General features: G+C 35.3%; 5 protein-coding genes and 1 long non-coding RNA gene across 7 annotated transcripts; 3 read left to right on the top strand and 3 right to left on the bottom strand.

Moving 5' to 3' along the window:
* The first annotated feature begins 23676 nt into the window (after positions 1-23676).
* Positions 23677-25336, top strand: LOC142613959 (bidirectional sugar transporter NEC1-like). 2 transcript variants are annotated; one of them, XM_075786482.1, is made up of 6 exons: positions 23692-23807; positions 23907-23943; positions 24054-24264; positions 24359-24523; positions 24646-24765; positions 24873-25334. In XM_075786482.1, exons 1-6 carry the CDS (start codon positions 23759-23761, stop codon positions 25119-25121), a joined length of 831 nt encoding a protein of 276 aa, XP_075642597.1. In that variant the 5' UTR covers positions 23692-23758; the 3' UTR covers positions 25122-25334. The 2 variants fall into 2 exon arrangements, with proteins under 2 accessions (XP_075642596.1, XP_075642597.1); XM_075786481.1 differs by lacking the exon at positions 24646-24765 and having other exon boundaries at positions 23677-23807; positions 24873-25336.
* Positions 25337-28675: 3339 nt separating this feature from the next.
* On the top strand, positions 28676-32080 carry LOC142614300 (uncharacterized). The gene is made up of 3 exons (XM_075786888.1): positions 28676-29033; positions 30887-30996; positions 31452-32080. Exons 1-3 carry the CDS (start codon positions 28853-28855, stop codon positions 31743-31745), a joined length of 585 nt encoding a protein of 194 aa, XP_075643003.1. The 5' UTR covers positions 28676-28852; the 3' UTR covers positions 31746-32080.
* Positions 32081-32402: 322 nt separating this feature from the next.
* On the bottom strand, positions 32403-34135 carry LOC142614299 (uncharacterized). The gene is made up of 2 exons (XR_012840396.1): positions 33871-34135; positions 32403-32855 (listed from the first exon to the last, which is right to left on the bottom strand). It is a non-coding gene; the product is annotated as an uncharacterized LOC142614299 (long non-coding RNA).
* A 2025-nt stretch (positions 34136-36160) lies between these two features.
* Positions 36161-39678, bottom strand: LOC142613355 (protein TRANSPORT INHIBITOR RESPONSE 1-like). Its single transcript, XM_075785672.1, has 3 exons — positions 39064-39678; positions 37595-38096; positions 36161-37475 (listed from the first exon to the last, which is right to left on the bottom strand). Exons 1-3 carry the CDS (start codon positions 39528-39530, stop codon positions 36678-36680), a joined length of 1767 nt encoding a protein of 588 aa, XP_075641787.1. The 5' UTR covers positions 39531-39678; the 3' UTR covers positions 36161-36677.
* Positions 39679-57528: 17850 nt separating this feature from the next.
* Positions 57529-59150, top strand: LOC142611888 (uncharacterized). Its single transcript, XM_075784041.1, has 2 exons — positions 57529-58596; positions 58905-59150. The coding sequence occupies exons 1-2, from the start codon at positions 58322-58324 to the stop codon at positions 58993-58995; spliced, it is 366 nt and encodes a 121-aa protein (XP_075640156.1). The 5' UTR covers positions 57529-58321; the 3' UTR covers positions 58996-59150.
* Positions 59151-59926: 776 nt separating this feature from the next.
* Positions 59927-64831, bottom strand: LOC142611887 (tubby-like F-box protein 3). The gene is made up of 7 exons (XM_075784040.1): positions 64665-64831; positions 63577-63963; positions 61900-61987; positions 61604-61733; positions 61348-61524; positions 60730-61212; positions 59927-60274 (listed from the first exon to the last, which is right to left on the bottom strand). Exons 2-6 carry the CDS (start codon positions 63928-63930, stop codon positions 60741-60743), a joined length of 1221 nt encoding a protein of 406 aa, XP_075640155.1. The 5' UTR covers positions 63931-63963; positions 64665-64831; the 3' UTR covers positions 59927-60274; positions 60730-60740.
* Positions 64832-71675: the final 6844 nt, after the last annotated feature.

Genomic DNA, 71675 nt, shown 5'->3' with positions numbered 1-71675 from the left:
TTTTTCATAATAGTACATGGATGGAACATGGGATTTTTTAAACGTGTAGTTTTTATTTTTTTGATAAACTTTTAAATAAAGATAGGGTTACACCAATTCCCCACCTTAATCTTTTAAATTTCCCTAAATTTTAGCACTTTATTTTCTTTCAAAAGCAAATATGTCAGTGCCTAAATATTAGGATATGGATGGAGAAGTTATAGCAGTGGTTTTATAGTAGGAGTCTTTTTTTTTTTTTTCCAAAATAAACGTGGGATATTTTTTTACAAAAGAAAATCATTTTTAAACGTGGGATAATATTCATCACACCCTTAGTTTTTTTTTTTTTTTTGTGATTGGAAAATGTAGTAATCCCAAATTATAATAAATGCTCTAAATTAACCCTTACCTAAAAAATAGAATAGTCTCTAAGCAAGCGCATGCTCAGAGGCTAGTAAATTCATAATATATTCAACTAATAACCAATTTAATCGTCAATTATGTAATAATATTTACCAAAAGTAAGTAAATAAATCAAATTAAAATATATTTATAACATACATATTCAAATTAATTAAAATCAGAAGTGATAATACATGATATGTGAGCAAAAATAATAAAATTTTTCATCATTTTGCCTAATCAACTTTATCTAAGTCAATGTTAACATGATGGTCATCATCTTTCAAAATTATTTCTTCATTAACATTTCCTAACAACTACTCCAATACCCAATAATCCACTGAAAACCTTCCCACTGAACCTAATTTCACCAAGTTTAGTGATCTCGAGACCATCTATTACGTTTGACCAACTTTTACTAAATTTTGACTGCGTCTTTCTCTAAATTCAACCGTTTAATTGTAACCATAATTTACTAGAATTAACCTTTCATTACACTCTTCAAATCCAACAGTTAGATTTCAAATTTAAGTATAGCGCATGATGGACATGTGGTGTGTACTTGTATGGCTAGGTTCTCTCAATTTGACCATCCAATTAGTCTCAAATTTCACCAACATCAATATGTCACCATACTATTCAATCCCAATAATCAAGATTTGAATACGAATTTAACCAAGTCCAGTGATCTCGGAACAATCTACTAAGTTTGACCAAGTTTGACCAACTTTAACTAAACTTTGACCACGCCTTTCTCTAAATCTAACCGTTTGATTGTAACCATAATTTACTAGAATTAACCTTTCATTATACTCTTTGAATCCAACGGTTAGATTTCAAATCTAAGTATGGCGCGTGATGGACATGTGTTGTGTACCTGTATTGCTATGTTCTCTCAATCTGACCACCCAATTGGTCTCAAATTTCACCAACACTAATATGTCACCATACTCCTCAATCTCAATGAGATTTGAATATGAATTTCACCAAGTCCAGTGATCTCGGGACCATCTATTGAGTTTGATCGGGTTTAACTAACTTTAACTAAACTTTGACCGAGCCTTTCTCCAAATCCAACCGTTTGATTATGACCATAATTTACTAAAATTAACCTTTCACTATACTCTTCGAATCCAACGGTTAGATTTCAAATCTAAGTATGGCACATAATGAACGGACATGTGTTATGTACCTGTATGGCTATGTTCTCTCAATCTGACCATTCAATTGGTCTCAAATTTCACGAATACCAATATGTCACCATACTCTTCAATCCCAATGATCAAGATTTGAATATGAATTTCACCATGTCCAGTGGTCTCGGGGCCATCTATTAAGTTTGATGGGTTTGACCAACTTTAACTAAACTTTGACCACGCCTTTCTCTAAATCCAATCGTTTGATTGTGACCATAATTTACCATAATTAAGCTTTTATTGCACTCTTCAAATCCAATGGTTAGAAATCAAATCTAAGTATGGCACGTGATGGGTATGTGTTGTGTACTTGTATGGCTATGTTTTCTCAATCTGACCATCCAATTGGTCTCAAATTTCACCAATACCAATATGTCATTATATTCTTCAATCCCAATGATCAAGATTTGAATATAAATTTCACCAAGTCCAGTGGTCTCGGGACCATCTATCAAGTTTGACTGGGGTTGACCAACTTTAACTAAACTTTGACCACGCCTTTCTTTAAATCCAACCATTTGATTGTGACTAGAATTAACCTTTCATTGTACTCTTCAAATCCAACAATTAGATTTCAAATCTAAGTATAGCGTGTGATGGACATGTGTTATGTACCTGTATGGCTATGTTCTCTCAATCTAACCATTCAATTGGTCTCAAATTTCACTAACATCAATATGTCACCATACTCTTCAGTCCCAATGATCAAGATTTGAATATGAATTTTACCAAGTCCAGTGGTCTTAAGAACGTCTATTAAGTTTGACCGAGTTTGACTAACTTTAACTAAATTTTAACCGCGTCTTTCTCTAAATCCAATCGTTTGATTGTGACCATAATTTACTAGAATTAACCTTTCATTACACTCTTAGAATCCAACAATTAGATTTCAAATCTAAATATGGCGCGTGATGAGCATGTGTTGTGTACCTGTATGGCTATGTTCTCTCAATTTGACCATCTAATCGATCTCAAATTTCACCAATACCAATATGTGACCATACTCTTCAGTCCCAATGATCAAGATTTGAATATAAATTTCACCAAGTTCAGTGGTCTTGGGACCGTCTATTAAGTTTGACCGAGTTTGACTAAATTTAACTGAACTTTGACCGCACCTTTCTCTAAATCCAACCGTTTGATTGTGACTATAATTTACTGGAATTAACCTTTCATTACACTCTTCAAATCCAACCGTTTTGAGATTTTTTTTGTTTGTTAATCTTTCTAGAGGTTTTAGGGACATTTGTTTTTGTCATTATAGAGGATTTAGAGTATTTTTGGTCATTTTAGAGGTTTCGAGAATATTTTGGTCATTTTATAATTTTCGAGGTATTTTTGTTATTTTAAAGGTTTCAAAGTATTTTTTTTCTCATTCTAAAGGATTTGAGGGCTTTTTTTTTTTTTTTTTTTCATTTTAGCAATTTCAAGGGTATATTAATTAACTTGAGTTTTTTTTGGGTATTTTGGTCATTTTGTGGTTTCATGGTATTTTTGCTAATTCTAGTGGTTTTAGAGGTATTTTGGTCATTTTAAAAGTTAAGGGGTATTTTTTTTGTCATTTTAGAGATTTTGAGAGTATTTTGGTCATTTTAGAAGTTTCAATGATATTTTGGTCATTTTGTAGGTATAAGGGTATTTTAGTCATTATTATATCTCCATCAATAAAATTTAATAGTAAAATAAAAAACCTTATTGTGACGAAGTATAATAGTTGTCACAATATTGTGTTTCAATGTAGGCAATGTAAGTCTCTCATAATATATGGCCTATTGTGACAAATGAATGCCACAATAGATAGAGTTTCTGTCACAATAACTCATAAGATGTAGTAAAAAAAAAAAAAACAAAAGAGCACTACCTCATGAGATGTAAGTCTCTCACGATTTTCTCCATCTTTTCCCCTCAAAATTTTTTCCCTCTCACAAAATTTCCCAAAATTTTTTCCCCCTCACTCTTTCAGTTAGGATTTCATGAGCTCTCTCCCTCTCATTTTCACTCTCCCTCTCACAATACTCTCTCTTTCTCCCCTCACTCATCTTTGATCTCTCCATCGGACCCACCAGCCACCCAATGCCACCCACTGCTACCACCACCATCATCACCCTCCATTCTCTTTGAATCGGCTCCCACCTACTGCGCTAGCCACCACAAGTCTAAACAAGTAACCCATCTCTATATCTCTTCACTTTTGTTTGATTTTAAAGTTATAGTGTTCAGTGAAATGAGTATCTTGTTTTGTTGATGCTAGAAAGTGAGGGATTTGAGATGGCAGTGAAGGTGTTTGATGGTTGCTCTCAGTAAATTTTTGCATGTGTTATTCGTTGCAAAATTTTAATCTGAAATATTGTTCATAAATTGCTGTTGTTATTTTCAACATCTTAACTATTAATGATTGTTGTTGGTTGGTCTAGAAATTTGAAAGCTTAAAGAGTTGAAATCTATGCTCAGTTGTCCACTATAATGGGAGGGATAAAAAAGAAAGATTTAGATTGATGCTTTTAAATTAAGTTGGAACTTGCCGACTTGGTTTCTCCCCTAACCATATAGAAATTGAGTTCAAGACATTTTCAACTCTTCAAAAAGGAACACGACCACGGTGGTGGTGGTTGGACCTTTGAAACATGTAGTCCAAACTCCTACCAAGAGAGACTCACTCATGCTAGTGCTCTGTGAACAATAGTGACAAAGGAAAATTCATTCATATATATTAACAAAAAAAAAGTGGGACACACAATTATTACTTATTAGACGTTAGTGCATCTCACTACAAAAAAGGGGTTTATAGCCGCATTTCAAAAACGCAGCTATAGACCCCAAAAACGCGGCTATAACCTATAGCCGCGTTTTCTAGAACCACGTTTACAACCCAGGCCTAAAGCCGCGTTTTTAACCACGGCTATAGGCATCGGGTCTATAGCTGCGTTTTTTAAAAACGCGGCTACAGACCCACTTTGAGCTGTGGCTATAGGTTTTATTAAAAACAAAAAAAAAAATTCTGGGTTTTTTTTTTCCCCAAAAAATTCAAAATTAAGGTTTTTTTAAAAACAAAAAAACAAATTCTGGGTTTTTTTTCCCCCAAAAAATTCAAAATTCAAACGAAAAAAAAAATTCAAAATTAAACACAAACCCAAAAAATTCAAAATTAATTTTAAAATCAAACACAACATATTCACAATACAAACACACCCAAAAAATTCAAAATCAAACACAACATACTGTCAATACAAATACAACGTGCTCCAAAATATAACAATACAAACCCATGAATCTCCTCTCATTCAAAAAAACCAACCCAAATTTAACACTAAATTCATTCAAATAAGACAAAAGCACAAGCTTAGAAACACAAGAACAAACTCAAGAACACAAACCCATTTAAACATAAACACAATATCAGCAACAAAATAGCAAAAATAACCTCTAGCAAAAGTATAATACCCATAAAAAGATTAGAAAATTTTTACCTTGAACAGTAGAGATGAGTGAACCTTTAGTTTTTCTTATGGTGGTGTGGAGTGTACCAGTGGGACACTGAGGAAGAGGAGTGTGTGCGTTGTGTTGAAAGAAAAAAAAAGAAGGAAAGAAAGAAATAAAGAAAATAAGAAGTAGCAGCAAAGAAACAAAGAAAAAAAAAGTGTTGTGCTGGAGTGAAGAAGGAAAAAAGAAAAAGGAAAAAAAATAAATAAATAAAGAAAGAAGACCTTGGCACGATTTGCAGAGAAGAAATTAAAAGAGAAACCCATGAACTCTTGAGCAAAGAAACCCTGGAAAGAGAGCGTACTAAAGAAGGACCAAAGAAAGAAAAGATAAGAGTAGGGGTAGGTCGGAAAGTGGGGTTCTTTTCTTTTTTTTATTGGTGTTACATATAGCCGCGTTTTTGAAAACGCGGCCATAGGCTCTCTCTTATATTAAAAAAAAATTATTCGGATGCACAAGCCATCTTATTAAAAAATATATATATATATATATTATTTGGCTAGACCTATAGCCGCGTACCCTCTCTTATATAAAAAAATAAATTATTCGGATGCATAGGCCATCTTTTTAAAAAATATATATTATTTGGCTAGATCTATAGCCGTGTTTTCAAAAACGCGGCTATAGGTCCTCCATAGGGGAATTTTTTTTTTTTTTTTAAATTATGAACAGACCATCTTTTTTAAAAAATATATATTATTTGGCTGGACCTCTAGCCGCATTTTCAAAAACGCGACTACAGGCCAGACTCAAAAACGTAGCTCAAGACACCTAAAAATGCGGCTTTAGATATAACCTAGGGCCGCGTTTTAAAAAACGCGGCTTAGACCTAACCTATGGCCGCATTTTTTAAAACGCGGCTATAGCCCCGCCTTTATAAAAAAATATTTTGTTCGATTGTACGTGGTAGCCCGTTAAAAAATATTATTTGGTTGGAACTATAGTCGCGTTTTTTGAAAACACGGCTATAGGCCTGACATAAAACGCAGCTTAAGTCATTTATAAACGCGGCTTTAGACGTAGCCTATGGCCGCGTTTTTTGTAGTGGCTAAATGGCCTACATCTCAGATTTTGCTATTCCACCCTCATCACAAACCCACTTTTTTTTTTTTTTCCATAGCCAATATATTGATAGAGATTGTTTTTTAAAAACAAAATACAAAAACAATAGAGATTTAGTTTGACATTGTTGAAATATTCTTTAGTCAAGTCATATATTATGACTAAAAAAAACTTTGAAGCTGCTGGCCTGTTTGTGGTTATTGTCCTTGTTGGGAATTCTTTCATAGAAAAATTACAATAGTTTGTAAAAAATATGAATGTCTTTTAGAATAATTTTTTGTTTTGATTTTATTTCTTAAAATAATGTTTCTATGTTATATTAGTGGTGTATATTCAATTCACCAATCCGACCAATTCAGTCATTGCTTGAGTTCTTCCTCAAACCTTTTTTTTTTTTTTTTTGGTTCTTGTTTTTGTTTTTTTGAGAACAAAGTCATCCTTAAACTCAAAGCTTGACTTAGATTTATTGGTAGATTTTTCTGTAACGCCTAACTTGCTGCAGCATTACAGAAACAATCTCCGTGAGAGTGAGTCATGTTCAATGCTTAGGATGCAGTTGCTTTCAATAATATGCAAATTGTGTTGAAATTTAGAATTAGATTGATTCCACATTGACCATCTTTCTTGCAAGGTTTAACAATTGTTACTCATGTACTTAGAGCAGGTGGAAAGTTTATTGCAAAAATATTTTGCGGGAAAGATACAACTTGTGGGGAGTAAAAAGACCCCGATGGGTATATGGGCCTCTGGGCCATGCTAAGGAAGGCCGACCTGCTCCTGGGTTTATAACTTGTTAGTACTGTGGGTCGGCCCATACGCCGAGGGTCCGAGAGTACAGCCGAGGATGATTTTTCCCCTCGGACGGACATCGGAGATTCCGGGACTTCATTGTAAAGGTTAGGGAATGACATGGTCAAGACCAACGGTTAAAAGGGATGAATTCTTGAATGTCCTAGAAGCACCGATGTCAGAGAAATACTAAGGATAAAAGCTGCCACCTCCACATTAAAGACTCTGTACTTACCACCCTGGCCGCATTAATGGGGAAGTGACACCTGAATAGTGGAAGGAAAACTTCTGGTTACTATTCAAAGGCACTGAGAAAAGAAATATCTAGGCTAAGGGGGAGTTGGGGCAACACGTGTACAAAGTATCAAAAAGAAGAGTATTTAAGGAGCAACCTAGAACAGAAATAGGGGGGACCTTTTGTAATCTAAAAAGAGAAAAAGAGAAAGTGATAATATAAGAACAACTCTTGGCTTACGTCCGAGGAGGTTGATTTACAATATTCCTTTTTGTCTCCAAGTGTTTATAGTCTTTGGCTTGTCATTTAATCCCAAAACACTTCTAACCTGGGTTTCAAGCCCACACTCTACAAATTCATATTGTTTAAGGCTCATTGGGCCTGAGCCCATAACTGTTCTTGGGGCCAGGTGCAATTGTGCGCTTACAATTGGCGCCGTCTGTGGGAAATCTAGTCTAGAAGAGGTAGGGATATTATGGCAGGCTTAGGTGCTCACCATGCAGAGTCACAAGGATCACAACCGGAGGACCACTTCGAGCGTCTTGAACATCGAAGGGATCGTGAGGGAAGCGTCCACACAGAGTACCCAAGTGCCAGCCATACTCATGGTGGGAGCAGCACCACCCACGATGAGGGTTCTAAATCCATGCAGAAGGAAATCAACCGTTTAAAGAGAAAGCTACGCCGCGCCAAGCGTAGGTTTTCACCTTCCTCATCCAATTCTTCCTCAGAGGAGGATAGGGGAGCTCGCTACAGCTCAAGGTCGCGCTCTCCCACCAGTGCAACATCCTCCGGTGAGGAGGACGACCAGCCAACTCGCAGACGTAAGAGGCCTCATTCTAGGGGCTTAGGCAACGATGCTATGAGTAGGGCGTTACACCAGCTCTCCAAATCTCCATTTGCACGGAGGATTGAGAAAGGAAGGCTTCCCAGAAGGTTTACCCAGCCCTCTTTCACCATCTATAATGGCCAGACTGATCCGGTGGAGCATGTGAGTCACTTTAACCAGAGGATGGCGGTGCACTCTCACAACGAGACCCTAATGTGTAAAGTTTTCCCCTCTAGCCTAGGACCTGTTGCTATGAGGTGGTTCAACGGCCTTAAGTCGGGGTCTGTAAGTTCGTTTGGGGAGCTCACTAGAGCGTTTGCTTCACGGTTCATTACGTGTAGCAGAGTACCTCGGCCATTGGACTCGATGTTGTCCATGACCATGAGGGAAGGGGAGACGTTGAAAGCATACTCCGACCGTTATTGGGAGATGTTTAATGAAATAGATGGTGACTTTGATGAGGTGGTGCTTAATACCTTTAAGGTAGGCCTCCCTACTGATCACGACCTGAGAAAGTCTTTGACTAAAAAGCCTGTTCGTAGTGTACGTCGCCTCATGGACCGTATTGACGAGTATAAGAGAGTGGAGGAAGACCAACAGCAAGGAAAGGGAAAGGAGAAGGTTATCCCGCAGGAGAGAAGGGATTTCAGGTCGGACAGGTACCACAATACTAGGCCGAGAAGAGATTACGTTGGACAGTCCGCCTCGGCAGCACCTCAGGCCGTGAACACTGTATTTCGGGAACCAGTACATTAGCTGCTGGAGAAAGTTCGTAAGGAACCTTTCTTTAAATGGCCTGATAAGATGGCAGGAGACCCTGCGAAAAGGAATCGTAACCTCTTTTGCCAGTACCACCGAGATGTGGGCCACACTATAGAGAACTGTCGGACCCTGTGGAACCATCTAGAGCAGCTCGTTAGTGAGGGAAAGTTAAAGCAGCACTTGTGTCAGCCCGCTGGGTAGGTTAGTCAAGTTGGCTCAAACAATCAGAGGAACAATACATCTCGGCCAGCACTGGGGACAATTAATGTTATCTTCGCTGCCCCTGGTAGGACCGGCTCAGGGCCCACTAGGGTAATGGCGGTTTCCCATCCTGAGGCCGAGGATGTGGGTCGCAGGCCGAGGATGTGGGTCGCAGGCCGAAGAGGTTGAGGGGCACTTTGCCCGTCTTAGATTTCTCCGAGGAGGATAAGGTGGGAACTATCCAGCCCCATGACGATGCTCTTGTGGTCACCCTCAGAATAGGGAACTATGATGTGAGGAGGGTGATGATAGATCAGGGCAGCGGTGCAGATATCATGTACCCTGATCTGTTTAAGGGGTTAAGGTTGAAGTTGGAAGACCTTACTCCTTATGATTCGCCGCTTATAAGCTTTGAAGGGAGAGCCGTTGTGCCGAAGGGACAGATCCGTTTGCCCATTCAATCCGGCTCAGAAACGGTTGAGGTGGACTTCATTGTGGTTGACGCGTACTCACCATATACAGCCATCCTCGCCAGGCCTTGGTTGCACGCGCTTGGAGCCGTCTCCTCTACCTTACATGTTAAAGTTAAGTTCCCCTCGGGAGAATGTGTTGAGGAAATCCTCGGCAGCCAATCGGTAGCCAGGCAGTGCATATCGGCTGCAGTATTGCTTCAGACAGAAGCCGAGACTTCAGCTTTAATCACCAAAGACTTATAGCAGTTAACGGCTCCTGATTCATCTGGAGTGGTGACAGGAGATGAGACACATTGCGAGGGGTTGGAGAAATTTCTAGTAGCCGATGACCCGGAGAGATTCTTCCAAGTCGGAGTACTTTTGCCACCCCAAGAGAAGATGGAATTGTTAGAATTCTTGAAGGACAATGTTGATGTTTTCGCGTGGGATCCTTATGAAGCTCCAGGCGTGGATCTGGGCTTCATTTGTCATCAATTAAATGTCAACCCAGCTATTATTCCGAGAAGGCAGCCACCTCGGCGTTCCTCTAAAGAACATTCCGAGGCTGTGAAGGAAGAGGTGCTTAAACTCAAGAGGGCTGGTGCTATCAAAGAGGTTTTCTACCCCGAGTGGTTGGCCCATACGGTTGTTGTCAAAAAGAAGAATGGAACGTGGAGGGTATGTGTGGACTTCACTGATCTGAACAAGGCCTGTCCTAAAGATTCGTTCCCAATGCCACGTATTGATCAGCTGGTGGATGCTACTGTCGGACATCCTCGGATGAGTTTTTTGGACGCCTTCCAGGGTTACCACCAGATTCCCTTAGCATTGGACGATCAGGAGAAGACTGCTTTCATTACACCGACGGGGAATTATCATTATAAGATCATGCCGTTCGGCTTGAAGAATGCTGGGGCTACCTATCAAAGAATGATGACCAGAATGTTCGAACAGCAAATGGGGAAAACCATTGAGGTATATGTTGACGATATGGTGGTGAAAAGCAAAACAATACCCTCACACGTGAAAGATTTGGCCGACACTTTTCAGATATTGAGAAAGTACAAGTTGCGCCTCAACGCCTCAAAGTGCTCTTTCGGCGTAGGGTTTGGAAAATTTTTGGGATACATGATTACTCATAGAGGCATAGAGGTAAATCCGGTGCAGGTCAAGGCTATTCAGGACTTGCAGTCTCCTCGGAACCCAAAAGAAATCCAGAAGCTAACGGGAATGATTGCCGCCTTGAATAGATTCATATCTCGGTCAGCTGACCGGTGTCGTCCTTTCTTCCAGCTATTGAATAAGTGGAAAGGGTTTCAATGGACCGAGGACTACGAGTCAGCTTTTCAACAGCTCAAGCAATATCTTTCTCGGCCACCCATTTTGTCTCGTCCGGAGGCACATGAGATTTTGTTTGCTTATCTGGCAGTGGCCGTCCACGCGGTCAGCTTGGTCCTGATAAGAGATGATAACGGGGTGCAAAGACCGGTATATTATGTTAGTAAGTCTTTAGGTGAAGCCGAGGTGCGTTATCAACCCTTAGAGAAAGCGCTCCTGGCCGTGGTTCATGCCACGCGAAAGCTTCCCCATTATTTTCCGTCTCACACAGTGGTTGTTCTGACCCAATTGCCCCTCAAGGCAGTGCTACGTAGTGCCGACTACTCAGGCAGGATAGCAAAGTGGGGGACCATCCTGGGGGCTTTTGGTGTTAAATACAAGCCTCGCACCTCGGTGAAGGGCCAGGTCCTCGCTGACTTGGTGGCGGAATTTGCCGAGCCATTGCTGGAAGAAACTCTGAAAGAGGCCCACATGGGTGAAAAATCAGTTGGTGTGATCACAGCTACGGTGTCTCCGATTTGGGAAGTGTATGTGGATGGGGCTGCTAATCAGAGAGGGTCTGGTATTAGACTTGTTCTAATGTCCCCTGAAGGAATTATCTTTGAAAAATCTTTAAGATTGGCCTTCTCGGCCACTAACAATGAGGCTGAGTATGAAGCAGTCTTAGCAGGCATGCAGATGGTATGTAAAATGGGTGGAAAGGAAGTTCACGTCTTCTCGGACTCTCAACTGGTGGTCGGCCAGGTCATGGGGACCATGGAGGCTAGAGACCCTAGAATGTAGGAATATTTGGCCCAAATCAAGCGCCAGCAACCTGAATTTGACTCCTTCGCCTTAACTCATATCTCTCGGAGCGGAAACACGCATGCAGACTCCTTAGCCACGCTGGCAACTACCTCGGCTCAAGGTTTACCTAGGGTCATCCTCATTGAAGATTTACTAGAACCCTCTGCTGTCATTGCCAACGCGCCTCACATCCATCTAATAAGGCCAGGACCTAGTTGGATTGACCCGGTCATATCTTTTCTTAGGTATGACGTCCTTCCTGAGGACAAATCCGAAGCAGATAAGATACGCCGGAAGGCGCCACGTTTCTGGTTGTCCGAGGAATAGAAACTGTACAAACGATCCTTTTCAGGACCGTACTTGTTGTGTGTGCACCCTGACTCAACGGAAGGGCTTCTGGAAGAACTGCACGAAGGGATTTGTGGTAGCCACACCGGGGGAAGATCCTTAGCCCACAGAGCTCTAACTCAGGGTTATTGGTGGCCCAATATGTAAAGGGAGGCTCAAGACTATGCCAGGAAATGCGATCAGTGTCAGAGGTTCGCCCCTAATATTCATCAACCTGGAGGAGTTCTTAACCCCCTTTCCAGTCCTTGGCCCTTCGCACAGTGGGGACTAGACATAGTTGGGCCATTCCCAAGGGCAACAGGTAACAAAAGATGGCTTCTCGTGGGAACAGACTATTTCACTAAATGGGTTGAGGCCGAGCCCTTAGCAAATATTAGAGATGTTGACTCCAAGAAGTTTGTCTGGAAAAATATCGTCACTAGATTCGGTATACCACACACACTCATCTCTGACAATGGTGTTCAGTTCGATAGTAAGGCTTTCAGGAAGTATTGTGGTGACATGGGTATCATAAATAGATATTCCACTCCGGTTTATCCTCAAGGAAATGGGCAAGCCGAGGCCGTTAACAAGGTCATTGTCAGTGGGCTGAAGAAAAGGTTGGACAATGCGAAAGGCAGATGGGTAGAAGAGCTCCCTCACGTTCTGTGGACGTATCGGACCACACCGCGCAGGTCCACTAGAGAAACGCCATTCTCTATGACTTATGGGGCCGAGGCGGTGATACCTTTGGAATACGGTTTCCCTACCCTAAGGACAAGTTCTTTTAGCCCGGAGAACAACGATGGACTCCTGGAAAAAGGACTCGATTTACTTGAGGAACGACGCGAGGCAGCTATGGTTCAAATGGCTTACTATCAACAGAAGCTGAAACGAGGATATGATGCCCACGTGAGGCTAAGGCCACTTGCACCTGGTGATCTTGTGCTAAGAAAAGTTGTTGGCACCTCTAGAAACCCAGCCTGGGGTAAGCTAGGACCCAACTGGGAAGGTCCCTATCGCATTGTGTCAGTAGCAGGCATAGGGTTATATCGGCTAGCTGACCTAGATGAGAAAGTTGTACCACACCCATGGAATGTAAATAATCTTAGAAGATATTACTATTAATAAAATGTGCTTTTGTCAATGAACATTTCAAAGTTATGAGCATCTCTGACGCATGCAGCTACTGTTCTTAAGAGTCAAACAGAAACTTGGTTAAGTGCAGTCCTCGGACCACAAACCTTGTGGAAATTGATGTCTTGTCATTTGTTAAACAGAACCTTAGTTATGCTGGGTCTTCGGACCTCCTACTTTGGGGAAATTAACATTTGAAGCTACTATTATTTAAGAATCAAACAGAAACTTGGTTAAGTGCAGTCCTCGGACCACAAACCTTGTGGAAATTGATGTCTTGTCATTTGTTAAACAGAACCTTAGTTATGCCGGGTCTTCGGACCTCCTACTTTGGGGAAATTAACATTTGAAGCTACTATTATTTAAGAATCAAACAGAAATTTGGTTAAGTGCAGTCCTTGGACCACAAACCTTGTGGAAATTGATGTCTTGTCATTTGTTAAACAGAACCTTAGTTATGCCGGGTCTTCGGACCTCCTACTTTAGGGAAATTAACATTTGAAGCTACTATTATTTAAGAATCAAACAGAAACTTGGTTAAGTGCAGTCCTCGGACCACAAACCTTGTGGAAATTGATGTCTTGTCATTTGTTAAACAGAACCTTAGTTATGCCGGGTCTTCGGACCTCCTACTTTGGGGAAATTAACATTTGAAGCTACTATTATTTAAGAATCAAACAGAAACTTGGTTAAGTGCAGTCCTCGGACCACAAACCTTGTGGAAATTGATGTCTTGTCATTTGTTAAACAGAACCTTAGTTATGCCGGGTCTTCGGACCTCCTACTTTGGGGAAATTAACATTTGAAGCTACTATTTTTTAAGAATCAAACGGAAAATTGGTTAAGTCTTATCTTCGGACCACGACTTTGATCAAAGTTTAACTCCTTATTATGTCTGGATGTTAAGGCGTTACTGTTTATTAACTCGGATCTAAAGTTTTATATCTTTAAGTGATAAGCAAATTTGTGTAAGGAATGGTCCTCGGACCTTACATCCTACTGTAAACGGTGCTGTACATTACAAGGGATTGATCGTTATACGAGATCTTCTCTTCTTTTTTTAATCAAAGGCATTGTTTAAATATCTCAACCATATCACCTTCTGTTAAATCTTTAATAATGTGCGTATGATTATGTGGAAGTTAGATTCGTTTACTCTGAGAAACTTTTGTTATGTATTAATGGGAAACTTTTGCAATAAATATAAAAAGAATAAAGTAAAAACAGAGGCAACACGAGTAAGAATCAAATAAAGTTGTTCTTCATTAACCATTTGGGTATGCATTACATATAAAGGCTGAACATGGAGAAAGAAAAGCCCTAAGCTAAGTCCTAAGCTTTTGGAGAAGGATCTTGCTGAGAAGTGCTGGTTCCCTCTGTCTCTTTCAACTCCAACTCAAAAGGAGACAGAACATTTTTTCCTTTGTCTGCTATTTTCGTTGGAGGGACATTGGATTCCATGGCTTGGCTAAGGCCCTTCTCGACATCTCCGCCTCCTTCCTTGTCTTTATTGGAACCCGAAGGTTCTGTAGGATCTGGAATTGGCTTCAGGACCATGGGAGGAAGAGCAGGAAGAGTTGTCTCGGGAGTAGCAGTAGCAGCAGGAGCCTCTTCAATCTCCTGTATTTCCAGGGGAAGCCAAACGTTCTCGGACTTCCTCAGATCCGAAGATAGAGGAACTCCTGCTACGTTTAAAGCTTCCCCCCAGACTTTTTGACAGTATTCTCGGCACAAAGCCGCGAACTCCTCTGTCAGTTGCTCCTCAGTGGTTGCTACCCCTTCCTCGAAACTCGCCTGCTTGGCAGTTTGTAGAGAGAGTTGGAATGAGCTGGCTTCTTCCTTCATCAGCGCCAGTTCCTTTTTCAGATCCGAGCACTCCCTTTGAGCTTGGGAGAGCTCTTCATCTCTTTCGCGGAGGAGCTTGCGCTGCCCTTCTATTTGGGTCTTCATAGTCTTCAAGTTTGACTCGACCCCATTTTTCTCTCTCCTCAGCTCAGCCACCTCCGAGGTAAGCTTTTCGTTCTCAGCAAGGGCTGTGCCCAGGGTCTTCTCTGTCTCCAGCCTAATCTCCATCTCAGTCCTGGCCTTCTTCCGAGTATCTTCTATAAATTTCTCGGCTGCAAAGGCCTCCTGAATGGCCTATAACAAAGTGTGATGGAATCAGGAATAGTAAACAAACTTATGAATATTGGTAAATGTGGAATCTTCCTAAAAAGGGGTAAACTTACCAGCGCTAAATCCCTTTTTAAAGAGAGGAATAGTTGCGGCTGGCTCATCTTTTCCAAGGTCTCCATGTCCTTGGGCAACAGGAGAGGGCGCTCCAACACTTCGGCCAAGTGGTGGGCGTGGCCTTGTTGAACCGCCCTTATACTGGATTGGCAGGAGATGGGTGCGCCGTCCAGTCTTAATTCGGGGGACCAGGTGGTCGGTGCTCGGCGCACTTCAGCTTCGTCTCTGATTTCCCCGCTTTCTACTGAGCGGGCCCTACCCTTGCCTTTGTCCAGCTTCTGCTGCTGAACCGGTGGGAGCTGTTGTCTTGGTTTCTTGGGGTCCTTACTGATCGTCCCCTCAGTATCCCCCTTTCTCTTCTTCTTGGGATCCTCGGCTGGAAGTTTTGGCTCAGCTGGAGGAGGGGGAGGTGGTAAAGATGGGGGAACTTGGGACGTCCCCGTCTTCTTCTCCACAACCTTCGCAGCTCTATTGGTAAGGAGACCCTGCATCCTGCCCATATCTTCCTCAGATTCGTCCTCGGGTAGGGCAACCACAAACCCTGCAATTCCAGAGGCCTCGGTGGCTTCTTCCTCCTCGTCGGAAAGTACAACAAACTGATTACCGCGAGGTCTCTCGGTGTCTTCGAAATGGAATTGATCTATTTCGTCGTCTAGCGTATGCGAAGAAGACACCCGTTCTTCTGGAACGACAGTTGCCTGTGAGTGCACGGCGAGGGGAATTACTGCTATAGGCTGGTTGTACAAAACGGTGTGAGGGGCGTCCGGGAGGTCGCGGTCGTCCAGAAAGTGGGGCCGGGCTACGTTTATCCTCCTTCGTCTTCGGTCACCCGCAACTATGGCGTTTTCTATCTCCTGGAAGTCCGAGGAAATGGGACTGTACCCCAAAATGAGGTGAGCAGCCCGGAGTTGTAAGTCTTCGCTAACGAACACCTCGGAACGAAGTACTCGGTTTAGGTCCGCGACGTTACAGTGACTCAAACGAGGACGCACGTGTTGCTTATCTGCAAAAAAGACATCAAGACAAACAAACCTGGTCAGATTCACACAGATGTCTAATAAGTTTAAGTAAGTATGAGTGCGTATTTCTGTGTGTGTTATAGGAAGTTGTGTTGTGGGGAGATTAATCCTACGGCATCGCACCTGGATCCCCCCACTCAACTGGGCAGTGGAAGCCGTCGTGCTAGTTCCCAGAGACGATCAGGTGGTCATCCTTCATGCCTTTGTTGGATTTGGGCAGACAGGAGATTAACCTAACGACACTAGAATGGGACTTAATGTAGTAACCTACGTTGGAAAGTTTATGGGACTCATACAGAAAGACGACATCGTGCCAGGTGAGGTTCAGACCCATTTGCTCATTTAGAGCATCGACACTACCCAAAACTCTAAAAACGTTTGGGAGGCACTGGTCGGGGCACAACCGGTGGTTGCGAAGGTACTCCCTAGTTACAGATTTCATTGGGAGGGTCATCCCACCCTCTATAAAGGCTATCATTGGGATGATAACCTCTCCCTCTTTCCTAGAATCGGCCACTGCTTCCGCCGGACAATACTTTAGACCTACGTCGCTGGGAATACAATACTTGGCCCTAAAGCCTTCCATCCCAGCGGCGGTATCAACTAGACACTTGAATCTTCCCATTACAGAGGAACGAGAGACTAAACTCTAAGAGGGAGAATGTTTGTAGTGACAGCCGAGGACAAAGACCGAGGAGAAAAGGTTAAGAATAGAAAGATCAAGAACTTACAAGGTTGAAGGTGTGCAAATTTCCACGGTTTTCTGCAGGTAAGGAATGATGGTTGATGTTTTGATGGGATTAACCCTTGAGGAATTAAATGAAGGTGCAGGTTCCCGAAGCGTCACGACGTGCGAAAAGGCGGCCTCGAAATTATATTTGTCCCGCCTAAAGTTTCGTGGAGTAACGAGGATCGTTCGATGCCCATCTCGCCGTTGAATGTGGGAGACAAAGTGTAACTTACAGTAATAAATGCGCGCGTTTTTGAAAATAAAACCACCAAGTGGCACCTTCTGGGACGCGAAACGATTTCCACACGTGCCGTAACTCACGAAGTGTGTGGAGTAAGTTCTCGTCAGATCAAAACCCTATTTTTCTCCTCGGACGTCGAAAATTAGAGTTTTGAGGGGCTATTGTGGGGGGTAAAAAGACCCCGATGGGTATATGGGCCTCTGGGCCATGCTAAGGAAGGCCGACCTGCTCCTGGGTTTATAACTTGTTAGTACTGTGGGTCGGCCCATACGCCGAGGGTCCGAGAGTACAGCCGAGGATGATTTTTCCCCTCGGACGGACATCGGAGATTCCGGGACTTCATTGTAAAGGTTAGGGAATGACACGGTCAAGACCAACGGTTAAAAGGGATGAATTCTTGAATGTCCTAGAAGCACCGATGTCAGAGAAATACCAAAGATAAAAGCTGCCACCTCCACATTAAAGACCCTGCACCTACCACCCTAGCCGCATTAATGGGGAAGTGACACCTGAATAGTGGAAGGGAAACTTCTGGTTACTATTCAAAGGCACTGAGAAAAGAAATATCTAGGCTAAGGGGGAGTTGGGGCAACACGTGTACAAAGTATCAAAAAGAAGAGTATTTAAGGGGCAACCTAGAACAGAAATAGGGGGACCTTTTGTAATCTAAAAAGAGAAAAAGAGAAAGTGATAATATAAGAACAACTCTTGGCTTACGTCCGAGGAGGTTGATTTACAATATTCCTTTTTGTCTCCAAGTGTTTATAGTCTTTGGCTTGTCATTTAATCCCAAAACACTTCTAACCTGGGTTTCAAGCCCACACTCTACAAATTCATATTGTTTAAGGCTCATTGGGTCTGAGCCCATAACTGTTCTTGGGGCCAGGTGCAATTGTGCGCTTACACAACTCATACAAGTCTTCTTTATTGTTAGGTAAATCAAATGCTTGTGGAAATTCTCGATATCAGTACTTATGTTCCTGTGATATGACACAACTATATACTTATCCCAAAAAAAGAAGTTCCAGTGATATGATACAATTGTCTTTATCCAAAATTATATTATGAGGTTTAGGGGCAAAGAGTGTGTAATCCTTTTTTCCATTCAATTTAACCCTCATTGTCAAATATGTTAGATTTTACCAAGTGTTCATAGTATTGGTAGATCATGTTTTTTGAAAATTTGAAAATAAGCCAGGAATAAGGACCTCCTTTTATAGCCCAAGTTAAAGGGCTTTTTGTTGGAACCTTACAGAAAATAAAACAAGAAAAGAAAAAAGAGGTGATTACAATTCTCAAGTTGATTTTATATATACTAATCAAGGCTAATATGGGAGTGCACTACTTAATAATCTTTCAATCAGTGGGTACCTACTTATGGCAAGTCTGAGGAATTTATGTTGAGCTTTTCTACTTGTGGTGCAATTCCACTTCAAATTTAGCCAAGACATTATAGAGTTTTAATAAAAGTAGATATCAGTTAAGGTGTGATTTATATGAAACAAATGGTTGGGAGGTAAATCTTCTTAAAACTAAAATGTTAATAATTTTGAACATAAATATCTTTTGATATGTTCTTTGTTATGATTGTAATGATTGTTAATTTGGACCTATTTCTTTTGAAGAATGAGTCTTGATGCAAATTAAGTTTTGTTAAACACATAAAACTTTCATATCTTCTAAGCTATGGTATTTTGAAAAATATAAATGTTAAAATTTTACTTGAATATTAAAACTATTTAGTAAGCATTTTTGTCATCTATTTTAGTTAACATTTACATTGGTTTATACTCTTTATTTTAGGTCAAAATTTTGCATGCCTTGGGCTATAGATGATGTCAAGGGGAGATATATTTCATTGTAACAAATTTCAGCTTGGTTGCATATCTTCATGAGGAATTTATTATCATTTGATTAGTATTTGAGTGAATAGATTGGAACTTATATTATGTATATGATATTGAACTTAGGTATTATTTTCCCTTATTAGTAGTTATTGATTGAGCAGTTGTAATGCTTATAAGAGTATTTGTCATTGAAAATTTGTAATATGTATAGGATTGTGGTTTATTATTTCCAATCAAGTACCCATGTAAAATTTAGAATGTAAATTTTAAAGAAAAATCCTAAAAAATGTAAAATGTTATTAGCGACGACAGCTAATATTTTATTATATCATTAGTGACAACAAAAAAATTATCGTTAATATGCAATTTTTAGTGATGACATGTTTGTAATCACTAATATATCATTATCTGTGACGACAGCATGCATCGTCACTAGTAATGACATATTAGCGACAACAAAAATGTCATTAATAATAATCTACTAGCGACAACAAAAAAATTCGTCACTATTAATGAGCTAGTAGTGATGACATTTCGTCCTGGGTTCTTGAGTTATTTATGACGACAATTATCACTATTAGCAACAACTTTGTCATCGTTAATAGTATTGTATTTGCGACGACATTAATATCGTCACTAAAAATCTTTTTTGTTATGATTTTTGTCTGACGAAAGTTAGTGACAACATTTATCGTCGCCAATATAATTAGCGATGATATTTAAAGCATTAGTATTGTATTTGGGACTTATAGCCAAACTTTGTCTCAGTAATCATAACAAGAACTTATAGTGATATCACACTGTTATTAAATTATGTTTACATAATTAGGAAAAGCATTTGGCTATATGGGCTCTGGGATTTTTTTCCCACCCATTTTTGTTTGGGTCACCTGTTACAATGGACAAGTAAGACTAAAATAGGAGAAGTTTAGATGAAGGCTAAATTAGGCCTTACAGCTTATAGATAACAGAAATATTAAGCAAGGCTACCCAAAGATCAGCCTGGAAGAAGCAAACCCAACACAGGGAGAATTTACTAATTAAGTCAATTAATTAAAGGTTTTTGTTAATAAAAAAAATCACAATCGAACAGGTTCGATTGTTTAAATCATGAATCAATCTTATTATTTACTGTCCAAAGACTCCAAACCCCTTTGATTTGTTAAGACAATTGAATCAAATTAAACTATTGGTTAAATCATGAATGGATCTTATTATTTACTATCCAAAGACTTCAAACCCCTTTGATTTGTTAAGATAATTGAATCAAATTAAACTATTTAATTCATTGGATTTGGTTGAATCAAACTCAATCAATAAGTATGTAAAACTAGTTTATCAACTCAGTCAATTTTTCTAGGATAAAAATTCACATTTATTTTCTTAAATACTCAATATATTTTGATATTACTAATCTAAATATAGCATTTAGATTATCTAATATATATATACACGTCAAATTGATAAGTACATGAAATTCTTTCATACTATCATTTTTTATTTGTTCATAAAAAATTTATTTAGAATCAAACATTGAGCCAAATTCCAATAAGCTAGTGAATGACCATCTTTCCCATGCACTTACTGGTTTATTCTAAAACATTGACCCATTATTGTAATATTTTAGGACTAAAAAAATAAAAATCTTACAATATTTATGATGGACAATGTTTCTACTTTCTAGGATGCCTTTATAATCCAACTTCACTCTTTAATTTTTTTTTTTTTTTTTCATAGAAGTCTAGAAACATTTACTCATTTAGAAAATATATCAGATCGATTATGATGGTCATGTTGGTGCTAAATCTGAATGACAAGAAAATCACGAAGTGAAAGATGTGAACAAAACAATTGTCTATTTAGCAGTTGTCCTAGTAGATGCAAATAAGCAAATGTCTAATTAGAGAATCAGGCAAATTATTTTTGACTAATTTGAAGGACCTGAATATTCTACAACAGGTCATTATGAATTATTTGGACATTAAGTAAGCATACTGAATATATGTGGATCACGTTTTTGAAATCCTTTATTTAGCTTTTGAGTGATCGCTTTGCTCACCCTTTAATATCGAGTAATTTATTAGGGCATTTTCTGATTCTTTACTCACTAGTCCCACCTCATTAATTATACTAACATACGAAAGTGTAAAACTTAAAACCCATTTCTCTCTCTCTCTCTCTCTCTCTCTCTCTCTCTCTCTGTGTGTCAAAGAAAAACAAATAATTGCACACGTCCTGATTATCATGAGATTTATTGATCAAAATGAAGGAAAAACGCATCATTGTGCTAAATTTAGCTTGTTAATTAACAACGTGAGATTTGAATATGCTTTATTGTCAATATGTGGATGACACATCCTCTAGGACTCTATTTAGTAAAATCCAGTTTGATATGATAATCTTATAAATAAAAAAATAATTAAGCGTGTACGGTATGTATTATTCCATATATACAAATGCAAATGAGGATATAAGTCATAGATAGTATACTATATATATACCGATAATAGTTAATGCAAACTATGAAGTTCTAAGAAAAAAGAAACTACATAATTATGATTCCCTTGATCGTATTGATTGGATTATATGATTGTGTGGGAGTGTTGCGTGGTAGTAATATGTTGAATCCCATGGGAATGTATTAGGTTGATCTAGATTATACAAACGAGTATGTGAATTTCTAATTGCAAGTTGCAAGTTGCAAGAATTTCTAAGAGTTCATAACACCACTGGTTTCTATGACCTGCAAGAAACAATAAAGCAACAAATTCAACCAAATGATCTTTATTTCTTTTACTGGTAAATTATTTCATGCGCCCAAAGTCATATCGATAGTGGAATATATTATATGCTTTTTCACAAAATTTTCCTGTCCCATCTGACTTGTCTTATTCCATTATGTTTGGCACAATTTTTTTTCTTCCTGAAAATGTAACAGGGCAAAGATTGGTTTTGCTAGCCTCACCTCGATTCACCTTGCTTTTTCCTGAACGTGTATATATTTATTCCATTTATTTTAATCTACATATTTTATTACCATCCCTAAAACGTTTGCTTCATTTTTCTTTTAATACACACACAACTATATTTCATTAAGTATAGAAAAATACCTCCAACCTGTCTGATCCTAATTTGCCTACTCCAATCCCACGCCCACTCCAACTCCACCCGTGTTTTTTCAGCCCCAAATAAGAGACAAGATAGGGACAGAACATCCATGATCCGACCATATTTCTCTTATTGCCATCCCTCACATGATGTGTTAGGGGATGCTGCTTTTTTTTTTTTTTTCATGATTGGCCGGGATTAAAATTAAATTGGCAATGCAATCTTTGCAAATTCCATCATTATAAGATTTCGCATTGGATTTAGAAATGAGGTTCTTGCTGATATATGCATTGGAAGTAGCCCCCAAAAAAAAAAATGGCCCTTGCTTTTTGTAAGAATAGAGCCAATAGGAGCAAAAGCAAATTAGTCAAGACGTGGAGACCGGTCATGAATTGGTTGCAACCGTTTTAAACGTAACGTATATACCGCTAGCGGGCCTCTCTCATCTCACATGCTAATTCCAACCCCCTCAAAAGGGCTTTGGGAGTAAACGCCAAACAAACTCTATGTTGCTTCCATAACTACTCATTATTACTCGATCATTTGCTTCACGTTATCGAATATATTAATGACTCGACCCGCTCACTAGTCACATTTTAGCCACTCATACCCGGTCCCAAACACCATGTGTAAATCCCAATTAGAGCAAGACATGGAGTTCATTTGATTCATTAAAAAAATAAATAAATAAAGCTATGGAATTTATCTTTTGGTTATTGATTCCAAGGCTTCTTTTACTTTTATTTCCGTACTATCAAACTGTACCATTTCATTTTCAATGGCATCATGTACCAAATGAACATGAGGGGGCATATATACTGATAATTACAGATAAATTGAAAGTTGAAATTTCAACATTATATTACTCTAAAGAAAGAAGATAATTACAGATAAAATGTTCATATGATAAAGTTCTAATGTAACATTTCCCCAAAAATCAAACATTAGAATAACTCCAATATTCAGTTTAAGAAGAATTGCTAGTAAACGTATATATTTTTTGAATAATATTGTTAGGGACACAATATTCTTGTTGTTTCACTTGTTTTGATTAGAATAACACTACTTTCCCGTGAGTCCACTAGTAATACTATTAAATTGTACACTAATTGCAAATTTACAATAAGCCATGTCAACATGAAAAATGCTGTGTACTTGAACTTTTTGATATATTCTGATAAAAAAGCGATTTTCATTTAGTCACCTAGGCTAACAAGGAAGATCCTAAACGTTTCCTCAAAAAAACAAAAGGAAGATCCTAAACGGCTCCTAAAGCAACTATCTAGTGAAGTTTCAGGAGTTGTAGAGAAGAATAAGTGAAAAACCTAGAACTAAAGCTTCAAAAATGGCAATAATAGAGCTTCTCTAGTTCTGGCGCGCAAATTAATTCCCTCAATCATTACTTGTTTAACAACCCAGAGCCACATGTCCAAAAGCAAAAAACAAAACTCATAATTCATGCATGGAAATATGGCATGCCACCATCAGCTACACCTTTTCGTCTCATATATAAATAAGCACCCAATACCAAGAGTTATGCCAAGCTCTTTTGTTGATCCTCAACAACCACCTCTCCATCCTTAGAATCCAAAAGGGCTTCACATCGAGAATGGCAACCATTCATGCTGTTCATTTAGCTTTTGTTTTCGGCCTCCTTGGTACCTAACTTTCTCTCCATTTATTACCAAACTTTCCTGAATTCAGTTATATATACTATTATTCTCTAATTGCTATTCTCTGTTTCTCATCCTATACAGGTAATGTTGTATCCTTCCTCGTATACCTAGCACCACTGTAAGCTCTCTCTCTCTCTCTCTCTCTCTCTCTCTCTCTCATATGTAAGCTTATATGAAGTTGCATTTGCATCATTGTTTTTTAATCCTTCATTACCTTTTGCTTGTTAGGCCAACTTTTTCTAGGATATGCAAGAAAAAATCAACAGAGGGGTTCCAATCACTGCCCTATTCAGTAGCACTATTTAGTGCAATGTTAACCCTTTACTATGGATACTTAAAGAACCGGGCTATTATGCTAATCACCATCAATTCCATTGGGTGTGCCATTGAGTCCATATACCTTATCATATTCATGATATATGCACCCGGGAGAGCTAGGGTACTAATTCTTACTCTTAACATTTTTTCATATATGATAATCATGTTGTTTTTATTATAGGCTTATGACATATGATTTGTTTCTTTCTCTACAGATTTATACCGCAAAATTGCTTGCCTTTTTTAACCTAGGACTTTTTGGGATGATTGTGCTTTGCACCTCCCTGCTAATTAAACAAAGTTATTTGAGGCTCACAGTTGTTGGATGGATGTGTGCAATCTTTTCAGTCTCTGTTTTTGCTGCTCCTCTTAGTATCATGGTAAATTTCTTACACAAATACAAATTATATATGTTCTGCTTTAAGAATTCCAGTAACTTCACCATTTGTTGTGGTCTTTTTACTTTGTTTTTTATTTTTTGTCTATTGTGTGTGTTTTTCAGAGACTGGTTATAAAAACAAAGAGTGTGGAATTCATGCCCTTTTCACTGTCATTTTTCTTGACGATTTGTGCTACAATGTGGTTCTCCTATGGTTTATTGATAGATGATTTCTTTGTTGCGGTAAAGTGCCTTAGCTAGTTTATTGATAGATATGATTTCTTTATTCTTTTCCTTAGTTTCTTTGCTTAGAAATCATTAATTTGTTTCTTCTTGTTTTGTGTTATTAGACACCAAACATACTAGGCTTCATATTCGGAATTGCTCAGATGATACTGTACATCATTTACAAGGATAAGAAGAACGTTGTGTTGCCAGAATTTAAGGTTGAAGATGCACCAAATGGCACCATAACAAGCATCCAATTGAGCACAACCGAGACACCAGGGAAACTCAATGCCATGAATCAAACGCAAGAGTCTAAAATAGTTAAAGGGATTGGTGATGCACCTACTGAGGCAATTGAATTAAATGTGTGAGTACCCACAATGAAGTGAACAAGACATGTATTCCCAAAATGAAATTTAATACAAAATCTATGATTGATAAAAGCCAAAAAGAAAGCTTCTACTTGGTTCTAGAGGAGTGGTTTGGCAAAAGAAAAACGCAAAACGTTTTTGTTGTTTCTGTTTTTTGGGTCAGGCTTACAGACCTTCATTATTGGTGTTGTCCAACTTACTACTTACTAGTATTCAATGAATCAGTTTCTAGGGCTTACGTCAACTATTTCAAACAACTATTAATTATAAAATTAAGTATAACTTCCTAGTCCAATGGCTTTCTCCATCTCTTACTAGATTTTCAAAGTTCAAAATTGATCAAAGTGTGTCTGTCTAAAATTTCTCGACTCACTGTCACGTTTTAATGAAGTATATATATCCTCGTACTTAAATTTGATTATGTTTATGTAGCAATGAAAATTATGAAATACAAGAGGAAAAGAAACCTTATTAGCCACCGGCCCACCTCATGCATGGTCATTGGCCCAATTTGAAAAAAAAAAAAACCTCCTGTAATAATATAAATGCAAAATTGAATTCTTTTGAAGTGTGGAGTCAGCTGTACAGATATTGTTTACTTTGTAATTGTTTCTTGAGGAATGAAATTTGCTTATTCATAAATTATTTTTTTAAATGAAATTTTTTTTAGTGAAATCTAAATGGACTATTACATTATTGTCCATTTGCTACCAAAGAAAGAAAAAAAAAAACAAATATAATTGAGTGGGAAATGAAAAAAATTATAAATAACGGACACTTCATACTTTTTTCTTTTACTACAAATACTTTTATGTGATTTTAATTTACACATATTACTTTAGGGATATGAAGATAATTACGGACACTGCCTTAATGATCCATATCGATGCCTACTTGTGTTTGATCTTATAGAAATGACTAAAGTATACTTTTGGTCCTTAATATTTGATCTTGTTTTTATTATTTGACCCTAAACATTTGGTTCCATTTCAATTAATAATTTTACAATTTATTGTCAGATTAGCTTTGACACATCACTCATTTTATGCCAACTATAGTAACAAACTACATCACCCATACGCTTGGACCCAAAAAAGACAAAACAAAGCCATAGCAAACCATGGCATTAGGGAACCCAAAAAAAAAAAGACTAAAATATATTTTTGGCCCATACTTTTTGATGTTTTCATTTTATGTTTTAAAAAGTTTCATTTTCACCCATAACATATGGTTCAATTTCTTAAAGGCCCTACGTTAAATGGGTTACATATCAAGGGCCTTTTGGCACTTAACGATGAAACTACTAATGGTAATAGATATGGATAACAAGATTTTTTTTGAAAACAAAACCAAACTTTTAAGGGACAAATTGAAACTTTTAAAATGTTAAGAATCAAAATAAATAAAAAATTTCAATTGTTAAGGCGTGGAAAGGCCCAAAAATGTATTTTGGTTTATATAATTATTGTTCCTTATATCCTTGCACCTTCTTTTTTCATTTTTGGTAAATCCCCCATCCAAACGGTACCATGTATTTAAGAAATCAACAGCAATATGTATTTTATTCATATTTAACTTATATGTGACTGATTGGTGTCTTAGTTTGATAATAAAGAGCAATCATTAGGAGTGGACGCCATAGGTTCAAACTCTCTAAAAAAAAAACTTATATATGAAACGGTTCAACCAAAATAGCATATAACTTCAAAAAAAAAAAACCAAAATTATTGGCATGATTGGCTAAATCAATGTGAACTTCATGGTCATGATTGGCTAGTTACTTTGATCCCTTTCTTAACCAAGTGATATTCTTTACAGAATCTAGTTGCTTCATATATCAATCAATTATCAATCCCACGTTGGAATTCCTTCGAGTTTAAGAGGATTTACTTGGATCCCCACTAGATTATAAGAGAAAAGCAAAATTAAGGAATGTACCTTGATTGGCAAATTAGGTCTCACTATCCATTCATACTAGGCATGCCGCCATACAATACTATACTCTTTTTATATATTGCAAAAACTTGAAAGTTATTGTGTTAGGGTCACTGTATTGAGTCTTTCAAATGTGTAACTATATTGAATTTATTTCGCTTTAACAAGATAACACTGTTTGTGTTATATTATTATATTTGTATCTTGTATGTGCCATCTATTTCTAGCTTAAAGAAGTACGCAATGTGGACATCTTCTATTTTAACAAAACTTTTATTTGGAGACTATTAATTATCGATTTCAAGATTGCAATTTTCTTGTGTGGCACAAACACAAATTTTAGGTAGCTGATTAAAATTAGTTGTATCTAGCAGCAACAACAACAAAAACCAAAAAAAAAAAAAACTGCTCTATATTGCAATTTCCCACAAATTATTTTGTCCTTAGCTTCCTCCATATTTTGTTTGTTCATTTGTATAGTTCGTAGCAAGTGAGGTATTGTCCTACAAGTTGTGAAATTTAGAAAATCTATGCGATAAGCTGTTCAGAAGTTTTTTAAAAAACTACTCTACAGTTTGTTTGGTAAATAAAACAATCTATGCATAAACTCATCAAATTATATCGTTTGAATTTAAGTCATAGTATAGTGAAAAAAGTCTCTCATTCAAGTCATTTGGTAAACATAGTTGTAAAAATCTATTTATGTTGCAAGTTATTTGGAAGAAAAAGAAATTATTCGCTTGCAAATAATTCATTGAGTAAAAAAAAAAACCTATAAATTAAATTAAGTCATTACATAGAATATGTACTACAAAATTTTCTTGTTATAGATGCTATAAAATAATAATAGTAATTAAGACAAATTATATTTTAAATCTTAATAATAAATTAAATTATACAATTCTAAAAGTTTAAGTTAAAGTGTTGAACCCTTAAAATATAAAACTACTATAAATTAAACCATACAATTTTGTGAATTTCAAGTTGAACTCAAGATTTTAAAAAAACGTATCAATTTAAACCCTAGGATACAAAATTTTCTTGTTATAGATGCTATAAATAATAATAGTAATTAAGACAAATTATATTTTAAATCGTAAAATAAATTAAATCATACAATTCCAAAAGTTTAAGTTAAAGTGTTGAACTCTTAAGATATAAAACTACCATAAATTAAACTATACAGTTTTGTGAATTTCAAGTTGAATTCGGGATTTTAAAAAACATATCAATTTACATGGATGTGTTCACAATTTTTAACTAGTTCAAATTTGGCTCACTAGCATTATTTTTTTACCTACTAATAACAATTTGTATCTTCTCTTATAAAAAAAAAATAAATAAATAAAAAGTTTTTTTATAGGAAAAAGAAATTTGTATCTTCATAATTGTAAAAATTTACCTTATTGCTAAGTTATCAGCTAGTATATATATTTTATTTTATTTTATTTCTAGGAAAAAAATACCTTATCAAGAAAAAATCTAAGAGCATATTCTTTTACGACAAGGATTAATAATTGTAAAAATGTATGTGGTAAAAGATGTAATACTAAAATTAATCATATTTCTTTCTCAAAAAAAAAAAAATCATATTTAAACTTAAAATCCTAATACCACGTGTTCAGCTTTTATTACCCAGACCCAGCTTCCAAACCGACTTGAAAAGTACAGAATCTCTTCCCATTCCCATCCCAACCCTCCGAAAATTGCAAAATTAGGGTTTCACAATTCCAATTCTCTGTGATTCACAAAATTTCCTCTTCCATTTAGCTCGAATTCTAACCCCCTTTGCAACAATGAAGCAGCAGAAACGACGAGACGAGGAAAACACGGGGAAAAACAATGGCTCAAATTCGATCAAAATGAACAACAACATGAACATGAAGAAGAAGAAGAGGTTAGGTGGGGGTGGCCTTTCGCTCGAGGCATTCGCTAATGCCAAAACAAAAGGAGATTTTTACAACCCATCTCTCATAAGTACGTTTATTTTTTTCATTTATTTTGATAGAGTTTCAGTCTTTTTTCTTATATAAAGGTTTTGTTGTTTGAGTCTTTGACAATTTGTTTATTTTAGTTATTGGGTTATTTATTTCAATTTGATTTGTTTTTTGGGTTATTTTGTTGGTTCTGTTTGATGGGCATGAGGTAGTGGGACTTGAGAGCTGAGACTGTTTGGTTAAGAGCTAAATTTCTGGTTGGTTGATGAGAAAATACAGGAAAAGGAAATAAAATAATTTTGAGCTATATGGGAATAATAGTAACTTTCTAGAATTCCAAAATCTAATGTTTTATATTTACTAGTATTTGTGGAATGGGAAAAAAAATTTATGGTATTTCAGCCTAGTGGGGATGCAAACTTTAGGATTTTCAAGCTGTAGAATGCTTGTGTGATTCTATATGGTATTTCGGCTGGATGAATTTCAAAAGGCAATTTCAGTTTTAGAAACTATACAAAATTGCTATTGACCAACTTGGTTTCATAAACTTACAGAGTCTGGTTCACTTTGAAAAAGGGTTTGCTGGTTGGCCTAGTTTAGATGAATAGATGATGTTCCTCTTTGTTTCGTATTAAAGAGCTGAACTGCGTCAAGAGCGTTATAGCTCAATTGGCACCTCTTGGTGTTTCCAATGGAGACGTATAGGGTTCAAATCCTCCTACCCCCAACTATCAAATTATAAAAAAGTGAGCTGAACAGCATAGTGCATAGTATGAATTGGACAGGATTAGTATTTGTGGAATGAGAAATATTTTTTTTGATATTCCAGCCTGGTGGGGTGGGGATGCAAACTTTAGACTTTTCTAGCTGTACAATGCTTATGTAATTCTGGTCTTTTGCCTGAATGAATTTTGAAAGGAAATTATAGTTTTAAAATCTAAATACCAAATTCTTATTGACCAACTTGGTGTCATAAACTTACAGTCTCCAGTTCACTACTTTCAGTTTGAAAAAGGGTTTACTGGTTAGCCTTTTTAAAATGATATTCCTCTTTGATTCATATTAAGTGAGCTGAACTGCATTGTTTGTACTAGTAGTTTGAATCGGTTAGGACCCCCCATACAAATGAGATATGATGTGTTAGTTATTCACTGTGTTCTCAAACGGGTCAATAACTTACAAACCTTGTGAGTTGTACACTAGGACGAGGGAGACTGTAGATGTTCTTGAATTCCTTTTGAGAGAAATGTAGGCATATTCCAGCTAATAATTTAGGAAGCACCAACACTTTATTTGGGGTGCCGTACCCATGTCATACCCATACCCGTGCTTCCTAAGTAAGGGCTACAAAAATTGTTGTGTCACCATGTCATACCCATACCCATGCTTCTTAGCTAATAATATATATAATTTTTACAAATATAGAATTATGTTGGGAAATGAGCAACGAGAACATCATTTTCAAAGATGGTGATAACAATTGTTTTCAAGGATTAGAGCAAGGAAAATGAGTTGGCAGAGCAGAGAGCCATTTTTGAACCAGAGCTACATGAACTTTGATGTATATAAAAGCCACTGATTGAACTTGTTGCTGAATGGACCCCATTAATACTGTGTAACTTGGGGGCATAGAGTCTGCTGTCTGTCGAGGATAATGATCCATTATCCTCTGTTTGGTTCCTAGATGGGTGAAAGAGCAAAAAATGATACTAAACTCAAATATAAAAGAAGTGATAATGATTAAGAATTTGTTTCTTCTTGTTCTTTCCAAGAATGAAGTGGAGAAAAAATTGTTCTTTTCTGAAAGAGAATGGAAAGATGTCAGTGATTATAAATTTTGTTTTGTCATACTGTGGTATTTTAACTGACAGGTTCCTGTTTCATTTCTTTCAGAGAAGCAAAAGGAGTTTTATAAGAATGCAAAGCATGTGAAGAAGTATAAGAAGTTGCTAAAGCAACAAAGTCAGCAACATGATATTTCCTCAGCTATAAGATCTGTTGAGGTTTGATATGACATCTACTTCATCTGAATCTTAGATTGTTTTGTTGGTTTCTCTCTAAAAATAGGTTTAGACCTAAATCAAAGTGTCAAATACCACAAGTTTTTCCATAAATGATTGTATCACTACTTCTGAAATACAATTCATTACTCATGTCCTATAAAAGTTTTTTTTTTTTTAAATAAATAAAAATATATATTCTTTTTAGGTAGTATGTGGATTTCAATTTGGAGTATTAGTTCCTAGTTTGAAGTCCTAAATATCATTACATTGTTTGGATCACTTATTTAAAGCACTGATTTTGAAATAGAAAAAATGCTCGATGGCGTTTTTAAATTTATACCACTCAGAAGTCAAAACCCCAACCCCAAACCCAAACCCATCACATCCATATTGATTTGTAGTTGCATGTGGAGTTTGGAAGCTTAAGTTACATACCATTCTGGTGTTTGTTGCAGGATGAGAATGAAACTGAAGATGGAAGCAGAATGGGTATGAACAAACAGAACAAGAAGAATCTTGGTATACCCAGTTTGAAAGAAATGTATGATAAGAAGCATGAAAAGAAAGAGAAGGAAAGGATTGAGATGCAGGCAGTTCTTCAAGCAAAGAAGGAAGAGAGAGAAAGGGCTGAAGCTCGGAGGAAGGCTGCAAGAGAGAAGATGTTCAAGAAGACGAGAGCAGGCCAGCCTGTTATGAAGTATAGAATTGAGCATCTTTTGGAGACTATTCAAAATTCAGCTAAAAACTAATTGCAAAAGTTCCTCAATTAGTACTGAGCTCAATTGTACTCTGGTTGTTATAGAGCTAGATTTCCATTGGGGGTGAAAAAAAGAACCCTTGATTGTTAAACTTTTCTGTAGCAAAATTTTTCTGTGGCAATGTGATAGACGAATACAATATTTCCCCTTCCCTTTCTCCACCTGCCCCTTCTCCCCGTTCCTTTTTTTGTAACAGTAGATCTAATGGAAAGAATACAATTACTGAAAACAATTTTAATATGATAGAGAGAAATTGGTATTCTGTACTGTAAATCTGTAATCCTGCAATATTGTTTATCAGTAAAATATGTAATGTGTCATAGTATTGAATTCGTTTCATGTTTCTACCCAATTTTTTTTCTCCTCTCTCCAAAACTCTTCTCATTTTTTTTCCTTTTTCTTTTTTCATTTATTTTATTCTTTTTTAACAGTATTTTTTGGGTTATCAAATTGCATTCATGTGTAACAGTGGAAAAATATCCCTCTGAGACAGGCTAATACTTAAACGTCTATTAACTTTTTCGTTAAGTGCCTTAGTACGTTAATTTTGTAATTTTTTTATTTATTTATTTATATCAGAAGATCGTTTGCTCAATGCTCATACCTATTATACAGGATAATTCATACCAAAAGTAAAAGAAAAAGAAAAAGGAAGAAACTCTGATCATTTTATTAAAAGATTCACTGCAGCAAAACATTCTCTGCAATCAGACAAATAAGTCAGTGACTTGCAGTCACTATTTTGTACCCTTAACATGAACCATATCACTACCAAAACCCCCTCTATGTGTACTATTGACCGGGGTCATTGAAGACCAAAAGCTAAAAGCTATGAAGAAAAATTCAGATAGACCAAAAATACATCAAGCCCCAGGATCTTCAACAAAGAAAGTTGTCACTTGCCAAGGACTCAAGCAAAGCGATGAACAGCAATTACAGCCCGCCTTGGATTTGGAGGTCTGCTGCAGATGACCATAAGAGTCATAGCTATCACCAACGCCACCAGCAGTCCCATAAAATCCAAACCGCCTTCAGCTGCTAATTCCGAGCACACAAGCTTTCCCATCACCAAAGCTTCAAACAAGAACCTCCCCGCAACTCCTTTGCCAAAATAGAAGAAGAAAGAATCAGATATGCCTAAGAAAAATGAGATTGTAGTAGCATTTATTAATCTCTTGAGGTCAACTAAGACCCAGACTTTCTTAATATTTTCACGCATGATTAATATGAAGATTCTAGGAAAAAGAATAACGTTGTTGAATTCATTGTTGAAAATGGATGACTTCATACAGTGACACCGTCATACATACGCCAATACCAACATTGAAAGCTCAATGTGAATAGACTGGTTTATACATTATATTATTGAATTTGAGGGTTGGTAATTGTAAGTTCAAAATTATTGGTTTCCTGGCGGCTTTTCAGTGTTGAAAAGTCAGTATATGTCGAAATCAAATAGACACCATTACATGCCAATTAGTCCAAAACTGATATAAACAGAGGAGACTGACTGACTTGGCGTATACTACACCTGGTTTGCATCAAATTTTTTCTTTTGAGAAGTTGGGCTCACACATTTCAACTGGGCTTCTTCTCCCATCTAGAAAGGACAGGTGAAAGCCCATAGAACTCTTTTAGGTGAAAGCATAAGCCCAGATTTGTTGCAAAATGGGGTTCAAGTTTCTATGTGAGCCATGACTCCCACTCCCACAGGCACAGGTCCCCTTTACCACTTCTCCAAGGATAGGAATAGAACGTGCGCTATGGACACTGGAGTGCCATGACAATGAAATGTGATAGAGCAAGTCCTTCAAATACAAGTGAAAGAACCCAGACATGTGCAAGTGCAGTGCAGCCAGTCCTGGTCAAACAGAAGCTAGGACTAAAATGCTACCCAATATTCCTAGTTAACCACCAAGTTTGTACAACTTATCATAAAAAATCTTTAGCAAAAGTAAATATACACATAATAGAATGCAAGAACTGAAATCCTGTTGTACGAAAACCAATTTCGATTTATGGTATATGGTAAACAATGGAATTGTTATAAACACAAAAAATCTAGTTTTTTTCAAAATAGGACTGTAAGTGACAATTCATAGAATTGGATTCCAACCTGCATTTCTTTCTATGCTTTGGCAGGCTATAATCATTGTATCACAGAAGATAGGAAGCCACAATCATGATGCACACATATCGGGCTCATTTGGGAGTCATATTTGCAATTTTCACTAGTTTGGTACCAAGGAAATGGGCCATCTAAAAACTGAACCAAAGCAACTTTACCTGAACCATTTGTGATACTCAAAAAAAAAAAAAAAAAAAAACTCTGAACCATTAGTGTAACTTTATAATACAAAGCATGAATCAGTAACTGTGATATAATAATGAGTGTGGGGTGAAAGAATAAAATCAGAGTGATGAAATCAGCAAAAGAAATCATAGTAATAGTAATAAGAGAATATAAATGATGGTGATCATCAATAGAAAACGTGTGGCCATCATCAACCAATAAAATGTCTGGAATTTCATTACGCCAGCCACTTTCACACGAAGGTTACCTCTCCTTCACTTTTTTTTTTTTCTTTTTTTTTTTCTAAATTTTAATTTATTTTTTAGTTGGGTCAGTCTTGTGGGGCTGAGGGTGTCTGTGTTATGTTGTTGTCTGTCTACCTGTCCTGATTTCTTTCTGTTTTTCTTTTCTTTTATGAAATTTTGTTTATATACTTTATCTCATCTAAAAATATGTTAATCTCTGTGGCTATCTGATATTCAAATTTCACAAAGGAGGCTCACGTACAACACTACAACTTTGGTTGCTGGGTCATTTATCAGGTTGTGGTGTGGTGTAGAAAAGCGAGCGTGAATGTAGCAAAAAGTTGTGGACACCATCCAATGTCACTGAATCTATCACGTGGCTCACCAGTCGAGGCCCTCTCTCTCTCTCTCTCCAATGAAATTGAACAAAAAGTGAGAGTTACCATACCTAAGTTAGAACATTTAACTAGAGGTGCACTTCTCATGCAACTGACAGTAAAATTCTGGGCCTTTTTACATTCATTACCTGTTTGTCCTCTATAATAAGAAGCTCCATATTTTGCTGGGTGATAATTCTGGTTGGTAATCTATGTGCTTAAAAGTTCCTCAGTTTATTCCAGAAATTTATGTGCAGTGTTCAAATGTGTCTTAGAATTTTAGACCTTAAAACTGTACAATTTCGATGTCTTTTACCCCAAATATTATGAACTGCACCAATCCCATACCAGAAATTGAACCAAAACCAGACCTCATACCTTAACATCACATGCCTTTTGTTCCTTCTCCACCTTACTGAGACTTTGATGACAATGTCATTTACCTTAGAAATATCTCTCTTATTAGTTCTTCAAAATACAAAATTTTACTAAGTCAACTTTTTAAAAAATCACAACTAGCAAAAGCTGCATACCAGACACATGAACTTGATTTCTAATTTTCCAACTTTGAACAACCATTTTATATATCTCTCCTTTATTTTATTTTATTTTTTTAATGGCTACAATATGATAGGCCAGCCCTTATAGAGAGAGAGAGAGAGAGAGAGAGAGAGAGAGAGATATATATATATATATATATATATATATATATATATATATATATATATTTCCCATATCTAATAGCTGAAATTTTCTTCTCCCATGTCCCAAGTGTACAATTGAATTCGAAATGGATAATACAGTGACGAGCAACAACCATACAAGAAGTCAACTGTAATAGACGAAATTTTGCAATCGGGTAATCATCAGAGAACAGTACTAGCGTATGCACATGCCTTAACAGTCTCAAATGACCAATTCAACGGACTAAACCTCTACTGGACAAAATGGATTTCTATGGAGAGAGAAGGGAGAGGGGGGAAGTAGGGCTAGTATTTGACCGTATGGAAAATGAGGGGCAAGAAAAAAGAGGGATGGTATTGGTAGCACATGTGAGTAATATGCTAGACAAGGCAACTTATTTAACCAAATTATAATTACTACTTTACTAGTTGAGAGAGAGAGAGAGAGAGAAAAGGAAAACCCCATGTAAATGAAAGTGGAAACTGGAAAGAAAGAACAAATGGGAACACAGCGGCACTTTGAAGACTACTAGGGACCCCAGCAAAATTTGATGAACATCAAAAATATGCCAAAAGAGGCAAAACCTTCCTTCGAAACTTAAAAAAGAGAGGTCTTTCCCAGCAAGTCTAAAGAATGAAAACCTGCAAGTGGGGGCTGCACAAGAAAAAGAGAGCTTGGACCACGAACTGCATATAAAAATACAACCTTTACCCACCATACATTGGTTCTACACTTACAGACAATGGATATGGTGCATTATTATTCAAACAATAAACAGAAGATTGATAGTAACCAAGAAAATGGCACTCAACTGGTAAACCTCTAAAAGGTTGAAAGAATGATAATTAAACTCAACATTACAAATACAATTACAGAAATGTATTTAGAACATGAAATCTTATTCCTTCAGTAGGTAACACCGACACAACTGAGTCCAAAAGATAATTAATTCCTGATGAAAACAAGGAAATATGAATGCATAAACATGCAGAAGTCTGCAAATAGTCTACATGCTTCCTGCCGAATAAAATTACAACTCTTTTTGATACACATACAACAACAAGAGCTTTAACTCCTCTTATTAATCACTAATCAGTATCCCATAGCTCAGCCAAGTGTAAAATGAGCGGCAATCGAGCTCTTGATCCTCTGTATACACTTCCCAACCTTGCTCCCACTCCAATCAGGGCTGCAATTATATTAAACTACATAAAAGTAAATGCGAAACAATTTAGTACCAATGTACCATATAGACCATATACCTGTTATACCCATGCACACACCTGGGGTTTGATTTAAGGAGAATAACACATGGGGATAGCAGTCAGGAAAGCCCCAATACAGAATTTTCATCCTTTGTCCAAACAAAACCAGGCATGTCAAACCTTTGTCCAGAGATCGTCCTATATATGTAGAGCTTCTCAACTGGACAGCTTTCTGGTCTTGAACCTGGGGGGCCCCTCTCGTCAATAACCTCAACATTAAGCCTCGGCATCTTCTGACCTAGCAGCTTACATGCTCCGAAACTCACAGAGCAAGAAGACATCCAAAGGGATCGCATTGTCTCCAGCTTTGCAGCATTGGCCAAAAGAGCTTTGTCACCAAAGGGGCAGTCCCTAATCTCAAGTTTTCTAAGGTTTTCACAACCAGATAGTACATGATGGAGCCCCAGATCACTATCTCCAGCAAAAGCCACAGACAGCATCTCTAATTTTTTGCCATAAGTCCCAATGTACTCAAACACTCGATCAGTAAGGAGACCAGAAAGGGAAAGCCGCCTTAGATCCTTGCAGTGCTCAACAATGGCTCCAAATCCCACATCAAGTGATTGATGGTTAAGGTAATCAGGAGTCCGTGGCTCAATAATACAAAGACGAAACCTTGTCATGTTAGGTCGATTCCTGGCAATGGTCCTTAAGGCATCATTAGACATTTGACGGCAGAAGTACAGAACTGAATGCAGCTTTGGGCAGCCTTCAGAAACAGAGACAAGTCCCTGTTCTGTCAACAATACATTTGGTTCTACACCAAATGGCTCTGATGGAAATACCCTCAATTCTCGCAGATCCTTGCAAGATGCTGCAAGGGCTTCTAGGCCCAAGTCTTCAATGTAATCCAGCACCTGTAGTCATGTTCTCAGTCATTACAGGAAAAATAAGCAACAGGAACATGTTTGTGTCCAACACTAGGACCATAAAACAAGTAAATTTTGAAAAACATCATATATAAAACCAGACATACCCATAACTTCTGCAAATTCTGACATTGGCTAACTAGCTTGATAAGATCAGAACTTTGGATAGTGGCTGCATAGCTCAAGTTCAACGACGTTAACCTAGGACAGATAGGATAAACAACTGGAAGATAACCTGGGGCTACATCCCAAAAACCAGACAGGCTCTTAAGTTCTTTGCACCCAGAGAATGCCCCCGATAGGTTCGAGAAAACATCTGGTCGCAAGTCAGACGCTTCCCCAGTGCCTAACTCAACCAACTGAGGTGCCCGACGAAGTAGGTTTGCAAGCCTGTCAAGGGGCACAGCACGATTGAGCCGAAGAGTCCTCAGGTTGGGGCACCTACCCACCAGGCGCTCCAAGGCTGTGAAGCTCACCTCAGAGTTCAAACAGGCAATGTTAAGGGACACCAGTGAGGTGTAGTTATCAGGAAAGTGGCTGAGCCAATGTCCACTCGACTGATTCAAGTCCTCCACTTCACTCTCCCTCAAGTCCAGCTCTCTCAAATTCCTTTAATGCATCAATAAATACAAAAAAATTACAAACACTTCTACTGATATTAGTATATTACTGCATCAAGCAATTGAGCATAACCAACCCACATTTTACAAAACTCTTAACTGTCTACAAATATAAACAAGTTTGTAATTTGTCCCCTTATATATCATCCACAATGACAAAGATCATTTTTTTAATTTCTGGGTAAGTAGCAATGAAACACATTACAACACAAAAGCAAATCATTTATTGTTTTCCAATCTTAGAACCCAGATTCCCAGAACCCCAAAACAGATAATTTTTTTAAAATAAAAAAAAAATCAAACATTGTTCACATTGTTACATATATCTTACAAAACTCTTAACTGTCCACAAACATAAACAAGCTTGTAACTTTGCCCCCGTATATATCATCCACAATGACAAAGATCACTTTTTAAATAAAAAAAAAATTTGGGTAAGTATCAATGAAACACATTACAGCCCAGAAGCAAATCATTTATTGTTTTCTAATCTAAGAACCCAGATTCCCAGAACCCCAAAACAAAACAAAAAATCAAACTATTATTCCCTAAAAGCAAACAAACACAATCAGAAACTAGTACAAGGAGAATCTTCCTTAAATCAACATTTTAACTCAATACAACAAGATTCATTCATTTGACCACCAATTACTTAAAAGTAAGAACCAAAAAAAAAGTGACCAGCCCCACCTCACCCCAAAAAAAGAAAAAATAGAACCCAAGTAATCTTGACTAGATTTTCCACATTAACCAGTGTCCTCCCAGATCCACAATACAGAAAAAAACAGTAAATAAAGCAAAGTAACACTAACTATAACTAACAACCAAAACACATTTTTACTAAAAAGAAAAAACAACAATGCAACAAAACCCAAGTTCGATATTCAACTTTTTCAACTAAAAACCAGATCTTCAACACAAAAAGTTTGAATCTTTCAATTTGGGTTAAGCTAAACCTGCAATTAGCAGCAATGACAGCCAGTCCTTCAGTCGAAAAACCTTCACACGAGGAAAGCACAAGAACCTTAAAGTTCTTGAACGACTTAGAAATGAGTTCCAAGCTGTCGTCCGAGATGACCATGCGCTTCAACCGAATCTCTTCGAGCCAAGGATAAGCCGTGGAAGCCGCCGCGATCCACGGGGACACGTAGGCGCCCCAACCTTCGGGTACGAGGTTGAAATCAGCGAAGTGCGGCTTACCTTTGAGCTCCAAACACCTAACGTCCGGGAAGCGTTTGATCAGTATCAAGGGGCTGACAGCGTAGCAGTTGCCCACGAACACTCTCCTCCGGCTCCAACGTTCGATCTCGTACCACGATTGACACACGGTCGAGATCGCGTTCCTGTCTTTGTCTCTCTCTATGAATGAGAACACGTGTTCCAACACTTCTTCTGGGAACGAACTACCCATCATCATCTTCATGTGAAAAAGAAACACAACACAGACAGACAGTTTTTTTTTTTTTTTTTTTTTTTGGTTTTCAAAGCTCAGAGAGAGAGTTTCCAAAGTGACACACACGCAAAGTGAAGCAAAGCTAAAAACTGTTAGATCTGAGAGTGCATTTCACAATATATGAGAGAGGGAGAGAGAAGAGGATAAGGATTATTTGTTTGTGTTGTGTTGTGTTGTGCGTAGTGGGGTGAGGTTAGAATTTAACCAGGGTTAAAGAAATGAGGGTGTGATGGAGGGTTGTGATTGTGACACGTGTAGGGTTGGCTTTTTATGTTATCCATTTTGGCAACGAACGTGAGCCGCATGAAAAAATAAAAAAGAGAGGTGTACGTAAAAGAGTGTTGAGAATTTGGGTTTAAGTTGGCTATCCTTTGAGCTCCAAACACAAAACAGGTATCACTTTAAACGACTCTAGTCAGGCTAAGTATAAAACTCGAATGCAAAATAATATCGAGTTATTTAAAAAACAGTTTGATTTACTTATAGTCCTAAATTGTGAAATTTTGAGATTATTAGTGAGATTGGGGAAAGTTTTGTAAAGTGTTATGATGTGTAGCGTAATGGGGTGGATGATAGGGAATCTCATGATTCGGATTGCACGGCTGGATCTGAGGCCGAGGATATTGCGGGGACCACAAAATTTGGAGACAAATTATATAAAACAAGAAAATTTTAAGTTTAAAAAAAGAGAGAGAGAGAGAGAAGAAATTTATTTGAAAAAAAAAAATGTAGAAGGGAAGGTTAAAAATAATAAGGAATGATATGATGTGAAATATGGTTATGATGACATCATGGGGCGTCCAATCATCGTGACTATTTTGATCTATCATTCAGTCTCATATAGATAGATAGATATAGATGGGTACTCTTACCCATTATATGATTTTGTACTGGTTAACTGATAAGTAGGAAGTGGTAACACCACCATTTGTGCATTTCCGACGGCCATGCATGGTTTGTATAATTGCAAATATAATTTTAGAGTTATAATATTTTATAGGAAGTTAGATGTTATTGTTCAAATCTGAACTTATTGTTTTTTGCCTAAATAATTACAGTTAATAACAATTTATTACTTAAAATTTGTTGTAAAAATAATGTAGATATATTATTTCTCTATAAGTTATCATCTACTTTGTTTTTTAATGATCTAATTAAGCTTTAATAACTTTATTTGCACCAAATATCTTAGAATTGTTGTGCTCACAAATTATTATTAGTGTACAAAATAAAAAATTGTTAGTGTTCTCTTTGAAAACTAGTAATGCTTGTTATAATAGAAGAAGAACAGTATTAACGAGTACCGTTAAGTGTTTGTTTAAAAAATTGTTTTAGTTAAATCTTTGTGCTTTATGGTAAATTTTTCATTAACTTTATAGGATATGGAGCTAATAAATCTTACTTTTTGAGATTTACATGTCACTTTAATAATATTTTCAATCCCTCATTAATTCATACTAATTTTTTTATTAGCTTAACCTCACAATAATTCATTTTTAAGAAGCACCTTAGAGTGCTTGTGCTCGTTAACATTTTTCATAAAAGAAAAATGCCAATATTACTTTTTAAAACAACCCCGCATAAAACTCATGTAATATTTGGGTTTCTAAGTTTCATCACTTTATTGCAATCTACTTTATTAATTCAAATGGGCTACGGTTGTGTTTTAGAGGGTGGTTGATAAACCAAATCTCTATCTTAAACTTTTTATTTTCTAGTTTTGTAAAGTTTATATTTGAAATTGGTGTATTATTGTTTTGATAATAAAAAAGTATTAATTTTAAGTATAAATGATTTAGTCTTGCTTCACTTCTTTTAAGTATAACTCTGCATTTCCTCACATTTAGTAAATAAACAAATAAGTAGATTCAAATGCACACAGTTTTAAGCTAGTTTTATTTTTAATTAATTAATGTAGATGTATAAACTAGTTTTGTGATCATTCAAAAACCTATTGTGTTATATATAAATTATGCACTGTGCCACAAATTTAATTCATAATCTATTTTTTTAACGAATTAGATTATTCTTCTCCAAAACAAGAAAAAAAATTATGATAACAAGATCTTGACATGATTAATTGATGGCTACTGTTTTTTTTTTTTTTTTTACAAGTACTTGAGAAAGAAAAGGAAATATCATAGAGCAAGGAAAGAATAAATCATGATTTCGTTATGGAAGCCCTATCATTAAGAAAAAGTTAAAAATGAAAAGCTTGTTAACCCAAATGAATGGTCATAATAATGAAGCTCAGAAAATTGATTAAAGTACACCAATACAACTGCACGTAGCATCTTAATCAAGACCTTTTATACAGTGTACGGACAGAAGAAGGTAATGTAGCAGAGAGTTTTTTTTTTTTTTTTTACACGTACACCCAAAAAAAGAAAGGCCCAAAAAAAACAAAAAGCCTTAAAGTGAGTAGTAACTTCCTTTTGATTCTTTACCACATATGGTAAAAATCAAAAAAACAAAATTACTGGACCCCAATGATGGGAAAATGTCGAATTTAGCCTCTGTCGAATTATTAGTTTCACATAAATTGGGGGGGTACTCCTGTCAGTCTGTGAAAAGGACATAGTATTATGGGGTCGTATTGGTTCAGCATGGAGTTTCTGGACCTGTCTTTTTTTATGTCTTAAAAGAAATCAAAATAATTCTCAGCAAAAAAAAAAAAAATGTCTTAAAAAAACTCAACGATCCAGATTCTTTACCTTGCAAGAGAAACCATCTAGACCGTTGGTTGGACCCTTTTGTTATTGTCTCTACTACTAACATACTTATGTAAACGAAAACATTGGTTTAGGAAACAGCAAAAAGTGTTTCATAAAATATTGTCGAATTTCATCTCAGAAATTTAGGAGTGTTATTGTTAATAAAGAGAAAATTTATATGATACTCCAAGCAATGGCGAAGCTAGGATTTTAATCTAGAGGGGGCAAAATCAAAAGACGATATTAAAAGTGAAATTTATCTAAAAAACATTAATCAACAATAATAACAAAATAAATAAGCAATTGTAAGCACATATGAATATATTTCATATTATTAAAATAAATAAACAAAAACAACCAGTTTATAGCTACTAAAAAATTTACAAACTGATGGAGTAAAAATATGATTAGTGTTACTTAAAAAATATAATGAATAAATGTTTGAAATTATTTTTTGTGATTGGTGACATGCCAATTTGTAAGACAGAAGTAGTAAAATTTGTAATATTTCTAGCATCATTCAAAGATAAAATGCTGTGAAAAATATCATAAATAATAAAAATGGTGTAAATAATGATATAAAATAAAACATAAAAAAATAGTGAAATAGGGTGGTTTGGTCACTTTCAAGTTTCAACAAGTAGAAGTCTTTTTTTCCCCCCCTCCATGTGACTATTAATACAAAAAAAAAAAAAAAGGAGTTAGGGGGGCAGGTGCCCCCCCTCGCCCCCCTCTGGCTCCGCCAGTGACTCCAAGAGTATTGGTTTAGATAACATTTTTAGAAATTTTCTTATTTTTGCAAGAGCTTCAACCACGCTCTTGATAATTGTTATTTATCATTAAAAAAAACACTAATTAGTTTTTGGTATAGGTGGAGATTAGATCTCAGATTTCCTATTCAACAACAAAAGACTTTAATAATTGAGATAAATGCAACCAACATTTAGAAAAAATTTATAAGAAAAGAAAAAATAAATTAATATTTTTACTTTTTTATATTTTCTATAAAAGTAATATAAAAAATTTCTTAAAATAATTAATTAATAAATATTTTAAGGGCACCCTTGACACAACTCTTATTATAAATAAATACATCAGTGTCATTAAATTTCAATTGTAATATTTTATTAGCTAGCTGAGTTGGCTTGCACGTAAAGTCGATTTTTAATTGGTGAGAAATCACGATTAAGATTAATAAAAAAAGGGGGTCTGATTAATTAATTAAAAATGAATGGGATTTAATTATTAAGCCCACGCTTGGTTCTCCGGGAATCTCTCTTCCCCCTCGAGTGGAATGGCTTGGACTTTGCTGTATATTTTGTAGTGATGCCACTCACTTGCTAACACTTTGAAAAATGTTTTTTGGAAACCGATTTCTAGGAGATATAAGCAAAGAAAAAATTAATTAATTAAAAAAAATGAGAAATAATCATACCCTTTGCCTTGATTGATGCCTTGGTACCATTTGATTAATCAAATTTTTATGACTTCGGGATAAACTTAATACTGTTTTTTTTTTCTTTTTCTTTTTTCTTTTTTTTTTCAACTTTTAAAAAAAAAAATTGTACTATTACATATGCTTTGGTATTCTATGTTAATCACCTACACGTGAAGCAGCAAAACCAATGTCGAGGAATTGAAAAAAGAAAATGCAAAAAAAAAAAAAAAAAAACTCTCTCATACGTGACAGCGGAGCGAAATGCATGCCGGTACACATGCTATTTACTCATGGCAAAGTTTTCTTTGTTCATCGATTTTGCTGAAATTGTGTTTGAAGCACAAAAGTCTTTATAGTATTAGTATAAACCACACAAAGCCCGTAACTAACAAGATGGGAGTTTGAGTGGGATCCAAGTAGAGTTCGAGCTATATGAAAAAAAAAAAATATATATATATATATATATATAGCCAAAATAGGATTTTATCTATTTTTGCAAAATTTTCCAACAAAATGTCTTTATTTTTTTAGTTTGATTGTCTACAATTCGATTTTTGCCAAATCGAGTTTAAAATAGGGGCATATTCCTAAATAATTTTAAACAGAAAATATTTTATTGAAAAGTTTCAACGAAATAGATATATTCCTATATTGGCCATATATATTTACGTTTGCATGAAATATATACTTAGTTTCCATTTTGTTTGACGTTTTACGATATTAAAAGAGTGTTTTTAATATTAAAAACTTTGTTTTATAATCACAATTCTTTATAGTATTTTTTATAAATGTTCATTTTAAACTCAAAACACAAATTTTCAACTATTTATACAAACGCATCTTACATACTTTTAAGTGTATTAATTTAAAGCATACAATTTCATTCATTAGACATTAAAACCTCTATTATTTTCCATTATATGTAACAATAATGGAGCAAATGTTAGGACCATAATACACCTAAAAAAACCACACCATTTTATCACTTGCCACCTCTACGCCAAAGCATTTAATTCCTCGTACATTATTAAATTTGTTATTAATTTAGAGAGAGAGAGAGAGAGTTCAAAAGAAACCAGTACATGGGATCTCTCAATCTATAGCTATGTTTCTTCTGAATTTCCTTCTTATTTCGTACCTTTAACACTTATGAAGGTGAAAAGCAATGTAATGCAACGAAGAAATAGAAGGAAAACAGAGAAAGATTGAAGAGAGACGTGTACCACATGCATGCACAAGATTTTATTTCTCACACGATAGATAGAGAGATAGATGAAGGACAGGGAATAAATAGGATGCTAGATGAACAATGCGACATGTATATAAAAAAAATCATAAAGTCGGAACGTAGAGGTAGTAGAAATGTCTAATATATTTCAAACACCTTTAAATTTCCTTCTTACAGGTGCCTTTAAAACTTATGAAAGGTACCTAAAATTTGTATAAATTTGGGAAGGTAGAGGTACTAAAATTTATGATGTTTATCAGTTTATGCCCAATAGTAATGAAGTAGATTCTAGCTAGTTTAACTCACCAAAACAATAATCAGTACTCCTTGTACTACGTACAACACGAAAGAGATCGATGCAAGGACATACATACTGTTTCGCTGGTTTTGTTTTAATTTCTACTGAGTTTCATTCATATTTGTGTTTGTACTTTGTACAATCTATGGAAGTAATTAATAAAACAATGTTACTTTGGCCTTTTTAGAGCATCAACCATGGTTATTTCAATTCTATCTTATTTTACTATCTCAAGAAATCACTTTATCAATTATACAATACCATTTTTTAATACATTCAACATTCAAATTTTTATTTTTCTATTTTACCCATTAAAATAATATATCTTTACAGTAAAATATATTTTTTGTTTTTTTGTTTTTTTTTCCAATTTTATCCTCCGCACACGTGTAACTTCCAAAATCCTCCATTACTTTACTTTTCACTTTCTTCCAGACTCCTCCTCCATCATCCATATCAACTCAATTTCTCCACACAACTCCTCCATCATCCATATCAACCCAAATCGGCAAAACTTAAAAATTTCAAAAAAAAACTCATTAACACCCACGCCAATCACAACACCACAGCCACCACAACTCCACCAATCTCATCACCCACCGATCTCCGCCACGCCAATCTCGCTACCCATCATTCTCCACCACACCGATCTCCACCATTGTCAACACCCACGCCGATCTCGTCAAAACCCACGCCAATCTCCACCATTGTCAAAACCTACGACCCACCATCGTTAACAAAAAATCCAAGGTCTGCAACGAAACCAGATCACAACAAATCACAACCCAAACATCTCCGACATCTGCGACAAAATCCTCAAACTCCTTGACACTAGACTCATCCCCTCCATCGCCACTGGCGACTCCAAGGTCTTCTACCTCAAGCCCCAGCACCGATGCAAGCTTTGAACATGGAGAGAGAGATGAAGTGAGAGTCAAAATGTGAGAGAGAGAGAGAGAGAGAGAGAGAGAGAGATGAGAGACCGTGGAAAGAGAAAATACATAATATATTAATATATTTTTTACCATTGCACAATTGTTTTTTTTTTTTTTTTTTGCAATAGTGTTTGTTTACAACATCTAATGGAGTGTACATTTTGGGCCTCAATTGTAAAATAGGCCTACATTTGGGATATGCCCAATATGTTAGTGATGTTCTTAGGTGTGTATGCATTTGCTACTTATTAATGGAATTGTCATATGGAGTGTTTATATTGTCCAATGGATGAAAGGACATGATTCAATTTTTTGAATATGCGCAAAACTTTTTTCTTTTAGACTTTAACCCTTTTAATTTTGCATTTCTAAGTAGGGTGTGATAAAAAAAAATTTTAAAAATGTTTGATGCTTTGTTATATCAAACTTGTTAGTGCTATAAAATCCACGCAAGTCAACTTTACCATAATACATTATCGTTTCAAAAGAAAAATCAAGTGGAATCTTTTGCATAATTAGTAGATTAACGAAATTCTATGCTTCAATAGCTCAACAAACACAAGTAAAAACTCACCCCCAAAAAACAAAAAAAACAAAAAATCAATTCCAATTGATAAGAACACGCAAGGATTGATTTTGATATATGAAAAGGCTTTATAGAGTAGCATCGTATACTGCAATTGATGGAAACTTTAGAAAACAAACAAAAAAAAAAAAAAAAGGAAAGAAACGAAAAAAAATCACATCAATCTTTTCCTCTCTTTTTTTTTTTTTTTTTTTTTGGGAGGAGAGGAGGGCAAAATCTTTTCTAAACGTCATTTTCTGGGGAGTAGAAAGTCGAAAACTTTTTTTTTTTTTTTTTTTTGATGAAAGGAAGTCGAAAACATATATAGCATTCACTCTTTTCCTTGTATATTCTTATTCCCCGTGGACCCTAATCTTTTGAGCTTATAGATTAAAAAAGTGGGGACAAGAGTGTTAAGCACAGATAACGCGTCTTAATCATTATTTACTACTATCTATCTTTTCTTCTTTTTTTTTTTTGAGAATCTACTGCCTATCATATAGGTCATAAAAAGTAAAATCTACGTTGTCTATGTTTTCCTTTCCTCTAAAAAATTAAAATTAAAATAAAACACAAAGTGTGTATGAATATGAATATAACTTCCTCTCCATTCACTAAAAAAAAAAAAAAAAAATCCTCTCTCTTCCTCCTTTTTCTATTAAATATTATCATTAGTTTGAGATAGCTTACTTTTATTAGTTTTTTGTGTATAAAAAATAATCCAGATAAAAATCAGTTGTACCTTCTTCTTCTTTTTTTTCTTTTTTTTTTAGAGACAAATCTAGTTGTACCTAAAAGGCTAAACCATGATATTAAAAAACTATATATAAGCTTGCGATGAAAATAAGCTGATTCTTAAATTTAATTATTCAAACATGCACCAAGAACATTAATGTACTTGCCTAATAGGGAAAACAAATATATTTTTCACTCATAGATAGAGTACTTAATTACCACATGACAAAAAAAAAAAAAGGTTGATGGTGGTAAAGTCCAAAATAAAAGATTTCCAGACATATTACTATTACTAAACTCGGTGGGTTTTGATAATTTCATAAAGAAAAAGGCAAAAATAGCACAGATTTAATTGCAAATAAAAGCACACAAATGTCACTATTATCAAGAGCACCTGAAAGTGTACATTAATTAATCCTTTTTTTAATGCAAGTCATAAGTCATGAATAAGCCCCATGACTCTGTATATATAGTACCACTGCACATCATCAATTGATACAAACAAAATCATAGAAATTAGCATCACGTGACAGAAAGCTAAGTTCGATTATGTTAATGTTTAAAAAATTGACTTTTTATTAGTGGAAGAGTCTCAATCTTATAATTAATTCAAGCTTAATTAGGCTCCATCTCTCTCTCTCTCTCTCTCTCTCTCTCTCCCCGATATTCATGTGCATATACTTCCAAAATGTGTAACAGTAACAGTGTATCTTTTATATTATAAAAAAACCCATATAGTAGAGAGCTTTTTTTCTAAGCTGAAATATAGTTTGTGTGAGCATAGAGCAAAGGCTTGGGGCAAGCTTTTGTTGACCAAAACTTGATAAGAGAGGGGGGCCTCTCGTTTTGACTACTGTATAATATGGCTCCCACATAGGCACATCTTCATAAAAATGATGCATCAACGACTCTTTTTAATAATTTTATTTTGAGGATAATAATCATCGTCTAAGGAACCTTTGACTATTTATAGCCATAATAAATGGTGAAAGGCTAAAATAAGTTAATACTAATTATTATTTCATCTATCATTCAATTTAAATCAACCTTTTTGTTTTGAGTTTCTTTTTTTTTTTGGGTCTAAATGATTTGAAGAAAGAGAGTGAAAATAAAAAAGTAGGGTTGGATTTTCTTTTCCCATTGGTAAATGTTAGTAATCTGAAATTAATTTAAATAGTGACAAACATGGTAGCTATATAAAGTACACAAAATTTGAAATTCAAAATTAAGTCATTAATGAGAAAATTGAATTGATAGGATCCAATATCAATTTGTGAGATTTGATTTTGTTGTATGACTAAATCTATAAGTCCTACCCAAACTATTATTGCTTGATTGATTACTGTGTGTTGCTATGATTTAGATAGTTATAGCCATAATTATCATTATTGACTTTGTTACATTATTAAGAGAGAAAAGTTATATGGGGCCTATTCAGCAAAATTTTAATTTTCAGCTTCAAAAAATTATTTTAAGTGTTTCAATCTAGTGTGTTTTGGTCTCCTAATTAAAAACAAAAAAAATACTTTTCTTCAAATTTTTTTTTTTAAAATAGTAGGTTAATAATCTCTAAGTTCCTCCTTACATAGCTAGATTACAGTCCTAAATTTACTCTCCCAAAATAAAGATCCTACTTGTGTAAAGTTGAATCGTTAGATTAGTTTTTTGTTGAAGTTTTATTTGCTTATTTGTTAAAAGTCGACAAAATAAAATTATACTTAAAAAAAAGTTTTAAAAAAATGTACATAAACAAATATGCTTAAAAAAAAAATTGAACTCATCTTTAGACGCAGAAAGCACACTAACGTTGTAATTGTATTAAAAAATAGATAATCTGAACTCACCTTTAGACACAGAAAACACACTAACGTTATTGAAATAAAGTTTTCAAACTCACAATCAAAAATCACTTTTCAAACATGAAATTATGCTTGTAAGTTCAATTACTTCGTTTAATAATTAATGTTAGGTAACTGTCAATGAAGATCAAACAAAAATATCTCTCTGTCTGCCAAAAATTTTCCGAATCTTCTTTATCTTTTTCTTCTTCTCTTGCTTCCAAGCGTAAAAACAAAGATTTGAAATTGTCCAACACTACTTACAACCAAAAAAGAAAAAAAGATTGGGGGGGAATTACGCATGTTAATGGGTATTAGAATCCATTCATTAATGCTCTGTTTGGCAATTCATAAGGGAATAGAATGAAATGATCATAAGGGAATGGAAATGAATGGAATGTATTTAAGTAAAGTTTCGTTTGAAAGTTCATAAGAAAATGAAATGGAATGATCATAAGGGAATGGAAAAGAATAGAATGAAATGAAATGGAATGTATTTAAGTAAAGGAAATGAATAGAAAAGAATAGAATGGAATAGAATTAATTAACCTTAATTGGATGTTTTAAAATAAATGAATGAAAATGAATGAAATGTAAGTAATCTTCATTAAATTTAATTTCATTCCCTCTCATTCCTCCCAATTTCAGGAGAACTGAAAATTTGAGGTTTTAAAGAAATAAAGAGGAATGAGTATTCCCTCTTACCTATTCCATTCCCTCCCACTTAAACTCCCAAACAAGAAAATGGATTTTTCGTTCCCTCCATTTATACTCCCAAACAAGGGAAGTGAAGAATATTCTAAAATTATTATTTTCATTCATTTTCATTGCATTCAATTCCATCATCCCAAACGAGGCCTAAGGGAAAAGAATGGAAAAAAAATGGAATGTAATGGAATTAAGTAATCTTGATTGAATATTTTAAAATAAATGAATGGAATGTATGTATTCTTGTTTGGGACCAACATGGAAGGAATGAAATATAATCATTTTATGACAATATTACTATTAGATCAAATTTTAAAATAAAGTGTTGAATATATAGGGGTATTTTGAGATTTTTAGTAAAAAAATCATTAAATCTAGTTCTATTGCCTCTCATTCCTCCCAATTTCAGGGGAATAAAAATTTAAGGTTTTAAGGGAATAAAGAAGAATGAGTGTTTCCTCATACTCATCAATTCACTCCCACTTAAACTCCAAAATAAGGGAATGAATTTTTCATTCCCTTTATTAAAACTCTCAAACAAGAGAATGGAAACATATTTTAAAATTATTATTTTTATTCATTTACATTTCATTCTATTCTCTTCCCTTAAATGAGACCTAAGGAGTAATTGAGCGGATCTCATTGCATTGGGAAGTGAAAAAGCCAATAAACAAATACCAATTTCCTAAAGAAAGTTGATCCGTTGCAATAAACAAACTCTACCTTAACCAATCCGCTTTCTTCAAAACTTTTATAAAATTAAATGATTATTTAACAAATATTTTAAGAATACTCTTTAACCGAATCAGCTTAATATATAAACTTTACGTTATCTTTATTTAATTTTGCTAAAAAAATAGTCCAAAGAACTTATCCAATAGCAAGAATCTTTGGTTTTTACCCAATCAAGTGTAGCCCAACGTTTGACATTTCCTATGAGGGGGCAAAAAAATGAGTGGACTAACCCCTAATCCGCTAGTTCATAAAAAAAATAAAAAACCCACAACGTAAAATTGACTAACTAATAACTCAACAAGTTAAAAAAAATAAAAATCTTATTACAAAGCCCAAAAACTGTGCTTTTCTGGGGCCCCCAATCCATCAAACACAAAAACTGGCTTGAGGTGTGAGTAGATGTAGATGGTGGCCAAAGCCAAGTCTGCCTGCCCCTATTGCCGGCCTGCAATGTCCAATCAAACCTTAGAGATTGTGACACCAACTTTTGCTTTTCTTTTTCTTTCTTACTTAGCGTGAAGTTGAGCTTTACAAAACTTTCTACATTGTGGTTTTGACGCAAAAATAGAAAAAAGAAGATAGCTTTACAAAAGTTAACAGCCCTGATATGATTATCACCGACAGTAACCTCTCTTCAAAACTTTTTACGTATGTCTTTCTACTTACGTGTCCTTCTCTCATTTGCCCTCACCTCTCCCTTCCATAAATAATAGTTGACTGTGTTTTTCTTTTTATTAATTACTATATTGTAAACGTTGTATTCTTTATAAGTATTTTTTTTCCTACCCCAAAATATCACTACGTAACTTAGGCTTTTGGCCAAGCAAAGAGTTGCAATTTTACCTAATTTTTTGGGTCTTATCAAGCGTGGATGATGACACTTGGCGATATGGGTATTATTGTGCTTATGTGGGTCATGGATATACTAAGATTAGAAGGAATATAGATTAGACTTAATTGGTTTGACCAAGAATAAAGCACAATTGAAATGTGGGCATAAGATCTTGGGGATAATCTTAAACAAAGACTTTTATCTACCAAGTGAATGTGATAAACGAAATTAGACCTTAGTAATAAGTTGTTAGAACTTAGAAGTAATTGCTTAGAAAGAAACATATAAAAGTTGTTAGAAGTTAGGTTTAGTTTAGACCAACCAAAGCATAAGTTAAGCCTTGAGTCAGTATGTGATCCAACCTTGAGATATTATTATTGACCTCAATTTTGATGGTGAGATATTACTAATTATTTTAAAATATGTGAAGATATGATTACTAGCTTAATGAGGTATTATTGCTTTTTTTATTTGAAAAAGATAAGTGAAAAACTGAGAACTCTTTTTCAAATCATCAAGCAATTTTGTCAATTACACACCTCTTTCTTTTTAATTGGTGGGGAATGAGCATTTTAATCTGAATTCTACTCATCTTAAATTTTTTTTTTTCGAAAGGATTGAACAATAAAACTATTAACAACACTTTAAAGTAATTATTAATACAAGAAAAAATTATAATGATGTAGCTAGTAGTTGGTTTAGAAAATAATTTTTATGACAACATACATAAACCCATAAGCTGAAGATGGCTATTTTTTTAAAATTATTATTGGATATATATGATTATTCGACAATAAGATAATTGTTTCATCACTGGTTATAAGTTGTACTATGTTTGAACATGTCTTATCAAATTTGATTAGTCTATCTCCAATAGTTTCTTCGCTAAATGAAAAGAAAAATGAAATAAAGAAAGGATTTTTCTAAATTTTGATTACGTTTTTCATCCCTAAATGAAAAGAAAAATGAAATAAAGAAAAACTTTTCCTAAAATTTGATTAGGTTTGTGATAAGGTATATATATCCATTTGAGCATGAGAATAGTAATGACTCAAAAAAGAGAAAAGAAATACCAGCGTCTATCTACTTAATTATGACTCGTGCAACACTTTTTTTTTATAACTCGTGCACAACTTTGGTTGTGAATCTTATGAACTACTATTAAGGTAGTGGATAGATAGATATGATTTTAACAAATAGTAATAAACGAGTTTAAAAAAAGCCTTGCCAATGTGAAATAAGCAAAGCATGAAACATGAAAATGTGCTTCTCCAACATCTGATTAGCTTAGCCATGTTTCAAAGAAATATAGAGCAGTTGCCTCTCCTATAGAACTATAGTCTCACACCAGTTGCTGATTTCACCAACAAAAGTGGCAGAGCCCATGTTCTATAAAAATTGTCTTTCTAAAAACCCTTTTTAGCTAGTTGGTCCACTATAAGACAAATTTAGATTCGGCATGCTTGAGTCCGATCAAATAAACTATACAGTTAAACTAGTCATGCATGATTTGGTAGAAATTATAGATTCTGATTTTGTTTTGACAAATTGGGCTAATGACACAAAGTACACCCACATGACTATTTTGAAACATACCATATAAAAGATGGCAAAAGTGGTAGCTAGCTAGGCATTCATATCGTTCTAAGGGGTGTGACCTTTTTCTCTATCTCCAGCCAATTGTCATAAAGGACTTAAATGGTGTTATAAAAATGCAAAAAGTATAGTTATAGCAATTGCTGGTATGACTCGTTATGATAGTGTATAAAAATGTGGTATGACTCGTTATGATTAGTGTATAAAAATGTGGTGTTACTTTAAATATCCAACCACAACAGGCCATATTAACGATTGTGAAGAAAAAAAACTGCGAAAAAAATTTGTACATATATTCCTTAGCATTACTCATGAAAATGGGAAGAGAACAAGATGGAAACATAAAAATGTTTGAAAATTCAACCCTCTTCAAGTGGGTGCACAAAGGCACAAAATATAAACATAAAGTGTGATATATGGTAAGTTTTAAGGACCCACCAGTTGGGAAACTCTCTATCACACACACAATGATATAGCTTTGAGTTATCAATTCCTTCTGTAGGTTTTTAACAGTATGTATCATGGTCCCCTGCTAAACTCATTTCTTTCATTTAATGGCCCCCTTGTGGTCCTGATTATGAAACCCCTCCCCTGATGGATACAAGGGCTATAATTCATTGATTAAGTTACTTTTGGCCACTCATGGTCCCCCTAATATATGTGGACCACTCATCCAATGGTCAATATATCTGTCCAAAAGCCTTTGCTTCTGGGGACCAAAATTTTTTTTCCTTTTTTTTTTTTTTTTGTGTGGTGACATTGATTTCTTTATGTGCCATGCACAAGAGGCTGATATTGATATCCTAGGTGAAGGGCCATCCTGGGAATGTGATATACCAGCTTTCTGTGCTATACCTTGACTGGAAATGAAAAGATTGGGGGTACTGATATGAGGCCCAACAGTGCCAAGAATCTATCTAAAATGGTTTTACTATATGAAAGTACACCTATAATTTTAGCAATAATGGGTTAAGTAATGGGACATGCTAATAGTGAAGCTTGATTTATAATCAAGTGAAATGTGATAAACTGTTCGAATTACTATGTATTCACCAAATAAAACCTTTTTTTTGACAAACAAGTAAATATTGGATCCCCCAATTTTCTGTTTCAAGGGCATGGGTTAGGGGAGCAATAAGGGTCTATTTAAGGCTAGAATCTAACCAATGTCTTAGGTTCCCACAGTACTACACTCACTACACTAAATGCTTCTATTTGGATGACAGAGGATTAAAATTGAGATCTACAATTGTTGCTGCACAACTTGAATGCTTGTATGCTTGTATTTAAGCTCCCAACTGTATGTAGGGAAAAAAAAACATTATTGTTGCTGCAATGATTATTAGTCAAGTTCTGTCGTCTTTGTTCGGACACAATTTTTTTTTTATTTTTTTTTTATAATAATTGTTGAGGTTATATACTGATATATTATGGTTAGTACTAATAAAAACGATAAAAATGATAGGTTTATCTGAAAATGATATTGATTAATTCACAACTTATCACCTCAATAATTATAAATATTTTTGTGTCTTAGTAGATGCACGTAACTCCCATTTTCCTCACAAATTGCTAATAATTTTTCTGAAAATGGAAGATCCAAAAACCTGTCCAAAGAAGCAGACAGCTTTACACCACTAAATCACAAATGCTTGTTCTAAAAGTCTAAACAAAAACCACGCAAATTCTAAGCCCTATATCTCTCCTTTAAATGGCTTCCAGACCCTACTTTCCACTTGTATCAACAATCGGTCAAAAAAAAAAAATGCATGTATTATTGTATTCTTTTTCATTATTACTCATTTATAGCATTTAAAAATCCCATCACTTTAGCTTGAGCTAGTCCACATCTCTCTCTCTCTCTCAAAGTTTATACATCCATCATTAAATGTATATAGGTACGTGGCCGGTGAGGGGCGGCATATCCTTTTTTGAAGATTGCTTGCATCACATAATCATGGTGTTATTTTTCATGTTTATGGGCACAAATACTTTCAATCTCCACAAACACGTGGATTGTTGAAATTTAATGTATGGCAATTTTTTTTGGATCTCTTTCTCATAATACTATAGATATTGGACCATGTCGTTTGGAAGCTCAAGTTGTTGAAAATTGATATGATATGCATAATTGTCCTTGACATTTTTTTTCTTTTTCTTTTCAGTGCTAGCACTTGTATACACGTTATACAGAAAAAACACACTAACAAGAAATAAACTATATTATTGTACTACCAATTCCTCAGTGGATACGTTTTGAGTACAGAACTCTTTGACTTAGTCTAAAAAAAAAAAAGTAGATTACTCTCTGTTTTATGGAAGTTGACCTAAATGAACATGATCTTAATTAAGAGTCTTTTTGTTGAAATGTTCATTACTTATTTGTTTAAACTTGAAAGTGTGTGTAATTCTAAGATATTACACTACCCAATAATTTATTATAAAATTTATATTTTCAAAATCCTACCGTTAAATTACATGTTCTATATGTTTTTAACATATATATCAATTTTCATACTAATCGGATGTAATTTTCCATTTGATCCATAAACTTATTTTTTTGTGCATTATTTTAAATTACAAAAAATTGAATTTAAACAATTGATTGATGACATGACTATTGACATTCAATTAAAAAATATTAGGTGGTGTAATGTTACTTAAAGTTACACCAACCTCTCTCTATATATAATTCAATACTTATAATGGGGGTGGATTTAAACCTTGGAGGTATCCATTGAAAATCACTAGGAAGTGTCAATTGAATTACAACACAAAAATACAATAATATTTTTTTTTTTTAAAAGGAAAAGTTAATGGATGTCCTACCATTGATTTAGAAACTATTTTTAAAAATATTTTATAGGAAAATGATAAGCAATTAATTTTTTTGACGGTTTTTTTAATATTTCTTATTAAAATTGTATCAAAACTTTCTTAAAATGGTTTATTAATAATTGCCGTAACGGCACCTATTAACATAACCCAAAAAAGCAAATTTTGAAAATGCTATATATAAGTGAATAAACTAACCAAAATAAGAAAGAAATCCAATGGTTCAACTGTTTAAGTATGGCCTTTATGCATATCAAAAAACCAAAAAGTATATGGTCTTTATGGAAATGCCAGGCAGGCCCATTACGATCTGGGCTTATGCATTACTAGGCTGAGAGAACAATCTCAAGTTTGGGTCCAACACCATGATTGAATCTAAAGGAACTTGGATTTAATGGTCCTTTAAATAACTTAACCAAACCCAAACCTTCGAACAAAGCAACAACGAAATTGAGTTGAAGAGTAGTTTATTGGGCCAATGGGCCTTAGACTCAGTCGGCCATTGAAAATAATAAATGATTGTTAGTAGGATTGGGCCCCAGACTCTCAGTTGGGTCCGTAACAATATTACCTATTGGGTCAAATTAGCAACAAAAAAAAAAAGGGCCTGGTAGTAATAGTCATCTCTCATTAACTAAAATACATAAAACCATAAGGGCACTATTGCAAACTCTCAAAACAATAAATACATCTTATTTGCTTTCAATCTCAGAGTTCAGAATTCAGAAACCAAACCCTAATCAAACCAGACCTTCATATATTCCTCCAAAATTCACTGTAAGTCATTAGTTTGGGAGATCCAATCATGCCCTCTGTTTGATCGCCCATATACACCAAGTTCAGAAAACCAAAAATGATTTTTTGTTTGTTTGTTTTGTTATGTAAAGACTCAATTTTTTTTTTTTTTATTTTTAAACCTAGGAACAGAGCAGAAATTGATATGATTGCTTAGAGTTTAAATATTTTATTTTGATTTCTGATTTTTGGAATAGCTGAATTTTCTTTTGAATTTTTGGGTGGAAATTGTTATTTGCTGATGATGACAAACATTAAGGCATGAGCAGCAACAATATTATTTGCGCACCGTGTAGGAATTACTACATGGGTTGTTTGTTGCAAATGAAGAATGTGCCAAAATGCTAATCTGAGGCTCTTACTTATGCATTCTACTTTTGTAGAAGGCACTGTATGAAAACTTTTTTTTTTTTTTTTTAATTTTTAAATTAAGGAATTTTTCCCATTGTTAGAGACAATGGAAAAACTGTGTTCTTAAGATTTACAGGAACTCCAAATGCTTTGGTTTCTGTTATTGTCCTCTGTTTATTCACTTTAGTTAAATTGACTTTAGATGTTTTGGTGGGATTGACTTAATATGGTTGATTTTAGAATGATTGCAGAAGACAAAATGGAGTCCCAGAAATGGCTTCCTTCTTTTGGGGGGGGCAATGTTATGTTACTCAAGTTTTCATCTTTCTTAATTCTACATAAGAACCTGTTGGCTGGACTGCTGAGATGTCTGTTGTAATTGCTATGTATTGATGAGTTGCATTACCTGTGATGACTACATTCGGACATGAGCTACAACAATGCTCTGCGCACTAAGATTATCTACATTGGTTGTTGAAACAATGAAATTATGTGTCAAAGGGCTAATCTGAGGCATTATTCCTTTAACATAAGCACATAACTTAATGAAAGTACCCTGGATTCTCTATGTAATATGGAGTATTGACATATCTGTATGATGCCACATTCATGACTTAAAACAATCACACGCAGGATTGAGGATGCTTGAAAGCTCTGACATCCCATATGAAAGTGAATACCATATGCAATATGCAACAATTGTAACTTCTGATCTTTCACACTTGTAATTGCTGTTTCCCACCACACATGTGCTCAAACGCATAAATGATAAATCATAAATGGACTAGTGCAGCTTTGAATGGTAGGTTTGAAACATGGTTAGTTGCATGTTTGACTCGCAGCTTTCCATGTGAAAGGTTGTACATGTTATCACACGAAGCTTAGATGAAAGTCTTGAAACTGAATGCTTAAGGACTAAGGCAAAAACTTTATGTCGGCATAGATTTCTTCTCTTATTTTTTTGGTAAACACAGATTTCTTCTCTTATGTACGCCACCAAACTAGTTTTATAAGTTTCTTCTAAAATCGGGTGTATCTCAAGACTTCAAAATCTCTTGCTTTGGCATCTCTCTTGGTGGTGCAGTGGTGGTGTTGGAGGCTGCAGCTGTGGTGGTAGACTAGTGCTAATCGTGTAGAACTCAGCTCTAGTCTCTAGAGATGGGACCTGGTGGGCCTGGTGGGGGAGGAGGGCATGGTGGAGGTGGGTTTGGTGGGGGAGGTGGGCATGGTGGAGGTGGTGGCGGTCCTGGGGGAGGTGGGCCTGGTTGGGGTGGCGGTGGCCCTGGCTGGGGCGGCGGCCCTGGAGGACCTGGATGGGGTGGGCCTGGAGGTCCAGGCTGGGGCCCTGGCCCTGGAGGTCCTGGTTTCTGGCCTGGACCTGGTGGCTTTTTCGGTGGTTTTGCTGATGGTTTATGCAACATGGTATCTTCAGTGTAAGTACAATTTCCCTTTTGTATTTAGTTTTTGCAATTACATCTAGGATTTTTGTAAGCAGCAGATGATGCTGACTTATATTACATTAGTATCACTTTGAATTGCCATTTTATCCTCACTAGTATAATTTTTCCTTTTTCTTATGCTTACAAAAAAGTTTTGAATTATGGGGGAAGACCACTGAGTTATAAGGATCTGGGTGGTTAGCATAAATTATTATCTTTTGGATTATCCATTGACTGACATTAATTCTAAATTTTGTTTTCTTTCTTTTATGTTTTTTTTTCCTCCTCTATGGGGACTGCAGATTATCCTGCCTATGCTGTTGCTGGTTGTTACAAGACTGCTTTGGTGGACCCCGTGGCCCTCCTGGGCCTGGCGGGCCTCCACGTTTCTGATTGGTTTATATTTACTATACCGCAATGCTCATGTTTTATTTGAGTCCATGTAATAATGTTTGGTTTTATCCATGATATTCCACTTTATTTCTTTTTTTTACTCTGGATTGTGAAAAAGAGAAATGAAATGATCCTTCGCTGTTATAGTTTGAGAAGTACCCTTTTCTTTTTTCACTTAATTTCCTCCAATTACGCAATGATCTCCAAGTATTGTTCAGTTAAAGAATGACTTGTGTTGTAAGTTGCCACTAAGCCCATGGGAAATGTTTCTCCAATTGTGTAGTGTGGTGCCCAATTTAGTTTATATGAGACGTGTTTGGAAGTAACGCCGTACACAATGATGCAAAATATTGAGTTCAGCCAGCAACAGATCACTTTCTTTTGCTGCCAAATAATTCTTAGACTTCTATCAAGGTGGTAGCTCTTAACTAATGCAAAAGACAATTTATTTAAGCGTCATGGCGGATTTCAATTGAGTAACCCCCCATTATTGATCTCGGCCTTATATTGGTCTATACATCCAGATAGGTTTGTTATCTAATGGTTTCTAAGTTTGATCATCAAAGCTAGTATGAATTTCTTGTGCTCTATTTGATATATCTTCGTGAATAGGAGAAACTATAGCATGGCGCCCTATTAAAGTTGATGGGATCACACATTCCTTATGTGTATAATAATCATAATATTTGTACATCTTAATTATAAATAATAATGAAAAAAAAAAAACACAAGAAATTGGTTCCGTTACACTAATTTTCTATAATAATAAAAAGTGGCTGCATAGTGCATACAAGCACATGGTTTACTGAACTCTTTCCATTTGTTTATTTGAAACAAAAAGCTTTCAAGTTTCAACAGGAAGATAAAACACACATGAGATCAAGTCAAGGAATTGTTAAGAAAAATAGTGTCAACCAAATTAAACAGGTAGTAGGATATAACCAATATTTATATTAGGGTAAAAAAAAGCCTCTAGAACACAAGAACAGTATTAGAAAAATCACAAACTAGTCCCAACTCAGGTATCTGTCCAATCTCTCACTCAAAATACACTAGACAAGCACCAAAACGACCCAAAAGATGTACTTATGTTAGCAAGAAGACAACCAGCATAACCATGTTTAGCTGGTAACACCAACAATTTCTGTACAGAGATGAAAAAAAGAAAAAGAAAAAAAAAATCCTAAATGCATACATGGCAGCTTGAAGAAAGCTACTGGATTACTAGAGACTTGAGTTTTTGTTGCCTGATGCCCCATGCTGCAACTAGCCTTCCAACCTGTCAGACAAATTTCAGGAACTTTATCAATAAAGGATTAGTAAATTTCTGGATTGGAACTATGTTCCAAGGAGCCTATAAATGTAAGTTGTTATTCCATGTGAAAGCCAAATCAACCTCATTAAAAGTTTTAGTGCGGGAGATTTGTCATTATTCACATTAAAAGCTCAAGTCAAAGACACTGTAACTAATCATATTCGATTCACAACTATTGCGACAATGACAGTTATTGTATTGGCAAGTCACCACATTACAATATAAATATTTTTCATTTTAAAAAAACTATCTTATTTTAAACTTTTGAATTACAAATTCAGATTTCAGACAATGCAAAAGGCACTCAACCATGGAAAAATACTTGGTAATATACCACTTTTATTATCATTGTTGTTGTTTGCTTCTACTCAAATAGAAATTAAATATAGGTAATTTAAGTAATGAAACGAGATTCGTACCTGCTTGTCACTTATTCACAAGCGATCTTTGTGTCAAAGCTGCTAAGACATATGGCAAATGCTTGGAAAGCTGAGATTGGATACTGATAATCCATTGTGAATACATCCTTTCCCACCTTTCCAAACTGGAGAATGACATTCTCATGCTCTGGCCCAGCAACTCCATTGTCAGGAGAAGCAACCAGCTGAAAATTCTTAACTGAAGCAACTGTCACCCGTCCATTGAAGTTCAGACACCAGCACTGGAGTTGTTCATGCCACCTAGGGGCCTTGTTCCTTAAGACCAGCATTCCTTCACTTGGAACAGACGAATGTCCAGATCGGAAACTATCTGTCCGGATTGATTTAGATCTGAAGAAAGGGAGGGATGGAAAACTATCCACACTGCCAAGGAGGAATTCAGTCTGTGTGGGAGCCACACCTCCTGGCTCAACAGCAGAGTTGGGAATGGCATCCATGACACAGTGCATTCTTCTAGGACCCCTGGTTTCCAAAATATTAAAATCTCATTTTCACATAGAGAATATAGTGTAGTAACTGACCATGGTGGTTGCCAGTTCTGTGTTGTTTTTCATTTTCTATGAAGAAAAAGAAGTACTTCAGCACCATCTTTCATACCTGGAACCCAAGACATTCAACTCGTATGAAATATGGGCAATGGGGTAGTTGCCAGGAGGGACTTTGGGGGTGACTTGTCTATTAATTAGCCTGGTAGAACGACATTTGGTGACTCTCACTCCAGCATGTGGTGGTTGTGCATCAAATATTGTGAATTTGGTACCCAGAAAGTTCGATCTATATCACAGAAAGTGCAACTTACACTTAGGCCAACAAGATAAACAAGAACAAGTGCTCTCATGCCAGCTCAACATACCTCAATTTTCCAACATAGGTGCTACTCCCTTTTGACACATCATCAGAATTTAAAGAGATGATGTAATCTGTGTGAGTAGGACGTCGACACTTCCGTGCAGCAAGAAGGAACTTTCCATCATCAGTTGAAGCTGCCAAGATAAAAATGCAAAAGAGCAGCTCAGAGATGAGACTCAAAGAAAAGCTGAACCTTTCCTTCTCGAGTAGGAACCTAACCCTCTACTAATCAAACTAATCTCACAAAAGTGAAATCAAATATACCATATACTGAAAAGAAGAAACGTTTGGTTATTTGACCTTGATTTAAGCCGAGGTAAAGATAATATGTTTGGCTGCTACGATTCCGTTTGATGAAACACTGAAGGAGGGAGTCCCTTGGTCCAGGCTGCAAAAAGATAACCAAGGATTTTAGATTATAACCTTACTAACAAGAAAATACTTGATAGCAAGGTTTTCTGAGGAGGATAGCTGGCATCCAGTATTTGCTAACATATGAACATCGTGAAGTACTTGCAACAAAATTCAAAATTTCAAGAATCACAAATATAAGCAGGACTTGGATGGTCTTTAGAAACTAACCATCATTTAGAAGCAGCAATTCACTCCAAAATGTCAAATGCTACTGCTAATAAAGCCATTCCCCTGACTACATCATTAATTTTTTTTTTTTTTAATGGAATGCTTTTTTTAATTGGTAATAACACATGCACACAATGGATCTTGAACGCTCAACCTCACCCTGCACCTTACTCTCACAAGAGGAGGAGGTACCATTTAAGTTGAACTCATTGACATTTTTATCTAATGTATTAGAGTCAATATATTCAGAATCCATGTTAATGATCTCAGATATTGACGATAACCATTTCAAATTAGATCATGTACCAACCCATAATTAACATGGATTTGGAATATATTGGCCAAATGTTTTACTAATATCACAAAACAAAAAGAAAATTAAATCCACTTTACATTTAGTTCTCTTGAGTGTTGCAATCTACATTGGTCTCACTTTATGAAAAGATGGGAGTTTGCTTCATTTTCAAAACCATGTTTTGCACCTGTGACAATAACTCTTTGTCTTGATGGACTACAATTTTCTTTTTCATTCACCTCTTTTCTGTGTACACTGCAAGTGGATGGATTGCATTCTAAAAAATGTTTTAACAAATATCTGAATGACACTGGACCAGAATGCATTGGTGTAAAGGTCTCTATTGATTGCATGGTTGGAACCACAGAGGCATTGATATTTATAAAATGCTTAATTCCCCAGATTAGAAAACTTCTAAGCAATATGCAATCTAACTTTTCTGATTTAATAATTCCCAGATTCCTCACAAACATCCCCAAACAGTTCTTATAATAACAGAGTGAGAGCGCATGTCTACTTTTTCTTCACACCCAGATCTTCCCCCATTATCACACAGATAGTTGTACACGGATTTCGTTCTAAAAAAATGTCACAGGAAATTGGTACACAAAAGAAAGAACATCATAAATAGCAGGATCTATTCTAAATTAAACCCATTAGTATGTGGGATCATGCAACCTGCGGATCAAATAGCTAAAGCTCAAGCATATGTTGTGCTTCTGGTTCCAAGCACCACTGGGTGGACACTGGACAAACTATTACAGCCAAGCTTCTGACTCCCCAAATTCCGAAAGATTATGAGGCAACATCTTTGCTGACAAATGAAACTAATAATGTCATTGTTTATGGACCAGTTCCCACTATCCATTATGAAACAAATTGAAAGGAAAACAAGTCAAATTTGAAATTCCACTTGCTGCTCTTAATAGCTAGGAAGGTACATCATGTGAAATTTTCATTTCTAATCGTGGAATTACAATGATGGTAAACATGTAAACCATACAGATACGGCTGTATCATAACAAGAAACAAATAAAGGTAAAAACGCAATGAAGAGGAACATAGTTAAATCATAAGCAGCAACTCATATATGTTCAAACCTGCTTCAAGGAGATTGGAAATGTCAACTTGCCAGAAACCTCAGGGGATTTCACAATTTCTTTCATGATTTCTCTCCAATTCCTGCAAACACCAGCACAAGCAACCACATTTTTCCGGGGAGGCCAAGTATCTTCAGAGGTGTCTATCCTTATTAGCACATCCCTCAAAAGTTCCGGTGGCAAGTTAACCCAACAGCTCTGCTTCAAAGCATCAATTGTTGCCACCGCAGAGCTATCCTGGACCACCCGGTGCGACCTGGATCTCATCCCAGACACAAACTTCACCTCAAACCCTTTCCTAGAAATGCTCCCAAACTCACCTCTCATGTCCTGAATGATACTCTTAAACGACATTTTATGTCTCTTTAGTTCCTGACCTTTCTACATCTAAAATAACACAAAACTTAATATCAAAACATTCCCAATCCCTCCAAATAACCCACATTTCTCACAACATAATGAAATATGACCTCAGTATCCCAAAAAAGAAAAAGAAAAAAAGAAATATGACCTAGTAAAACTAATGAAAAATCCCACAAATCTCAAAATTCAAAAGTCTTTACTCAGATGAAAATGACAAACTCAAATTCTTCCCCTAAACCATGAAAATAAACCAAAATCACTCCAAAACCGGTATATACACAACACTAAGCCATAAACACCCACATTTCTCACGAATTAAAAACCAGTAAACAAAACCCAGAAGCCCCAAAAGCTATAAATCCACAATTTGATCATTTTGACCAACCATCATCACAAATTCTCTTCCCCCAAAAATGTGAATCAACCATAATTCATTTAAAAAAAAAGGCATGAACACAGAATCAAGCAACAGAAACCCAGAATTTAGATCCAAAATAAACTCAAAACTTAACCAAAGTTATGACTTTTGACCAATAAATTCAAAAACACAAAAATACCCAAGAAAAAGTAACGAACTAAACCGCCAAATGCAACCAAATTTTGCAGTTTCTCTCAAACAATCACTGACCAAACACCCTACAAAAAGAAAACATTAATAATTTGCAACAACTAAACTGCAGTTTACAGAGACTGAAACAAACCAACAAGCAAACAAACAAACAAACCTCGAAATGCAATGCACTGTTACAGAAACTTGTTAAGGCCAAGAAAACCAAGGGGAAGTGATCCCCATCAGTTAACATAGAAAGGAAATGGTATCACAGTACAGTCTGCAGAAACATGTTAGGGTTTGTTTGGTCTGTGTGTCCGTGTGTGGTCCCAAAAGGGGTCCCTAGGACCCCTGTTTTGTCTTGATGGATGCCTTTATCCTAGTGGCTTGGTATGTCTCGGGTATTGCTCGGGTCAAAGTTCGGATCTTTGGGCCAGGACCCAACAGACTTTTTTCTTTCTTTCTTTTCTTGCTTTTGTCTTTTACTTTGTCTTCTAAGTTCTAAGGAGGTGGTTTCTCAAAAAAAAAAAAAAAAGGGTTCTAAGGAGGTGGCATGAATGTCGGATGGGATTCTACTAACAAGGGATAAATACTTAAGAAAGATGTTACATGCTATCATAGATAGTTACAATATGTTGTTAACTCCGCAGTTCAAGCCATTTATCTCGTCCTAAATCCCGAAGTACTTTATGCATTAAGAGGTATTAATTAAATTACAACTCACTTGAGATGTCCATTTTAAAAGCATATAACTAATATTTGTGTAAGCATCAAACTCGTCCACTCTACAATCTACATACATAGTGCTTTTAAACTAATATTTATGTAGGTATCAAACTCGTCCACTCTACAATCTACATACATAGGGCAATTTACTTGTGATAATTTCTTAAGGGTGACTCCAAAAGCATTGGGCAGCAGACTTTAAACTAGTAACTCATAGATTGATAGACCACACGAAGCCTATATGTAAACTGTTAATTGTCTAAATACTTAGGCCCTGTTTGGTAGAGCATCTTAAACACACATTTTCAGTTTTTAAACAACATTATACGCATTTTCAGACATTTTTTCACCTACACGTATTTCAAAAAATTACAAACAACATTACTCAAACTTCTCTACCAAACGGGCCCTTAATCCCTTAGATTTATGAATCTTAATATAAAACTCAATGTAGTATTATTTTACATAATAACACTTGCACACACACACATATATATATATATATAATGGTTTATGTATAAAACAATAAAATAGATGATTAACATTTCTGCATATGTAAACGTACGTGTGAGTTGAGATGGGTTTTGCTTGGGCTTGGGATTGCTAACTTCTTCTTGTGGAAACCAAAAAATATAAATAAATAAATAAACTTTTTGAGAAAAAAATAAAATACAAATTGATGGCTCAGCACCTTGTTCTTTTACATACTAGTTATTGTATATAATAAATGATTAGAATAATTTTAGATCGATTTTACTTTGCTTTATGGTTGAATGAAAACTTTTTATGTATGCATAGAAAGAAACATAGAATGAGAATCAAAAGGCTCTTCCTTGCCAAAATAGGAGAGACATTACTTTTTCAGGAAACACACACAAAAAAAAAAAAAGCATTACTATGGTAATAACTAATAAGTGATACTTTTTGAATTAGTTAAGACTCTAAGAAGTTTTTTTTAAGGTGGTCATTAAGAAATTTAAGTTATACAAAATCTAATTAAGTGATAACTTGAAAATTTGCTACAATTGTGAGTCAAGTCACTAAGGAGAGTAAAATTATTGTGACTTCAAAGCTAAAAAGAATATAACTATCATCACCATTAAGGAGAACTGACAACCACAATATTTTTCTTGGCACCATTTTGTACAAAAAAATGAAAATAGAGATTATTTTATTGAATAGGCTAACGAACTACAAATTTGAATGTTTAGCAATTATTATCTTTTTGTTTTATAGTATGTTTTTTGTTGAATAATTAAATCACTTGTTGTTGTTCGGTCTTATCTTGTTTCTGTTTGGTGTTATTTGGGCTAATATTTATTGTTGTTATTTAAGTTTTTTTTTTAATTTTTAAAAGAGATTAAGGATTATGTTTGGGGGGCAAAATTAATTTTGGAATAATGCTACGTCCTCAATATTTTTACAATAAATCTTACACAAAAAACTCTTATTGGTAGGTAAAAAATAATATTAGTATTAAGCCCAAATTAGAATCAGTAACAGCTTACCACATTGAATTTATTGTGAAATTATTGTGAAAATGTTATTGTGGGAGTAAATGACTCAGATAAGGGTATTGGGCCGTGGGCCGTGCCCAAGGACATCAAAGAGTCCAAGGACAAACAAGTATTAGTAAAGGCAAGTAGGTTATCATGCCGAGGACGAGAGCTGGTCAGGACAAGTAGTTGAGGTTGTCCGAGGAGACAAACCTCCTTGGGAAATAGAGTGGAAGTCCGATCACCCAACAAGTACTAGGAAAGGGACAACCATGCTTAGAAGGAGGATAAGCTTTGGAGAGAGGAGGGTCAACAGAGAATTGAGAAATATCTGGGAATAAAGCTGCTACTACCACATTGAATGCTCTGCATCTAACCAACTGACAACATTAATGTGGAGGTGATGCCTGAACAATGACTTATAGCCTGAACAATGACTTATAGCCTTACAGCTACCCATAAAGGACTTCAAGAAGGTTTTGATGGGACAAGTATCAATGAGATTAGTTACTTGATCAATAGGTGGAAAGCTAAAATGAGAGGGGGGGAATGAGTATAAAAAAGAAAGGATTCCTTTATAGAAGGGGGAAGAAAAAGAAAGGAAGGAACTACTTGTAATCAAGAACTTGAATATTTGTATAAGTTTGAGAGCTAAATACAAGATCATACCATCCTTGGACTAGACCGAGTTTTTTTTTTTTTTCAATTTCAACTTGTTATTCTTGTTCATTTCAGCATTAAACTAACCCGCAATGATTCTTACTTGACTCGTTGAACGTTCAATATTAAACTCACTCTCTAACAAATTTTATTGTTGTGGGCTTGTTAGGCCATTGTCCAAATCTAGTGGGCCGTGAACCAACTTACGTCTTCACAGTTATAAATGTAGCATTATTCTTATTTTTGTTGAACCCAAATTTTTTGTAATTTTTAAATCAGGGTGTTCAACATTTTTATTAGGGTGGTCATAATAGGTTAGTTTAATATATATATATATATATATATATATATATATATGCCATATTTTGCAAGTCAAAGTAGTCCTATGACCACCCTGCGTATGTAGAGCCGCCCATGATTTCAATGGCAAAATTAGAAAAATCCTCTCTTAAGAAACTTCATAGAAAGGACGCAGGTCATTTTTTTTCTTTTTTTTTTGGCCAAATTATACATTTCTTCTAGGATTATTTGGTAGTTTCTTGAAAAAAAAAAACCTTTTATGTGACTCGACTCCTATTTGATGCGGATTAGTGTAAAAAAAACTGTTGAAATCTGTAGTATCTTTTTGTTACCCTGTGTAAAAAGAAGGCATAATATATATATATATATATATATATATATATATATATATATATATATAAGGAAAAATATATATATATATATATATATATATATATATATATATATATATATATATATATATATATAAAACTTAGAAAAAATCTAATTAGATTCTTAATTTTGAGCCACATGTCCTATTTAATTTTTAATCTAGTGCTAAGTGAATTATTGAGCGTAAAAATTAAAGAGTCCAAATCCAATTAGATTCCAAATTGGATTTCAATTTGAATCCAATTTTTCGCCACATGTTCATCTAAGTTTTTAATTTTTGTGGCAAGTGAATTATTGAGTGCAAAAACTAAAAAGTTTAAAACCAATTAAATTCTAAATCATATATATATAATGAGAAACCATTACATATTTTAGAAATGTATAGTTTAAAAAAAAGTTTAAGTTAATATCATTTATAATTTGAACCATATAATTATGATTATTTTTAATTGTACCTGTGCATATACACAAGGTTACATACTAATAAAAGATAAAACACAAGGAAAGGTTGAAATTGTACATTAGAAATCAAAACTAGCCATAAACCTTCCATACCATTCTCAAATAACATTTATATTATTCAATAAACAAGACTAGAGGTGTCATTTGGACACCCCTCTATTATGCAAGCCCAGACCTATTTCGATATAAGGGTCACTGTTAAAACACTAATATATATATTATGCCCGTGCGATGCAAGGCCTAATAAAAAAATTATATATAATTTTTTTTAAAAAAAATATTTTTTAATAATATAATTAAATTTTTAATAACGAATAAAATAGTAAAAATGTTTTAAAAATTATGGCAAGTTTTAAATTTCTAAAAGCTCTTAGTAGTAAAATTGTAATTTGTTTATATATATATATATATATATATATATATATTTATATGTATGGCACTTAAAAATCTTTCCATTAGACTTGCTAATGTGTAGAGTAGTAGAAGTGCTAACCATATATAAATTTTTTGCATATATAACCAAAAACAAATTTCATAAATTACAAAAATAAAACAAATTCCATAAATTACAAAATATAAGTATTTAGAGTTTCTAGACTACAATGTAAATGTAAAAGTTTACGTATAAATTATTTTAATGTTGTCATAAGTAAGGAAATAATCAGCATAATCAATTAGGAACACCAAATCAAAGATGAATTGCATTATCTAAAATTTTTTATAAAAAAAAAAAGTCATAATATTTAAGCTATAATTGAACTACGTTAGTATCTACTATCTAGGCTTTCTAGGTTACCACACTCAAATATTGTATTGCAATGTAAATGTAAACATTTAAATATGTAAATACATACTCACAAGGTTGTAGGTAGAGGAAGAGATGTTGCAAGTAGAAGAATAGAGAAAAAGAATTGTATTATAGGTATTCATTATGGATTATTATTATTATTATTATTATTATTATTATTATTATTATAATATATATATATATATATATATATATATATATATATATATATATATATATATATATATTATAGGAGCACAAAATCAGGCGACCGAAGCCCACTTAGAATAGTGAAATTGGTATTACCTGACTAGGCCCAAACCAATAGATAGTTGTAAAGAGAGTGTGATGAAATAAGTTGGGCTTCGCCCAAGGATACAGATAAAGAAGGAATAAGTGAAAGTCAAAGATTAAGCATATTGATAGTTCTTTACAAGCTTGCCCAAGGACAATACTCTTGTGCAGATGTATACACTGTTCTCTCTCTTTTCTCTCAGTCACTGTTCTAGCTCTAATCTTTTTCCCTTGATTTTTCCAGATCCCCTATCTCTGGAAGTTATTTTCCTTTATATACTCTTAAGCTCCTTGCATGCCCTCCACCTACAATCCTCTAAACTCTCATTAGGACACTTGTCCTATTAGACTTCTAGTGAAGGTGGTAGAAGAAGCTACTTAGCTGTGGATCTGTTGTTCAGGTCACTTCCTCATCAATGCAGCTGATAAAGTTGTTGCCAGTCATTTAATGCGGAGGTTGTAGGTGAAACTTTATTAGGGACTTCCCAAAAATATGTTGCTTTTCCACTGAGACACCCTTCTAATCCCTTATACTTCCAGAAGACATTCTATCTCTTCCCCTCTTCTCCTTGGGCAACCTTATTCCTTAGGTTATAAATACTTCTATATGAAGAACGACTGAAGGCTATAGTTGTGCTATCCTTTCTCGGTCCTCAGGTACCCACAATAGCCCCTTAAAACCTTGCTATTGCCTCTGAGGTAAAAAGTAAGGTTTTAGTAGTACTACCCCAATTAGTACGTGCCAAGCGTTTTTCCACGTGATAACGTCTCTTCACCTGTTCTTAGCACGCTCTTGACACTTCGGTATCTACAATGTGTCTTTTATTGTGTCAGGCGGCTACTTATCTGCCCACATTCTATGGTGAGATCGTGATCCTACGGTCCTTAATTACCATAATTTATGAGCAGGAAATTTACCTCTCCTTTTTCACCTCTATATAAGGAGGGACTGGAGATAAATTTACCCCATTTATTCACTTTGAAATTTTTTCATTGAAGCAGCAGTCCGATGAGAGATTCTTCTATTGCCTGTAGGTGCGTCCGGATTCATTCATTTTTATACTTAGATTTTTTTTTTACCTACACCATAAACCTTCATGGGTAGATTTGCTAGGTTAGTAGATCCTGAAGGCCAGCTACCTTTAGGGCTCAATATAAGATCCCTAACGGTGTTGAACTCCAACATTGTGAGTTAGGCAAATGGCTGGTCTTAAACAGATCTCTCGGCTCAGTAGTGATTCCGATGATCGCCTTCATAGAAGGCGGGATGGAAATTCCCATAGGTAGGGTTACTAGAGACTTCCTTATGAACTATAGGTTGACTCCCACACAATGCACCCCCAACGTCTTTAGGGTCCTCGGTAGCGTAGATATGATAAACCGTAAGATGGAGACCAATCTCACATGGCATGATGTGAGCTGGGTATACAACTGCCAAAAAGGGAAGGAGACCAACTACTATATCAAATGTAGGATCCTAACCATTAGGTTAATTTCATGTATGCCTAAATTAAATAAGGGTATAGATGAGGATTTTCTCATTATCTCAGGAGATTGGCATGATGGATTGCACTGTCCCACCCAAGAGGGGGAGCCAGGTAGGGTTCCCACAGACATAAGACGCACGTAAGATTCTCTTATTTATATAAAGAAAAATTTTTATAAGGATTTTTTTTTCTAATATATGATTTATGTTGTATGTTTATTGGCAGACGAACATCATACCGCCTCAAACAAGAACTTCGTGAACTTTCCTGAGCTAAACCGAATCCTCAAATCATAAATTTTCTTCACAAGGATGGTCAGCTTTGGGCGATGCACATGATCCTTGGGTTCAACCCCATCTCCAAGCGTTTCCAAAGCCCCAAACACGTAATCAAAGCTAAAGACCCAAGGCTAGCTTTAATTGACAAAGCAGTTCCTAGTTTTCTAACAACAGAGCCTCCTCCATCCGAAACACAAGATGCCCAACTCCCAGCCCCACTTGTAACCTAACTACTTTACTCTAGGAGCAGCCTATACCTTCGAATGACGAAGTCAGGGAGTGCACTTTGGAACCCACTCAGGAAGTAACAGATAAAGATTTCGA

This window comes from Castanea sativa, chromosome 10 (assembly GCF_040712315.1).
Source record: "Castanea sativa cultivar Marrone di Chiusa Pesio chromosome 10, ASM4071231v1".
Classification (NCBI taxonomy): Eukaryota; Viridiplantae; Streptophyta; class Magnoliopsida; order Fagales; family Fagaceae; genus Castanea; species Castanea sativa.
Note: the sequence above shows the minus strand (reverse complement) of the source record. Positions and strands in the feature narration are given on the sequence as shown.

What these genes read in the sequence shown, in the direction of transcription:
- LOC142613959 (XM_075786482.1), top strand. Translation starts at nt 23,759, where the DNA reads ATGGCAACCATTCATGCTGTTCATTTAGCTTTTGTTTTCGGCCTCCTT. An exon ending in ATGCACCCGGGAGAGCTAGG is followed by an intron (nt 24,265 to 24,358) that starts GTACTAATTCTT and finishes CTTTCTCTACAG; the next exon opens with ATTTATACCGCAAAATTGCT. An exon ending in CTGCTCCTCTTAGTATCATG is followed by an intron (nt 24,524 to 24,645) that starts GTAAATTTCTTA and finishes TGTGTTTTTCAG; the next exon opens with AGACTGGTTATAAAAACAAA.
- LOC142614300 (XM_075786888.1), top strand. Translation starts at nt 28,853, where the DNA reads ATGAAGCAGCAGAAACGACGAGACGAGGAAAACACGGGGAAAAACAAT. An exon ending in TTACAACCCATCTCTCATAA is followed by an intron (nt 29,034 to 30,886) that starts GTACGTTTATTT and finishes CATTTCTTTCAG; the next exon opens with AGAAGCAAAAGGAGTTTTAT. An exon ending in CAGCTATAAGATCTGTTGAG is followed by an intron (nt 30,997 to 31,451) that starts GTTTGATATGAC and finishes TGTTTGTTGCAG; the next exon opens with GATGAGAATGAAACTGAAGA.
- LOC142613355 (XM_075785672.1), bottom strand. Translation starts at nt 39,530, where the DNA reads ATGAAGATGATGATGGGTAGTTCGTTCCCAGAAGAAGTGTTGGAACAC. An exon ending in GTCATTGCTGCTAATTGCAG is followed by an intron (nt 38,097 to 39,063) that starts GTTTAGCTTAAC and finishes GATGCATTAAAG; the next exon opens with GAATTTGAGAGAGCTGGACT. An exon ending in AGAATTTGCAGAAGTTATGG is followed by an intron (nt 37,476 to 37,594) that starts GTATGTCTGGTT and finishes ACATGACTACAG; the next exon opens with GTGCTGGATTACATTGAAGA.
- LOC142611888 (XM_075784041.1), top strand. Translation starts at nt 58,322, where the DNA reads ATGGGACCTGGTGGGCCTGGTGGGGGAGGAGGGCATGGTGGAGGTGGG. An exon ending in TGCAACATGGTATCTTCAGT is followed by an intron (nt 58,597 to 58,904) that starts GTAAGTACAATT and finishes TGGGGACTGCAG; the next exon opens with ATTATCCTGCCTATGCTGTT.
- LOC142611887 (XM_075784040.1), bottom strand. Translation starts at nt 63,930, where the DNA reads ATGTCGTTTAAGAGTATCATTCAGGACATGAGAGGTGAGTTTGGGAGC. An exon ending in TTCCAATCTCCTTGAAGCAG is followed by an intron (nt 61,988 to 63,576) that starts GTTTGAACATAT and finishes ATCTTTTTGCAG; the next exon opens with CCTGGACCAAGGGACTCCCT. An exon ending in TTACCTCGGCTTAAATCAAG is followed by an intron (nt 61,734 to 61,899) that starts GTCAAATAACCA and finishes TTATCTTGGCAG; the next exon opens with CTTCAACTGATGATGGAAAG.